Here is a 71,521-nt window from a genome sequence, read left to right on the forward strand (position 1 = left end):
CTTTTGGCATTCCTTCCCTACATCGCAGAGACTGTCTTCAGCCCCACCTCATCCCACCAAACCCCAAATTCAAAAGCTGACCAAGGGAGACCCCGAGCCACCGATCCCTCGGTCTCGGTTACCTACCCGTCAAGCGGCGGGCATTGTCTGGACTCCGCGAGGCTTGTCAAGGGCGCAGGGGCGCCGGGGGCTTTGCGGGCCGGGGCTTCGGAAGCGTGGGGCTCCCCAGGCCCGCAGCTGCCGCAGACGCACAGCAGGCGGCGGAAGGCGCTGCGAAAGTCCGGGCTTCGGCAGTAGATAAGCGGGTTGAAGGCGGAGTTGGCATAACCCAGCCAGTTCAAGGCGAGGAAAGCCGAGCTGGGGACCAGAGAGGGGCCTCCGAGGGCGCGCACCACATTGGCCACAAAGAAGGGCAACCAGCAGAGAGTGAAGGTCCCCATGATGAGACCCAAAGTGAGCAGGGCCCTGTGTTCCCGCAAGGGCAGAAGGCGCGCGGGCCGCCGGCCGCAGGAGGGCACCCCTGCGGGCGAGGCGCATGGCCCCGTCGGGGCACCGGGCACGGAGCGGGACGGAGTCTTCGGAGACTCCTCTGGTGGGAAGCGGCCCAGCTCCCGGCGCAGCAAGAGCAGCTGGCGCCTGGCTACCACGAAAACTCGCGCGTAGACGAAGAGCATGACAAGAAGCGGAAGGTAGAAGGAGACGCAGGAGGAGAGCAGCGCGTAGGGCATGTTGGAGGCGAAGGCGCAGCAGCGCGGATTGGAGTGGCACCGCTGATCCTCAGCGTCGGCCCCCACGCGCCACCACTGGCTCATGATGGGCGCAAACGACACCGCGGCGGACACGACCCACACCAGGGCCACGGCCGCCCGGGCGCGACGCTTGGTGACCAGTGCGCCGTAGCGCAGCGGGTTGGTTACTGCCAGGTAGCGGTCCACGGCCAGGGCGCACAGGGTTTCGATGCTGGCGGTCACGCACAGCACGTCCACCGAGGTCCACAGCTCGCAACCGGTGGCGCCCAGGGGCCAGTGGCCGGTCAGCGCTAGAGTGGCCCCCGGGGGCACCACCAAAAGCCCTACCACCAGGTCGGCTGTGGCCAGCGAAGTCACGAACACGTTGGTCATGGTCTGGAGCCGCGGCGTCCGCGCGATGGCCACGATTACCAGCAGATTGCCTCCCACTGTCGCCAGCACCGCCAGTGCCAGCAGCGCCCCCACCAAGGCTGCGGCCCACGGCGCCCCAGGCAGCCCACTCGTGTTGGCGGTATTGGGTGCCAGGGTTGGAGCGCCTGGCCATGAGCTGTTCCCGTGAGGCCACGGAGCCATCCCCGCGTCGCGCGTGGGGCGGGAGGGGGAGGGTCGTCCGGTTCACCAGGCGTCGGGGAGGGGGCGGCGGGGCGTGGGAGCGACTCCCCCGGCCTGGGCCATCTTCCCCGGTTGACCGAGGCGAGGACGCTCAGCCTTCCCGCCCCCCCACCCCCCACTCCTTTGGTGCCACTAGCTCCGGGGGAGGAGTGGCGGCGCTTAAAGGGGCAGCGGCGCTTCCGCGCGGCCTCCGGAGGGGAATTGGGGGAAGGGGAGGGAGGCGGGATGGGTGCTCCACTTTTCCTTTAGCCGAATCTGGATTACGGACTCTCAGACTTCTCTGCCAGGATCTGTCTACCCTCGCCAAGCCCAGCCCCCACACTCAGCACAGTGCTCCCTCCCCACCGCTTTCCTGGAGGTCTGCACCTCCTTTCCCAGACGGTGAGCACTGTCCTGCAGGAACGCTCAGGGTAGGGTACTGGAGGACCCTAGCTTTATCTCCCAAGGCCAGGAAAACCATCTACAGGTAGACCCTCCTCTACTTGTGCAACCTTCCCTGAGATGTATTCTATTAAGTCACAGAGGGCAGTGAGTGTCTTCCCTTTCCTAAAATCTTCTCATTCCAATAGACTTGTCCCCTTTCCCGTCTTCTGTTTCACTTGCGCTCCCCTCACCTCTGCTTTTCTGTTCTTTTACTTCTCAGCTACTGGGGAAATTTGCCATTTTTTCGGAAGCATTTTTCATTGCCTGTCCATTTTCATTTGGATTTGGCATTAGGTAGATGGAGATGCTGAGGAGTTTCCCCTGTTCTGCTGTAGGCATTCCACACAGCCCCCTCCTTGCCTAGAAATTTTCTAGATGGGCTCCTTCTTTAAAATTCTTCTACCATGAAGATATACTAAAAATAGATGAACAAATAGGGTTGGCCTCACCTCCCACCCCAATGGGACAGTGTTCACTCCAGGTCCTTGGGGATTTTACTCATCAACTTTAAAAAACTGGAATACATTAAGTTGAGCAGTTCTTCTGTCGCTTCTTCAAGTGTGTAAAATGACAGCCCTCTTGAAGCCTCTCCTATAGCCCCATTCAGGGGTGCCCCCCACTTGGCGAAGCCCAGAGCCTCCTCTCCAACCTTCCTCTGCCCCACCTTAATCCTGTCAGCCCAGCTCTCCCAGACTCTAAGCCAGTTCCTCTCAAACTGGGCGTGGGATCTGAGGCTGAAAAATGAGCCTCTGGGTTAAAGTTGAGTGGCAGGAAGGTATGATACCTTTCTCTGGGCCTATCAAGATGTTTTAGCTGTCTTGCTTCCTCCCCTGAAACAATGGGACAAAAAAAAAAATGATCCTGGAAAATGCCTCCAGGGCCATGCCCTAGCATGTCTCTTTGGAGCTGTTCTATATTTCAAAAGAACATTGTATAGCCACTGGTCTAAGCAATCCCTCTGGGAGGCTCTGCCAGGGGTTGGGAGTCAGAAAGGTTGGAGGGGAACGTGAGAACCTAAAATTATCCCTGAGGAAAAAGAACCAGTTTCATCTCCCAGGAACCCAGCAGCTCCCCTAAGGGCAGGGTCTGTCGGTGGCTCCCAAGCAAAGGCCTTCTGTGCCCGGTGAGTACCCCAAGCAAAACTTTGGAGCCACAGATGTGGATGGAGGTGGATGGTCCAGCCTCACCCCCAACCCCCCAGTCTTGCCAGAGTGGTGCAGGCCCCACTTGGCTCCAGTCTTTGTTGTGGCTTCTTGGGATCATCAACGGTTCGTTCCCAAGTTGGGTTTTGCAACACTCCAGAGTGTTGCCAGTTATCCCAAAGGGGTGTCATAAGATTCTCAAAAACTAATCTCAACACATACGTGCCATTCAGCAATTTGTTTCCAGGACTTCAGAGCTAGTGGGGGAAAGGAGAAGGGTGCCAGGAGGTCAAGCAACTTCAAAGGATGTCATTGCCTTAGGGGGTGACCTTGTTATTCTGAGAGTGTGTGTAAAAATGTTTACATTAAAAAAAAAAAAAAGATTTCCCAAACCACATGAGTGTGCCTGAGTTTGGGGAATGAGTAGACCAACAAGCAAACCCGACTATGAAAAGAGAAATTCCAGGTGAAGGCTTTTATGAGTGAGCAGAGCAGAGTTGAAGCACGTGGCATCTGTCCTTCTCTCCTCCAGCCCTGTCCTCCTCTCAGTCCTCAATCTGGCCTCTCCCTGCCCAAGCAGCTGATGGGGTGAAGGTCTCCCTCATTTGCCATTTTGGTCTGTGGGATTATTCTCATTTTTTATGTGCTTTTTTATTTAATTTTTTCTTTAAAAATGATTTTTTTTAAATATTATTTTAATTTTTTATTTAATTAATCAGGTAATATACATCCACATTGTTTGACCATCAAATTATACAAAATGCATGCAATAAAAAGTTGCCTTTGTCCCAGCTATCACTAACAGGTAACCACAATTAGTCTCTTGTTTATCCTTCTAGTAATATTTGATATATATACAAGTTGATACACATGCCTAGTCTTTTGTCCTTTCTTTTCTACACAAATAGTAGCAAAATATATCCACTGTTCTGCCTCTTGTTTATTTTAACTTACGGTGATCCTTCCATGCCAATACAGTAAAGCTTCCTGTTTTTAGTATTCCATTGTATGAATATCCTATCATCTAGGAAACCAATCCACTACTGAGGGATATTTAGCTTACCTCCAATCTTTACTAATAGATGGCATTGCAACGAGTAACTTATACACATATCATTTCATATGTGTGTTAGTGTATTTGCAGGATAAGTTCCTATGCATAGAATCGCTCCGGCCATAAGGTATATGCATTTGCAAATTCGAAAGATTTTGCCAGGTTGCCCTCCCCAGGCAATGTACCAATTTACATTCTTGCCGTCATTTTTGATGGTAAGCTGGGGCTTGGAGGCTACTGGCCTTCTGCTCTGGGAAGCTGGCCTAATGACTGGTACCAGAGGAACTGGTGTATAGAGGTCATCCAACTCTGGACAGAAGCATACGTTGCCCAGAGAGAGCATTACCCTGGCCACTGGACCCCAGATGACCTTTGTTCTGTGCCTTTGGAAGCAAGCAGTGAACATGGGCCTCTGATTCCACTGAGTTCAGGCACCTGTGTATGCGTTGGGGGCTCCAGGGATGCGTATTCTCCTCGCTGTGTCACGGAGCATGGCAATCTGTGAGTTAGACTATGCAGTCAGCACAGCTAGAGGAGGCAAAGGCCATCTGATGAGCAGGGACATGTTCTCCTTCCCTTCTGGGCTGTAGCTTGTAGTCATTTGAACACCACAGGTGGGTGCATGTGCATGTCTGTGTGTGTGTTTACATGACAGGGTAGGAAGGAGCCCAAGGGGAGTTGCAGTTGACTGCACCCTCATACCTTGTCCAAGATGGCAGGGGTTAGAGGTGGTTATATTCTACAATTTGTAGCCTACCCCTCTGGCCTTAAAGTTCTTGGAAGGGAGCAAATATTAGATAGAAGTGGGGCTCCCCCTCCCCTCTTTACCCTGCCTCTCTTCTCCATTGCCTACAGCAACCATCCATCCAGTTTCCATGAAACTATGATTTGTGTGTGGCCTCTGAACAGCTGACTTGGTCTCCTTTTGCCACAATTAGTTCAGGGGGTAGAATGGTAGGTGGCATAGGATAAGAGCTAAAAGAATGCCTTAAAGATTATATCCAACTCCAATATTTTACAGAATTTTAAGACTGAGGTCTTCCAGACAGGGTAGTTAGCTTACCCATGATCACACAGCGAAGATTCATTCCTAATAGGTACACAGGGTGTCCGAGGAGACAGCTCCCTTTCCAGAACACCTCTCCTCACTCCCAGCCAGGCCACCTTCCAATTTGTCCCCTAGGTGACCCCAGAATGGACCCCTCCCTCACCCCAGGAGGAAAGAACCAAAAAGAAGCCCCCAACTTCTGAGACTTTCTTTGTCTTCCGTAATGTGGGCATAGCCAACTTTCCCCACATCTGATTTGTTTTCCAAGGTCGAGCCCAGAGGGACTTGGGGGAGCAGAGAAGGGACCTTCACTCTTGAGAAATGAATGGGGCTGGCTGGCCCAGGCCAAGAGAGCCTGAACCTGGGAGAGAAAGGAGTGGAAATTAGACGGGACATCAGAGAGATTTTGTACTGCCTTCTCTTCTAGCTCCAGGTCATGAAAGGGAGAAGGGGCCAGGAAATGTTCCTTTCACTCCTGGAGCAAGAAGAGAAAATCTTGTTCACTCACTCTGAATAATCATTAAAATCCTTGATTCCTGGAGAAGTTGCTCCCTAGGGGCCGGAGAAGGTCAGACACACCACCTGCAGCATGGGCAAGAATTTCTCAGGCACCCTGTCCCAGGGAGGCAGGGGAAAGAGCAAACCCTTGGGGGAAGGAGAGAGCAGGAGAGCGTGCACCAGCCTGTAGGTGGGTGCTGCTTGGATGAATTTCTTTGCAGCCACTTTCTTTCCTAGGGAGAAGGACGCAACACGGAGGTGAGGAGCTCCAACATGCCTCTTGGGTCTGCGGTCTCTTCTCCCACTCTTCCCTGGGAGGGAAAACTTACACAACGCTGGAGCCTGCCTGTTCAAAAGAAGCTGGCGCCCTGGAGCCAACACATCCTCCAGCCCATCCTCTTATCTCAACCCACATTTTCCCCTGGGAAGTATGTGCATGGTCAAGGGCGGTTGGTGCTTAGAAGAAAAGAGGCTAAAACAATGAGGAAGGTTTCTTCTCTGCCAGGGGAACTACGCCTTGCATGATTAGACCCCGTCCAATTAAGGAGGGAGCAAGGAGCTTTCCAGGCTGGAAGGAGGGGGGAGGCTGGGGATGGTCACCAGCGCAGACGCCAGCAGGATGCACTGCGGCAGGAGGAAAGGGGGAGGTGATTTGAAGAAGTCACCGATGGGAAAACACCACCTTTTTTTCTCCCTCTCAAGAGGAGCAGGGCATCTTCCTCTGTGCTCAGGCTGGGACTGTCTTCCCCTTTCATGATAAATGGAAGCAGGAGGAGGAATAGGTATCCTTGAGCCTGCTATACAGTCCAAGTCATTGCAAGCGGATCTGGCTGGTGGGCGTGCAGCCCCCGGGGGCTTCCAGTCTCTCATTCACCACTCAGCAAACTCTTGCCAAGTACCCACCTGTCCCGTGCCAGTCCCCATGCTAGGCATGCTGGTAGAGTGGCAACTCGGACCCAGACTACCCTGGGTAGGGGGCTCCCAGCCTCATCGAGGGAGTTGGGTTTTGATTTCTGGGCACAGATGTTGGCTAGAGAGGTTTCATCCCATGATGGAGAAGGCAAAGAAAAAAATAAGAACACCAAGGGGACATCTTTGGGGAGAGCCTACTCTACCTTTCACCCAGATTGCACCACCTCCAGCACCACCATCCCCCATGAGCAGACTCTTTCCCACTCCTGGTAGGGCTGTTGCAATTTAACCCTCTGTCCTCCCAGTCCTGGTTGTTGGAGCCAAGAAGAGACAGTGGTAACCTGGGTCACCCATCCTGCCTCTCCTGCGCCCGAGCTTGTCCCCAGCAGTCCTGGGCTCCCTGTGAAAATGTGGATTCACAAATGCTCAAAAATGTGTCTTCACAAATGTTCCGCAAGATATTGGCAGCAAGCGCAGGAGGGGGTTCTCATTTTTTTTTTTTTTTTTGGCAAATAGATTAAGATTAAGTGAGGACCTGGGATGAGCCTGGACCCGACATCATGGGATTGAGAGTGACTTCTTGACCAAAAGGGGGAAAAGAGATGAAATATTCTTGAAGACAATGGTAAATGTGGCTTACACGGTGTGATGTGTGGTTGTGAAAACCTGGTGGCTCATACTCCCTTTAGCCAGTGTATGGACAGATGAGAGGAAAAATGGGGACAAAAATTAAACGAATAATGGGGGGATGGGATGTTTTGACTGTTCTTTTTTACTTGTAGATTTATTCATATTTTTATGTTTATTATTTTTTTGGAGTAATGAAAATGTTCAAAAATTGATTGTGTTGATGAATGCAAAACTATATGATGATACTGTGAACAATTGATTGTACACTGTGGATGATTGTATGGTATGTGAATATATCTCAGTAAAATTTAATGAAATATATCTCAATATAATTGAGTTTAAAAAAAAAAAAGACTTGGTGAGGAGACTTTGTTCAGGGTCACAGAGGAAATAGAGTGCTGGATGTTGGAAGAGAAGCCAGTTTTCCTTGGTCTCCAGTCAAAAGCTTTTCTCTTCTAGCCTTGACTGGCCTCTGGCTTTACCTTCTCTGCTGGAGACGGGTATGGGGGTGTAGAGTAGGATGTGGAAGTACAGGGGGGCTGGAGATGAGAAGCTCGTCCTTAACACTGCCCTCCTCTGCTTCTTGGAGTTTGAATTGCCTCCCGATCCCCTGCAGGAGATGAGAGGGTTAATGTAGTCTTGGGGGGGAGGATGGAGAAGAAAGAGGGAAGGAAGGGTGGAATTCTAAGCTGTGGCAAGTCAGGGTGGGGTTGGGCTCCCCCAGAGCAGGAAGGATGGCTTTGTTTATAGGGGCACAGTTTATCTGCAAGTCCAGAGTGAGAAGGTCCTGGAAGGGGTGGGGAAGGGGGAAGCAAGGAGGAAAAGAATGTAAACAGTTCTGGGAATGTTGGCTCTCTTCTGGGAGGTAGGGGCAGTAGAAGACAGCTTTGGTTTTCTGAAAAGGGTCTTCCCTTGGTTGCCATCTGAGCCCTATTAGAATATTCCAAATGATGCCATGGACACCCAAGGGCCAGGGCTTCTGTGGTGCCAGTGGCCCTACCAGAACCACAGAGCACCAAGAAGACCTGAAATGGGCTCCTGGCTGGGGGATGCTGTGGACCTCCTCCATTCCTTCATCCCCCTTTCAAAAAGGAGAAGGAGGAGACAATGAACCAATTGGAATCTGTTTCAGGTGGTGCCAAGTTACAGTCTGGTGACAAGAAGGATCCAGTGTTCTTGGGACCCATTAGAGAGGTGCTTGCATACAGGATGGATGGCCACACACATACTCACAGCAGAGGCACACTGAGGTCCACACCCAGGGGACAGAGAGAGCTGCCACACAGAGGCATGCACACAATGTAACACTCACACACAGCGTGCACACACATGCACTAAGTGCACACACCACCATCTGCCACACGGACTTTGAGAAATATACACAAACTCAACAGAAACTCAGGCACTCAGATGTTCATATGTTAGTTGTGCACACCCAGCTAAGTCCACATACCCATAGATGCAAGTGCACACCCCTGTGCAAAAGCCCAGAGTTTGTGCCAGCGTGGTCATGCTCCATCTGTTGAGCTGAGAATGCATCGCCAAAGGCCTGGCTGCACAGAGCTCCAGTCCCAGTGCAGAAGTGGAGCCAGGTCAGGGGCTGGCACAATTGGCTGCATCGCTCGCCACTCATCCCTCAGCAATGGTGCTAATGGCACAGAACTTCAGGTCCCGAGCCTGTCGTGGGAAAGTCCTTTGAAAGCATGAAAGGCAGAGCAGCCTAAATTAAACCCAGCACAACCCTTGCCTGCTCAGAGGGAACAAGTCACTGGCTAGCCGGCTCTCCACATTTCACTGTCGTTTGTCCCAGGGAATCTCCACAGGCAAGTCCTTTTTTTGGAAGAGGATGCCTGAGAAAGAATGCCTGGTCTGTTGCGTCAATGACTCACTCACCAGTCAGCACCTATAGGCCATGACGATGTACTAGGCATGAGGGAGGCACTGAGGAGACACCAAGAGGCATCAGGCATGACAGCTACCCTTGGGCAGATTCCACTCTCTACAAGGTGAGACAGGCCTTAAAATAACTGCCAAATGCCAAGGGCAGAAGGAGGAGAGCCAAGCAGGCACGAAAGCAGGATTCCAAGGCAGGAGAAATCACTTCCAGGTGGGCAATCAGAAAAGCCTTCTCCAGGACGGGGAATTGGATTTGAGTGTTCACAAATGATTAGGACTTGGAAAAGCAGAGAGAAGGAAAAGTGGCATCCCAGAGAGAGGGGCTGGCACAAACAAAAGTGCAAAGGTTCCAGTTGTGTGTGGCTGCCAGCTGTCTCTCCTGCCTTAAGAAACATACCAGGCACCTGGGAAAAGGAGCCCACTGTTTTTTTTCTCACTATTCTCAGACTCGATCCTGGACACCTTATCTTCATCCGTTCACTCCTCGTTGCATTTGAACCTATAGATTTGGATGATCACTACAGTTTGGTCCTCATCTCTCATTTTGAATTTGACAAAGGGTAATACCTTCCTACAGGTTACATTATCTCCTTCTGAAAGGAATGCGGGCTGCTGGGGCTGGCCATCCCATCACAGGATGCCTTCAGCATCCCTCCTTTCCCCTGCGCCTGGGACCCTCATCTGCCAGCACCACCCCCAGGGGTCATGTTCCCACCTAGCTCAGCAGCCTAAGAGGATGTTCCCATGGGGGTCTTCTCCTGATGTGGCCTCTGAAAGGCTGCAGCACCCCAAGAACAGTAATGGGTCAAGAAATATCATTCAGATCACTGTGAAGCCTGTGGTTTTAAGGATGTGCAAGTTGAGGTAGATGGGAAGCTCTTCTCCTCCAAGGGAAAGAACCACATTTCTCTTTAAAATTCCATCATTATATGTGGTCCTCTCTCTCTAGCTAAGCCAACTTGGTGGGTGAAATCACTGCCCTCCCCACTACGTGGGACCTGACTCCCAGGGGTGTAAATCTCCCTGGCAACGTGGGATATGACTCCCGGGGAGGAATCTGGACCCTGCATCGTGGGATTAAGATCTTGACCAAAAGGGGGTTGTGAAATGAAACGAAATAAAGTTTCAGTGGCTGAGAGATTCCAAATGGAGTCAAGAGGTCACTCTGGTGGGCATTCTTATGCATTATATAAATAACCCTTTTTAGGTTTTAATGTATTGGAATAATAGAAGTGAATACCTGAAACTAACAAACTCCAACCCAGTAGCCTTGACTCTTGAAGACGACTGCATAACAATGTAGATTACAAGGGGTGACAATGTGATTGGGAAAGACTTATGGCTCACATTCCCTTTATCCAGTGTATGGACGGATGAGTAGAAAAATGGAAACAAAAAGCTAAAGGAAAAATGTGGGGGGAACGATATGGGTGTTCTTTTTTTACTCTTATTTTTTCCTATTCTCATCTTCACTTTTTCGGGTACAAGGAAAATGTTTAAAAAAATAGATGGGGGTGATCAAGGAACAACTATATGATGGTAATGTGAACAACTGATTGTACACTTTGAATGATTGCATGGTATGTGAATATATCTCAATAAAATTAAATATAAAAAAAATTCCATCATTATAAATTCTTGCCTTTTATGGAAGGTTTTCTCTCTCATGAAAATGAAGGGAACCTCAGTCAGTTACACCTTAGGATAGGTGACTTACAGGATCTTCCCAGGACCAAAGGTGGGATATATGAGGACACTAGATGCTGTGAGGGAAGATGAGGAGACATTTCTCTCCCTGTGGCCAGGGTACCAGTAGAGTTTGGGGAAATGTGCCCCTTGTTAAAGGGGAGGGAGCATTCCTTGGAGCAGCTGTCTAGGGGCTGCTCTCGTGTGATTGAAATGCAATGGATTGGACCAGGAGTCCTGAGTGAAACTTTGAAACTAGGAACATTCTTGGTAAAATGAAAGGGAAGAACTTGAGGCTGGGTGTCCTGTAAGCTAAGCTGACCAGTCACAACCGCGATTACATGATACATTAAAATAATAGACCCACAGAGGGTCAGAGCTGTGAGGAACTAACAGGCCATCTTGTTCTACTTTTACAGAGTAAAGCCCAAGGACTGAATGATTTATCCAAGATCTCACAGGTGGCCCTCAGGCTCTTGACTTTTGGATGGGATTCCTTTTTCCCATGCTGAGCTCCAGAACCAAAAAGCTGGGCATTGAAGAGATATCTGTCTTCATTCTGTTTTGGCAGGTTTGGGTTTGTTAGAGTGTCTTTAAAACCCCAGTATCCCCCTTATGTGGGACATGACTCCCAGAGTTGTAAATCTCCCTGGCAACAAGGGACATGACTCCTGGGGATAAGCCTTGACCCAGCATCATGGGATTGAGACAGACTTCTTAACCAAAAGGGGGAAGAGAAATTAAATAAAATAAAGTTTCAGTGGCTAAGAGATCTCAAATGGAGTCAAGATTTCATTCTGAAGGTTATTCTTATGCGTTATATAAATATCCCTTTTTAGTCTTTAGTGTATTGGAATAGCTAGAAGGAAATACCTGAAACTGTTGAACTACAACCCAGTAGCCTTGATTCTTGAAGATGATTGTGTAACTACATAGCTTATACGGTGTGACTGAGTGATTATGAAAAGCTTGTGGCTCCCACTCCATTTATCCAGTGTATGGATGGATGAGCAGAAAAACGGGGACTAAAAGTAAAGGAATAATAAATGGAGGGGATGGGGTGTATGGAATGTTTTGGGTGTTCTGTTTTGCTTTTATTTTTATTTCTATTCTTATTTTTATTTTTTTGAAGCAATGAATGGGTTCAAGGGCTGATTGTGGTGAAGAATGCATAACTATATGATGATACTGTGAACAACTGATAATACACTGTAGATGACTGTATGGTATGTGAATATATCTCAATAAAATTGCAGGGAAAGAAAATGGAAAAAAATCAACTGACCTTAAAAAAAAAAACAAAAAAAACACTCCAGCATCCCTCTAATGAAATAATGGATGTAGACAATGATTACCCATTATCTGCTAAATGTATTAGGTGAAAGCTGAAGGGGAACTTTATAATGAAGGGATGTGGCTAATGGCACCTGAACCCCAATGATCAATTTTGATATCATCAAAATAGAGACAACCAGACTTTACATGCCTCCCAATGTAACGCAGTAAAAGTGCATGGCACCATCAGCCAAATCATCCTACCTGTTTCTGACTAAGACTTTCGATCCATCAGTTTACAGGGAACAGAGGAACATGAGGTTGTAGCCAGCAAAATCCAGACTGTGGGAAAATGGACAAGACAAAGGATCTGATCTCTTCAACCTATTTGCTTCAAGGGGAAAAAAGAAAGAAAGAGGGTACCTATAGATTAAAAGAGACATTTCAATCAAATGTAATGTGTTGCCCTTGTTTGAATTATTATGCAAAACAAAAAACAAAAAAAAATTGAGACAGCCCAAGAAATTTGAACACCGACTGCATGTCTGATGATATTAAGAATTATTATTGAATTTTTAGATGTGATGATGTTATTGTGGTTTTGTTTTTTAAAACAGTCCTTATCTTTTAACGATGCGGATGGTATAATTATATATGAAATGATCTGATGGCTCGGATTCACCTCAAAACGATCCAGGGAGGAGCAAGTGGGGGGATAGAGGAAACAAAACTGGCCACATATCGATGATCGTGGAAGCTGGGTGATGGGCACATACGAAGGGAAACGCCATGCTCTCCACTTTTTGTGTGTTTGAAATTTTCCATAATAAAAAATAAAAACAAAATCAACCCCCTCAGTCTTTGTGCTACTGCAACTGAGCTAAAAGGAAAAGGGATTTTTATTTTTAGCCCATCAGCATTAAGCACGAATACTGAGATGTGGGTGGTGCAAGGAAAGCAGCTTGGCTCCTCCCGGCCGAGCAGAAAGAAAGCAGGATACCTGGAGAAGGAAAAAGGAGCAAGTCTCTCCAACACAGGTGTAAACACTGGCTTTAAGGCAGTTTTACGCTGACAGAAAGCACTTAGAGCCCTTCTCTCTTCTCCCCTCTGGGCAAACTGCATGGATCTGTTTGTTTTATTCCTTTCACTTCTAAAGCTGTCCTTGGTGTTTATTTTAACCTGCATTCACCTTCTGTATAAACATATGAGAGGGGCTTTTGCACCTTGGAAAGCTCAGGGTGATGTTCAGTTCAGGGTGTTGCCAATGCCTTTTATATGTGAGGCGCTTTGTTCCATGCTTAGGATAATAAAAAGATAAAGCTGTGGTGTCTGCCCCTCAACGAGCTTACAGTCCACAATGTCAAAAACGTTTTTTGATGTTTATCCACATGTCAAAAAATGTGCGTGAATCCCCAACATATATATGTCCATGTCTAAAATAAGTTTAATACATGCAGTTTGAAATAGCTATATTTATTGACTGTTGACTATTACTTCTGTGTGCCAGGCACCGTTCTAAGTGCTTTACATATATTTACCTCATTACAAGACAGGAACAAAACTTGCGATTTTAGAAAGATGAGGTAAACAAATAATGTTTTTAAACAATTGTATTTATCAATAATTAGAAAAATATTTTCACACTTGCTAGCAATATATTGAAACTAACATTCTCAAAGCCTGGGTTTTAAACATCTTACCAAAAATAATGGCCTCAAGCTACTTTTAGCTACTCTCTTGAAGGCCAACTGTACACCTATAGACAGGTTTGTCATTAAGGCTAAAGGATGTAAAACCACATTTCAAATTCTGTTCTTGATCATTTTTGCCTTTTTGTCCAATTTTGAGTCATGTCTAATTAGATTGTGGTAGGCTTTTACTTTATAATGTGGCTGATGGCTTGGGCTAGGTGCTAGGGAAGTGCAAACTCAGCTACGTAGAAGGCATAGCGAGGAAGGATATTTAGTCCTGCAGAGAGGTGGAAAGAGCAGGCTAAGGTTTCCTTGCGAAACGACGCTTTAGCCATTTGAAAGGAAGTAGGATTTTCTCCAAAGAGGGATCAGCATGGAACAGCATGAACCAAGATCCAGAGTCATGAAACACTTGAAGGATTCAGAGAACTATTTGTTCAGGTTGCAAGTGCAAATAGGGGTGAAGATGTTCTTAGGACCTGGAGGGGGTCGGGGGACGGTGGAGGGCCTGGGTTAAAGTTTTTCTGGGATTGCCTAGAAAAACCTAAAGGAAACAAAGAGAACGGAGATCCAGGGTTCTTCCCCATGATGATACCTGTTCCTCAGTGCAGAAGAGAACCTGTGGGAGGCTGCAGGGAGTTCAGGCCCCCATTCCCTGTGGGCCCAACCACCCCTGCTCCAAGCTAGGACCCTATACATGGGTACACAGCCATGCTCAGAGCCGGGGGAAATGCTGGAGATTCAAGCAGCCAAGTGGCGACCAGCTGACCAATTTCAAAGAGAGCCCTAATAATATCCTCAACCCAGGAATGCAAATCTGCCCGAGTCCCTGACCAGCTGAGCTGATGTGGTCTGTTTTGAGGATTCCAGCCCTCAGAATCCAGGGTGGGGCAGCAGGGGACATCAGATCATGGTGGAGAAGATAAACTGAGATTTCCATGTCAAGTTTACTTCTTTGACAGCAACAGATGGTCTGATCTCCCTGAGGGGGGACAAAAGATGCAGAATCAAGGAGATCAGGCCAGGATAGCTATGCACCAACAAAGGTCATGCTGGGTCCCAAGGCACATGGTGCCACGATGGAAGCCACCAGGGCCATGGGGTAAATGGGATGGGAGTCCTTCCAACTTACAAACTTCCTAAAGACTTGGCAGATGGTACTGTGAAGACAAGAGGCAGGACCCCTTCTCTTGCCTCATTGGGCACCATGACAGACTAAGGAACTGCATTTTGCAAAGCACGAGGACCCTAGCTTTATCCTTGAGCTGTTTCAAATGGGTTCCCAGGGTCTGCCCCTCTGCCTGTAATAAAATGGCTGCCATGCTTACATCGTTTTCTTACACAAAACAAAGGTGAAACTTGGGTGGCTACTTCTCTGTGTAATCAAAAGAACTGGAGTTTGTTGACGCAGCTAGAGGGAGAGAGAAAGAGAAATAACAAATGGTTGGGGATTCTTCTCTAGGGATTCACAGGGTCACCAAGCACAGATTTTGTGGTCCTTGCTCCTTGTTTACTAATGCTGAAATAGAATCTTCAAAGCTGACTGCCCTTGCCTGAATGTATAGACCAGAAGCTGGCAAATGACAGCTCATGGGCCAATTCAAGCCCACCATCCTTTTCTGTACAGCCTGTGAGCTAACAATAGTTTTTACATTTTTAAAGGATTAAAAAGCAATCAAGAGAAGAACAGTATTTCATACGACAAAATTCTATGAAATCAAAATCTAACTGTCAGTAAATAAAGTTTTTTTGGAACACAGCCTCCCTCACATTATGGCTGCTTTCATATTATGATGGTGGAGGTGAAAGTGAGGCTTGTGGCCAAACAGGCTTATGAAGCTTGGAGGTCCGTGAGACCGAGCTGAACCCACTAGATTGACCTACTAATTTAATTGAGTTTGTTGACAGAATGTTAAACTTTTTACAGCTGCCCTGGTGATTATATGCCAAACTCACTGCAGGCCAGTTAGGGTAGCTCTTTGGTGTTGACCAGCCCTGACAGGGAAATCCAAGTCAATTGGGGGCCTCCTGGTTGGAGGGCGGGGAGTGTCTCTGGGTTCTCACGTAATGAGTCAAGTTCACCCAAGTCCTTTAGGGTGACTGCAACCAGGACCTCCCACAGGTCCACAAGGTCTGAATAGTCTATCAGAGTCCTTGTGGCAGCCAGTGTAGACCCACATCTGTCACTTGCCTTTCGGGGCAAATTAGAATGAGTCCAACTGTAGGAATGCAGTAAGTCCAGTGGAGAATGGCTGTTCCTTGGCTTGCTTCCAAACTCCGCTTCCTGTTTGCGCCCTCCCCCACCGTTTTCCCTAGTGTCCTAAGTACAGGAAAACAAGAGGGCAAGAAACAGAAACTTCCCTCCCAAAAGCCCCACCGCCTGCCCCCACTGCTTTCAAAATTTCATGCCAGCAGACAGCTGTGTCCAACCCCTCCCTTGCCATGGAAGGTCTTCTCCAGGGAGCAGTTCCTCCTCTTTCAATGACAGCAGCTCCTCTGCATTTATTGGGGAGCCTTCTTAGGCTTCTCTGGCTAAGCTGCCCAACTGGTGGGTGTTGGCATAGACTGATCTATAACAGGGGGCATAGACCAGGGACGTCGTAGGATACAGGGAGCTGTGTAAACACAGGCAGTGGAGAGAGCCGTGAAGAGTGGCCAGCTCTGCTCCCATGCCGTGCTGGGTTATGGGAGCAACTGTATCTGCCCCAGGCCTTGCTTGACCAATTATGGATCATTTAAGGCTCATTTCTTACTTGGATTTCTTTGCTTGGTTTGGCTTACCTTCCTTTCCACTCACGTACCTGGGCTCACATCTCCTCCCTGACTAGATTAGAAAGTGATTCCAGACTTCCCCTCAAACTCGGCGTTTGGCTGTGGGTTCGCACGCGGGTTCAGTATGCGTATGGAGAAGTGTTATTTCTTTTCAGCATCAATCTATCCTGGCCACAACATGATGTTTGTCCACAACGATTGTAAGAAGTTCAGATTCTATAAATCCAAATGTCATAAAAACTTTAAAAAGAAGCATAATACTCACAAGGTCAGGTGTACTAAAGCATTCCAGAAGGCAGCTGGTAAAGAGCTTACAATGGATAATTCATGTGAGTTTGAAAAACGTAGAAATGAACCTGTCAAGTACCAGCAAGAGGTAAGGAATAAAACTATTGGTGCGATGAAGAGAGTTGAAGAAATTAAACAGAAATCCCAAGCTAAATTTATAATGAACAGGTTAAAGAAAAATAAAGAACTATGGAAAGTTCAGGACATCAAAGAAGTCAAGGAAAACATCCATCTTATCTGGGCTCCTCTTGCAGGCAAAGGAAAGCAGCTAGAAGAAAAAATGGTATTGCAATTACAACAGGATGTGGACATGGAAGATATTTCTTAAAAATCTCCTGTCTGTAACCATTTCTATATGTGCATTTGAAAAACTCTTCTCGAGACTTGGAACTTCTAAACTATTGATTTATTTTTTTCATGAGGTCACTCAAATGAAAGGTAATTAAAAATACATTTCTCCTACATTGCTATCTATAAAACATCAGATGTTAGGGATGTTAGATTGTAGCTCAACTTCAAACCCTCACTGTTAAGGTGTACTATGTAAATCATGAAAAATCTGTTTGTAAGTATAGAAGTAAATTGTGGGCATAAAATGGTCATGTCATTTGGATAATGGCCCTAGGCAGCTTTTATGTAAAAAGTAATGACAAAATTCATGGCTAATGATACATAAAATAAAACTTTCTTTGCAGTATAAAAAAAAAAAACAGAAAGAAAGTGATCCCAAAGTTGTGAAGCCATTTGCCAAGGTAGACATGTCTGTGTAAAGGCAGAAGCCCCAGTGGTCAGCAAGGAATTCCAGAGAGTGTGATGGGAGTGGGGAATTCCTGGGTTGGCAAGGAGCAGGGAAAATACTCTGACACCATCTATGATATCACCAAGGAAATATAATGGGACCCATAGAATGAGTGGTTGCCCTTTTAGCCACTTTCTAGTGTCTGGGCTCCTCTCTTAGGCTACAGGATTGAAGCTGCCACGAGCTCCTCCCCATCCCCAATGTAAAAATCTCCCCTCTCCACTAATGCCTTCAACCTGGAGTCTGAAAGGTCACTGGTGCCTGCCCTTCATTCCAGTAACTGTTCCCATTTCTCCTGGCCCCCACCCAGGCCCTCCACCCCTTAATGAGCCATTGAGTACCCAAAGAGGAAATGCCAGCAACATGGCCAGCAGGGCTTGGCTGGGGGAAGGAGGCCCATCCTGATATCATCACTATTCAAGAGCCCTTCGGCTCTTCCTGCCCAGCTCTGGGTAAAGGGCTCAGCAGCTGGCGCTGGAAAGAGCCCAAGCCTCCTGAGATTTCACGCTGGGATCTTGGGTTGCCAACGCCCTCAGGAGACGAGATGCCTGGTGGGAACAGGAGGGCCTGAGAAGATGGGAACAAGCACATTCATCTCAGTCTGTTGTTCTCATCTGGAATACCCGTTGGGTACAAAACACCTTCCTGGTCCTGGTGAGATATGCAAGAAAGTGGAAAACATAACAATGCCATCACCAAACCATATGTTAGTTGTAGATAGTTGAGCACACATCTACCAGGAACATTTACCAGCTATCACGTTAATGAATACAAAATAATTTGACACAATTCAAGTATGGTTTATGTGGGGGTGAGTTATAGGAGCTAATCCAGGAAGACTTTTTGGAGAGGAGAGTTTGGATTTTGAACAGTTCTCTGACGGATGAGGGACTAAAGATGTGTATATAGGAAGTTTATGAATAGAGGTATAAGTTATAACCATGCAGGGATATAGGATTATAACTGGAGAAGGAAGTATACAAGTGAAAGTCTGCAAACCAAGGTCAGCCCTACCCCTTTGCAACAAGAAATGCCAACTTTGAGGTGATGAGTGACCATAATAAAACCAGCATGTTGGTGTAACAGAATGTTCTGGTTAATCAATATCCCCTTTTGTTACATGTTTAAAAACTCTTTCCTACTCCAATAAGTACAAGATCATGGTTATTCTGGGATAATTTCATATTTATCCCAAGATACACTGTAGACATTGTGGAAATTATTTTGTTAAATAAATTCCTCAGAAGAGGGGAAGTTCCTACAACACAGAGGACTAGGCTAATGGAAACAGGTCCCATGACCCTACAAACTTATGAGTATAACAAACACATACACAAACTTCAATATATATAACCAAGTTCAAAAGAAAGAAAGCGAGCTTCTTGACTTTCCATTCAGAGGAGACCAAAGTGCAATTTTCTTCAGTCACCCTGTGCCAGGTTCATCCAACATCAACTGCCTCCACCGTGCCACCCAAGTTCAACCCCAACCAGATCGAGGTAATATACCTGAGGTGCAGTGGTGGGAAAGTCAGTGACATGACTGCCCTGGCCCCCAAGATCATACCCCTGGGTCTGTCTCTAAAAAGGTTGGTGATTACATCACCAAGGTAACTTGGAAGGGTCTAAGGATTATGGTGAAACTGGACATTCAGAACAGACTAGCCCAGACTGAGGTGGTACATTCTGCCTGCACCCTGATCATCAAAGCCCTTGGAGAACCACCCAGAGAAGGAAAGAAGCAGAAAAACATCAAGCACAATGGAAATAGCACTTTTGATGAGCTTCTCAACATGATCAGATGGATGCGGAATTGTCTTCAGTTGGAGAACTCTCGGCCCAGTCCGTGGTCTGCAATGTTGACCGCCATCACTGTCATGACATCATAGATGACATCAACAAGGGTGGAGTGGAATTCCTAGTGAGTTAAGGACTACAAAAGAAATATATCAATTGAGAATCATTTGACAACCAGAGAAGAAGAAAGAAGGAAGGGAGGGAGGGAGGGAGGGAAAGAATGTGAAATCACCAGGTTCCAGAACCAAAGAAGGAACTCACAGCCAGAGAAAACTGTCCCATAAGCCAGAAGCAGTGGCAGCCAAGGAGGGTGCTGGGGCCTGGGGCCTGGCTGCAGGCTGGAACCGAGAGCTTTGCATAAAACTGCTCAGATAAACAAAGGCTCAAAAAACTCCCTCCATGTGGAAATGTTGGACTTTCCCACCTGGTTGTTACTGGTGTTCTTGCAAACATGGAGGAGTGACAGTTTGGTAGGATGAACCCTCAATCTGGGGCTTGCCCCTGTGAAGCTTGTTACTGCAAAGGAGAGGCTGAGCCTACTTATAATTGTGCCTAAGAGTCACCCTCAGAGGACCTCATTGTTGCTCAGATATGGCCTCTCCCTCCAAGTCCACTCAGCCGGTATACTCACCGCCCTCCCCTCTACGTGGGACATGACTCCCAGGCAATATGGGACATGACTCCTGGGGATGAGTCTGAACATGGCATTGTGGGATTGAGAAAATCTTCTTGACCAAAAGGGGGAAGTGAAATGAAACAAAGTTTTAGTGGCTGAGAGATTTCAAATGGAGTTGAGAGGTCACTCTGGAGGGCATCCTTATGTACTATATAGATATTCCTTTTTAGTCTGTCGAACTGCAGTGCAGTAGCCTTGACTGTTGAAGACAATTGCACAACTATGTAGCTTACAGGGTGTGACTGTGTGGTTGTGAAAACCTGGTAGCTCACACTCCCTTTGTCCAGTGTATGGACAGATGAGTAGAAAAATGGCGACAAAAACTAAATGGAAAATAGGGTGGGATTAGGGGAATGGAATGTTTTGGGTGCTCTTTTTTACTTTTATTTTAATTTTATTATTATTGTTTTCTGTTTTTTAGAGTAAGAAAAATGTTCAAAAGTTCATTTTGGTGATGAATGTACAACTATATGATGGTACTATGAATATTTGAATGTACACTGTGGATGATTGTGGGGTATGTGAATGTATCTCAATAAATCTGTATTAAAAAAAAACAAAAAACGGGCTTGGGCAAGATGGCAGCATAGAGAGGAGTGGAAGCTAAGTAGTCCCCTGAAACAAATAAAAAAACCAGAAACAACTAGTAAATAATCCAGAATAACTGCGGGGGGGGGGGGGGGACAAACGAGACCATCCACTCATCGTACACCAACCTGAATTGGGAGGAATGCCCAAGATCACAGCATAAAATCTGTAAGTAAAACCTGCGGATCCGAATCATGAGACCCCCTCCCCCATAGCCCGAGCTGCAAAGCCTCGTGGTGCCAGAGAGAAGCTCTCTCCCAGCAAGCAAATATAGCTCACCTGAGCTCCAACTGGGGTTTTAAGTAGCGAGTGTGAACTGCTCACTACAGGTATGAATCCCCAAAACACAGACAGGGGCTTTGGGTGACGACTGACCTTGGAGAGCCAGAGGGTCACCTTGGACGTGGTCTGAAGGGGACTATCTGTTTCTTTTTCAGCTCAGTGGAGAAAGCCCCAGTCATTTTCAGTTTCCAGGGCTGTGACTCCGGGAAGGGTGTAAACAGCACAAGCAGAGAGAGAGAGACCATTGAAATGCTAATGACCTCCCCCTAGGGGGTCTATCTTCTCTAAGAGGAAAGGGGTGGGGCCCTTTCCATTCAGAACCAGACCCCAGAGCCTGGGGGAACACAGGCCATACCTCCTCACACCAGTTAAGAATTATAGGCTAACAGGTATCACCTGCTGGGCAGAAAAGCACAGTGACCCGAGGCATCAAAGGATGGAGCAATTTTCTAAGACACACCCTCAGGGAAACCAGATACTGAATATTTCTTCCCTCTGGGACCTGAGCCTGTTCTGGTCTGGGAAAACCTGATTTGGATAACCAAGGAAACCGTGCCTAGACAACAGAAAATTACAACCTACACTAAGAAAAACAAAGTTATGGCCCAGTCAAAGGAACAAACGTACACTTCAACTGAGATACAGGAATTTAAACAACTAATGCTAAATCAAATCAAAAAGTTTAGAGAAGATATTGCAAAAGAGATAGAGGCTGTAAAGAAAACACTGGGCACACATAAGGCAGAAATCGAAAGTTCAAAAAAACAACTTGTAGAATCTATGGAAATGAAAGGCATAAGACAAGAGATGAAAGACACAATGGAAACATACAACAGCAGTTCTCAAGAGGCAGAAGAAAACACTCAGGAACTGGAGAATAAGGCACCTGAAAGCCTACATGCAAAGGAGCAGATGGAGAAAAGAATGAAAAAATATGAGCAACATCTCCGGGAAATTAAGGATGAAACAAAGTACAATAATGTACTTATCATTGGTGTCCCAGAAGGAGAAGAGAAGGGAAAAGGGGCAGAAGCAATAATAGAGGAAATAATTCATCAAAATTTCCCATCTCTTATGAAAGACATAAAATTACAGATCCAAGAAGCGCAGCATACTCCAAACAGAATAGATCTGAATAGGCCTACGCCAAGGCACTTAATAATCAGATTATCAAATGTCGAAGACAAAGAGAGAATCCTGAAAGCAGCAAGAGAAAAGCGATCCATCACATACAAAGGAAGCTAAATAAGACTATGTGCGGATCTCTCAGCAGAAACCATGGAGGCAAGAAGGAAGTAGTGTGATATATTTAAGATACTGAAAGAGAAAAACCGCCAACCAAGAATCCCATATCCAGCAAAGCTGTCCTTCAAATATGAGGGAGAGCTCAAAATATTTTCTGACAAACAGACAATGAGAGACTTGGTGAACAAGACACCTGCCCTACAGGAAATACTAAAGGGAGCACTACAGAGTGATAGAAGACAGGAGTGCGTGGTTTGGAACACAATTTTCAGAGATGGTAGCACAACAATGTAAGTGCACTGAACAAAGATAACTATGAATACAGTTGAGAGAGGAAGGTTGGGAGCATGTGAGACACCAGAAGAAAGGAGGAAAGATAAAGACTGGGACTATGTAACTTGGTGAAATCTAGAGTGTTCAACAATTGTGATAAAATGTACAAATATGTTCTTTTATGAGGGAGAACAAGCAAATGTTAAGCTTGCAAGGTGTTAAAAATGGGGAGGCATTGGGGGAGGGATGCAATCAACATAAACTGGAGACTGTAACTAATAGAAAAAAAAAAACCACAACTCTCTCCATCAGTCCAAAGAAGCAGAAAGCAAGATTGTTGTATTTCAGAGCTTAAGATGGGAGAACACTCTCCTGTAAGAAATTACCACCCCAAGTCCATGCTTGTGTGCATATAAATTTACACTATCTGCCCCACATTGTGAGAATACTAGACAAAGAAATTAACATAAAAATTCATCCGGGTTCTGTTAAACCCCAGGGCACCAGCAGAAGGAAATGCAAAACAGTTCTACAAGGTCACTTCTAGAAACTAGGGTACCTTCTCACTGAAAATAAAGCAATCCTAGCTGAAGATGAGTGCACAATAAAAAGTTACAAACCACAAGAAATGAACCACCTGAAGGAGTCTAAGCAGATACAAGTAATAGAAAAATTGGCATCCTAGGAAGCGGAAATAATAGAGTAATCTGAAAGAGACTATAAAATGAGCATGTTTAAAATTATTAAAGAGATAAAAAAAATAGAGTCTGTAATTAAAAACCGGACATTTTTAGGAAAGGGCAGATGATTTGAAAAAGAACTAACCAAAACACCTAGAAATTAACAATCATCATTGAAATTCCTATTTTCAACTTTGTGTGTGATTTATGTTGGGTAATTCCAATTCCAATACTGCCTCTTACCCTAAATTTGAAGTGGAGTCTATCCCTCTCATTTCTCCTATTAAAATGAGAGTCCATGGGAGGCAAGAGTGAAAATGGTATATTTGGGAACTGGTCTAGCACACAACCACTAATCAGAAACAAGGAGGTAACAGCCTGCCTTCAAATTATGGGTGGCCCTGGGGAAAGAGGTGGAACACTTGAGCTCCCCATTAGACACCCCCAAAAAACCAGCAGTACATCACATTTTCCTTCCTAACACCATACATTCCTCTCCCTAACTCCCTGCCACTCATGAAGGAGTTCAAAGAGGATGGGAACTGCTCTGGAAATAGGACTTACCTGTGTTCTTTATGGCCTTAGAGTACCCCTGCCCTCTATGCTTCAGCAATCAGGTGAGGGGAAGCCTCCTGAGGTTCCACCGCTGCTCCCAGGGAAGGGCTGGTCAGGATTTGATCCCCCTTTTCTAATACCCAGGTGTCCTACAGTATCTGTTTTATCTCAATATCAGGTAGAGTAATTCGTCCCACTTTATTCATTTTTTTCAAGATTTCTTTAGTTATTCTGGGGCTTGCACCTTTCCACACTATTTTTAGAAAAAGCTTGCCTGAGTCTATGGAAAACCTTGCTGGGATTTTGATAGGAATTACATTAAATCTATCCATCAATTTGGGGAGAATTGACATCTCTGCTACATTGAGTCTTCCAATCCATGAACATGGCATGTCTCTCCATTTACTGAGATCTTCTTTGAGTTCTTTCATAAGCATTTTGTAGTTTTCATCATACAGACCCTGTATGTGTTTTGCTAAGTTTATACTTAAGAATTTCATTTTCTTTGGTGCAATTATAAATGGTATAGTGTTTTAAATGTCAGTTCCTGTCTGTTAATTGTTAGCATATATAAATGTGTTGATCTTGTATCCTGTGATCTTGCCACACTCACTTATTAGTCCTAGGATTTTGTTGGCAGATTCTGAGATTTTCTACATAGACAATCATGTTGTCTGTAAATAGAGACAGTTTTATTTCTTTCTTTCCAATCTGTATGCCTGTCATTTCTTTTTCATTTCTTGTCTTATTGCTGTGCCTAGAACTTCCAGTACTATGTTGAATAAGAGTGGGGAGAGCAGACATCCATGCCTTGTTCACAGTCTTAGTAGGAAAGCGTTCAATCTTCCATCATTGAGCATCACGTTAGCTATAGGTTTTTTTATAATTGTTCTTAATCCAGTTGAGATAGCTCCCCTCTATTCTAAACTTGATGAGCATTTTTATCATGAATGGATATTAGATTTCATCAAATGACTTTTCTGCATCAAATGATGTGATCATGTGATTTTCTTCTTTAGCATGTTGATATAGTATATTACATTGATCGGTTTTCAAATGTTGAACCAGTATTGCATACTGGACTAAATCCCACTTGGTCATGATGTATAATTATTTTGTATTTATATCAAATTTAAAATTCTTTTATGATGCTCATTCAATTTGCTAATATTTTTTTTTAATTCAGTTTTATTGAAATATATTCACAAACCATACAGTCATCCATGGTATACAATCAACTGTTCACAGTATGATCATATAGTTATGCGTTCATCACCACAATCTATTTCTGAACATTTTCTTTACATCAGAAAGAATCAGAATAAGAATAAAAAATAAAAGTGAAAAGAGACTACCCAAACCATCCCCCCATCCCACCCTATTTGTCATTTAGTTTTTACTCCCATTTTTCTACTGATTTTTTTTCAATTTTTTAACTTTGTTTATCAAAAAATTAAAAACAAACAGGCAAACAACAACCAAAAAAACCCCACAACATTTCAAACAAAGCAATGGATTAAGGAAAACAAATAGCCTAAAATAACTACTTTGCTTCCAATATGTTCCTACCATACCCCAAGAACATTAATAAACCATGTCCAAACAGAGGAGTAAGAAAAACAAATAATCTAAAATAACTACATTGCTTCCAACATGTTCCTACCATACCCCAAGAAAATTAACAACCCCTAAGAAAACAAAGGAATAAGAGAAAAAAAAAACCTAAAATAACTCTATTGCTTCCAACATGATCTTACTATATCCAAGAAGGTTTACAAACCATAATCATTCCTGAGCATTCCCATAACATTGAGATTACCCTCCATAGTTTATCTGTTCTTATTAGATTATCATTCCCCCTCCACTAATTGGTATCTCTAGGTCCCCTACATTCTACAGTATAAAACATTGTACATTTTTCACAGAATTCACATTAGTGGTAACATCCAATATCTCTCTTTTTGTGCCTGGCTTATTTTGCTCAGCATTATGTCTTTTTTTTTTTTTTTTTTTTTTTTAATCTTCATTTTATTGAGATATATTCATATACCATGCAGTCATACAAAACAAATTGTACTTTCGATTGTTCACAGTACCATTACATAGTTGTACATTCATCACCCAAATCAATCCCTGACACCTTCATTAGCACACACACAAGAATAACAAGAATAATAATTAGAGTGAAAAAGAGCATCAATTTGCTAATATTTTATTGGGGATTTTTGTGTCTGTGTTTATAAGAAATATTAATCTATAGTTTTCCTTTTATGTACTGCCTTTCACTGGTTTTGCTATCAGATAATACTGGCCTCATAAAATGAGCTGGAAAGTGTTTCCTCCCTCTGTAAAATTGATTTCATTCTTCTTTAAATGTAAGATAGAATTTTCCAGTAAAACTGTCTGGGCCAGGAGATTTCTTTTTTTGGAGAATATTTTATCTCAATCTCCACCTTTTGTCCACTCGGATCACAAAATTTTGGCCAAATTATAGAATCTAGAATTGAAAAAAAAAAAAAAAACCTTGGAAATACGCAAGTCCCACATCCCTTACCACATAGATGAAGAAACTGAGGTGGGAGGGGGTGGGAGGGTGAATTTCCCAAGGGAGCCTGTGGCTCAGGACAACCAGTCCATCTCTCTTTGCTCCCGAACTAGATGTTAGTGTTCAAGAGGTGGGGACTTCCAGCTTTTCAGACACCCTCAGGACGCTCATTCATTGCCCACTTGCTATCTCACAGGAGGAGATCAAATGCTTTCCCTGTGTGTTAGCCCTAATAAGAAGATTCCCCCAGATCTCTTCTAGCCAAAAGTTAGAACCAGAAGCGACAGAGAGCAAGAGCAGAGCTGACATGGCCTGGGGACAGAAGAGGAAACCCAAGGCAAAGGGGGTGGGGGTGGGGGGCGAAAGTTTGGCCACCAAAAATCTTCATCCCTGGCTCCTCTCCCAAGAAAGAAGCTACCACAGGGCTGATCAGCCTGGAAATCTGCTCCCTCTGTTGGTCTGACGAGCTCAAGGATGAGAGACTGGGCCAAAGAGGAACAGAGAAGGTGTAGCTCCTCCTCACCAACAGGGTCAGCAGAGGGGTCAGGCTCACACACCCTGTGTGTGCCTTATGGTGCCACCCAGGGGCCACTTTGCAAACTGCAGGGGAGAAGGCAGAAGAAAGACCTCCACACTAACACAGCAAGCCATCCCCAGAGTGGAGTCCAGTTACTGCTTACAGCGTTGTCCAGTAGAACTTTTTGCCATGGAAATCTTACATACTTGCACAGTCCAGTGAAGTGGCCACTGGTCACATGTGCGTACTGAGCACTGGAAATGTGGCTAGTGCAACTAAGGGTCTTAATTTTTTATTTTATTTAATTTTAAATAGCTTAAATGTAAATAGCCATATATGGCTAGTGGCTACCACATTGAACTGTACCCTCAGAAACAAACCTAAAAAGCACATGAAAATAAGAATCAGAATCTGTAATAAAGGAAAGAAGCACTAAGATACAATGGCACATCACTTAAAATTGAGTTAATTGTGAGTATAATTAATAGTGCTGAATTGTAGGTGAATGTGGTGGAAAGGAGAAGTTTAGAGTCGTGTATGTCACCAGAAGGAAAGTTGGAGGTTAAAACATGGGAATGTATAACCCAGAGAATCTTGTGGAGGACGATGACTGTGATTAACAGTACAAATACAAAAAAAGTTCCACACCAATACTGTGGGTCAACAATGGGGTGGGGGGGATAGGAGTATGAAATGTTTTGGGTTTTCTTTTTTCTTTTTCTTTTTCCTTATTATTATTTTTTTTTATTGTAATAATGAAAAATGTTCTACAATTGATTGTGGTGGTGAACACACAGCCATTGAATGGATGTTAGAGTGTGTGAATACATCTCAATAAAACTGCATTAAAAAAAACCCAAATGAAAAGTGAAAAATGTTTAAATTGAGCTAAAATCCCCATTCCTCAAATTTGCGCTGGCGTTATTTTATTTGGAGTCTGTGCATACTTGCTAAAAATGCACTTTGGGCTACACAAAAGAGGCAAATCATAGGCTTTGGGGATCCAGAGTTGATTTAGAGAGAGACCACTCCAGGGACTTGGTCTGCTTTGTTCCCTGCTATATCCCCAGTGCATAAACCGTCCCCTTGCAAAGTATTTCCTGAGCAAATAGCCCGCAAACAGAAGGCACTAACTGCCGATTATAAAGCACGAACTGCAGAGCCAAGCACGCGGATTCAAAGGGAAGGCCACCAGGGGGCGCCCAAGCGCAGCAGCTCGCGGGCCGGCGCGGCCGCGGCGAGAGTCTCTCCCCACTGCGGAAGCTTCGGGTGTCCGAGCATTTCCCACGCTCTCGGGTGGCTTCTGAGGAGTGAATTCCAGCCAGCCCCTTCCCATCTTACCTCCATCTTCGCCCCTCCTTTTTATCTCTCCGCGTGTTTTCTCGTGTGTACACGCCAGCCTTCTGACCCCGAGGCTAGGGGCGGGGATTATGTATGGACATAAGCGTTGGGACACTTCATAAATGTCACATTTGTGCCTCAAATAAAGGAAAGGAAGGGTCACAGGCAGGAGGCGGGCTTCTAAACAGCTCTTTACAGTCATTGGACATCCTGCAGGTTCTCAACCCCTCTGTAACTCAGTTTCTCTTTGGATAATAAGAGGAAATGATATGGAGCACTTACTGCCTGCCAAGCATTTGCCCGAATATTTTGCATGCACTATTTTGATGCATTGTTTTAATCCTCACAGTATCCGTTTTATTATCCCCATTTTTCAGAAGCTCAACGATTTTAAGCAAGTTGCCCTAGGTTACGTAATACGTGCAGACTTTGGCTCGCAAAACAGACTATGTTTACATGCTCTGTGTACCCAACACGGTCCCAAATATGGTGCTGTAGGCTTTCCACATGTAGATGGTGTCAGCTCCATCTTACAGACGAGAAAACTGAATTTCAGAGGATTATTTCCAGAGGTCACATAGATACTAAGAAGATTTTGAACCCAGGAGTTTCTGTCTACAAAACCCACAGAATTAATACTTCACCAGCAGCGTTGAGATCTTTTCAAACGTGTTACTTCCAACAGGGCTGTTTTCTGTGAGATCCCATGAGGCTAGAAGACTGAATGTCCGGGTTCACTGAGAGTCAGGGGAAGGGAAAAGGAGGGCAGTTCTTCCTGAGTCCTTCCTGGGGGCTGGGGAAGGGTCACAGTCACTGACCAGAGGAACCTGGTGTACCCACTCAGGCAAGTGTCTTCAAGGTAAATGTAAAGTCATTGATTCATACACTTAAAAATTGTTAAAATAAAAAATCCAAAGGAATTCACAAGAAAACTAGTAGAGTCGATAACTGAATTTAGCAAAGTAGTGACTAAACAACAATCAATTATATTTTTATACACTACCAATGAACAATTCAAAAAGAATTTAAAAAACTGTTCCATTTACAATAGCATCTAAAAAATAAAGAAATTTATTTATCTAGGGAGAAATTTAACTAAGGACATGAAAGTCTTGTACACTGAAGACTTCAAAACACTGTGGAAATAACCATAATATTTGAAAATTGCTCTCTATTTGTTAAATTGCACTTGGAAAGCTATCACTTTTACATATATATGCTATATTCTACAATGAAAATATGATTTAAAAACACTGCTGAAAGAAATTAAAGCCAAAAACCTAATTTAATGGTAATGCACCCTATTTTTGTAGATTGGAAAACAATATTAATATGATAACATAATTCAAAGTGATCTACAGATTCAACACAATCTCTATCAAAAATTCCAGGAGTCTTTTGTTACAGAAATAGAAAAGATCATCCTCAAATTCATATAGAATTGCAAGGGGCACCAAATAACCAAAACAATTTTGAAAAAGAACAAATGGAGGACTACACTTCCTGATTTCAAACCTGACTACAAAGCTACAGTAATAAAAACAGTGTGATACTGGCACAAGGATAGACAAATAGACAAGGAATATAATCAAAAGTTCAGAAATAGACTTACACATCTTTGGCCAATTGATTTTCAACAAAGGTACCAAGTACATGTAATGAGGCAAAAACAGTTTCTTCAACAAACGGTGTTGGAAAAACTGGATATCCACATGCGAAATAAAGAAGTTGTATCCCCATCTCATGCCATGTACAAAAATAAACTCAAAATGAATTAAGTATCTACATATAGGTTAAAATCATAAAACTCTTAGAAGATAACATAGGGACAAATCTTCATGACCTGGGATTCAGCAATGAATTCTCAGTTATGACACCAAATCACAGGCAACAAAAGAAACAGAACATAAATTGGACTCCAGCAAAATTTAAAACTTAAGTGCATCAATGGGCATTATCAAGAAAGTGAAAAGACAACCTACAAAATGGGAGAATATGATTGCAAATCATATATCAGATAAGAACTTAACACCCAGAATATATAAGGAGCTTTTACAATGAACAATAAAAGGACCAACAGTCCAATTTAAAAATGGGCAAAGTCCCTTGAGGAGCTTGTGGAGAATGCAGGGGTATTGGCCTACCCCACCTCCATGGTTGCTAACATGACCACAGACATAGGGAACTGGTGGTTTGATGGGTTGAGCCCTCTACCGTAGGTTTTACCCTTGGGAAGATGGTTGCTGCAAAGGAGAGGCTAGGCCTCCCTATAATTGTGCCTAAGAGCCTCCTCCTGAATGCCTCTTTTTTGCTCAGATGTGGCCGCCCTCTCTCTCTAGCTAAGCCAACTTGAAAGGTGAAATCACTGCCCTCCCCCCTACATGGGATCAGACACCCAGGGGAGTGAATCTCCCTGGCAACGTGGAATATGACTCCCGGGGAGGAATGTAGACCTGGCATCGTGGGACAGAGAACATCTTCTTGACCAAAAGGGGGATGTGAAAGGAAGTGAAATAAGCTTCAGTAGCAGAGAGATTCCAAAAGGAGCCAAGAGGTCACTCTGGTGGGCACTCTTACACACAATTTAGACAACCCTTTTTAGATTCTAAAGAATTGGGGTAGCTGGTGGTGGATACCTGAAACTATCAAACTACAACCCAGAACCCATGAATCTCGAAGACAATTGTATAAAAATGTAGCTTATGAGGGGTGACAATGGGATTGGGAAGACCATAAGGACCACACTCCACTTTGTCTAGTTTATGGATGGATGAGTAGAAAAATAGGGGAAGGAAACAAACAAACAGACAAAGGTACCCAGTGTTCTTTTTTACTTCAATTGCTCTTTTTCACTTTAATTATTATTCTTATTATTTTTGTGTGTGTGCTAATGAAGATGTCAGGGATTGATTTAGGTGATGAATGTACAACTATGTAATGGTACTGTGAACAATCAAATGTACGATTTGTTTTGTGTGACTGCGTGGTATGTAAATATATCTAAATAAAATGAAGATTAAAAAAAAAAATGGGCAAAGTACTTGAACGGATATTTTTCCAAAGAGATATACAAAAGGCTAATAAGTATACCAAAAGACACTCAGCATCATTAACCACCGGGGAAATGAAATGAAAACCACAGTGAGAAACCACTTCACACCCATGAGGATGGCTATTATTTAAAAGATGGAAAATAACAAGTTTTGGAGAGGATATGGAGAAATTGGAACTCTAGTGCGTTGTTAGTGGGAACATTACATGGTGCATATAGAATATAGCTCTGGGGGCAATGGCAATTGAATTTACCATCAGGAATCCTTCACTTTAGCACATACATCCAATGGCCATGACCCCAGTGGTCTTTCTTGAACAATGAGGGGTTTTGGGCTCCTCTTCCATACTTCCTGCCCCAGATATAGATGCAGCCAGTTAAGAACAACATGCAGATTCTCAGTTGACTAGATGTTAGAAAAGTGTTCCAACCCAGCTTATACAGCCCTAAGACCAAAGAACATGCAAGACACAGAGTGAGCCACGGGTTTATTAGGACTTACGAAAGGAGGGTCCCCGGTGGAGGCTGTCCAAGGAAAGTGGAATTAGCACTCCGCAAGGGTGGGGAGCGCAAAGGGCAGCTTATAAGCTTAAAGACAGTCCATAAGGTATGAGAACAGAGTTTCAGTAGAGTCTCGTGACACAGGGGCCTGGAGGTTTATTACCAACAGTGATCAGGGGAGGGGGGTTTCAATGCTTTGTTTAAGATACCATCTGTACATACTTTCCTGTTTGAGGAGGTCTGATGACCTTCAACTTCTATCCTGGTCATACAGGCTGCTACGTCCTATGGGGCCTCAGTCCCCATTAGGTTGGGGGAACCTGAGCCCTGGGTCCCCACAAAGAGAATCGTTGAAAAGAGACCATTCTTACTGAGAGAAATAGCCTTGTCATTGAGTTTTCAGCAGTAAAGCAAGACTGAGAGTCATGGTGTCACTGCCAGTGAGTACAAAGGAGCTGGAAGTTTGGGAAGCCTCTGGAGGCATTCATCGGCCAACGGTGTGGGCCCACTAGCAGGACTAACCAAAAAGACAAAAAAGAAGAGAGAGTAAAAGGAGACCAACATGCTAACCCAGGTCAGGGTGGGCAAGGACCCTGGAGCCACTGGCCAGGCCCACAAGGCTCCTCCAGGCCTAGTCAAGGCTATTTAAGAATATTTATTCACCTTACAAAGCCATTTCTTACCGGAAGAACTGGGACTGCAAGCAGTGATGTTACAGACCTGTCTGCAATGGAAGCCAGAACTTCCTGGAAAACACAACTTGCTGAATCCACATCTGGGGCAAACAGGATAGAAGCACTTCCCCAAACCCTTGATTGTACAAGGAAGCACAGGAGCCACCAAAGATAACTGGGATCATGGCAACAGGGCACATGAGTGAACATGAAGGATTCCCAATGGTGAAGGGGGCACGTTTTCAGGATCAAATAATATCTGCAATCATGCAAATATTGCAGTATGCACGTGCGTGCACACACATACACATAGACACACACACTGCCTCTGCCTGCTTAGCCTAAGGAAGAAGCCAGCCTCTTCTAGAGTCGTGATTCAGTAAATCTGGAAGCCTTTCTCCCTCTTGGGGCTCCTGCCACTTCTGTCCCCAGGCAGCTTTCCCTGGAGACCCTCTCGGTTCTTTTTCCCACTGATCTAGCTAAACAGAGTTATGTTGAGAGGCAGCTCAGCAACCTCCTTTCTTCCCATTGATATTATTGATTAGCTGCATGAAGCATTTCATTCCACAAGCCTGGAATGTGTGCCTGTTTGGCTACCCAGAGAAATTCCATTTACTGAAATGATGAAATCAATCTATCACCCCTCCCTGCCCCCGGGTGTCAAGTAGAGCAGAATGGATGGGACTCTTCTCCAATCCTGCATCCTCCCCTCCTTATCTTTCTTTACCAAACCTAGAAAACATGCCTTGGCTCATTTTGCTTACTTTCTTTTGACCTCTAGCTAAAAGTGCTAAAACAGCCCTGTGCTAACAGATATTTAAAAGGGGCTCAAAGAGACAGAAATAACTGCGTTTGGCTTTCAGGGGCAGCAGCACCCAAAAGGATTGATTATCAGCGACCTCTCTGAGGTAAATACTGAGGAGAGCCAGGAGAAACATGGTCCCTGCCCTAAAGGAGCTGATACCAAATTAGAAGATTTGATATGAATGAGTCCCTGATAATATAAAGAGGGAGAAATCACTGAAGGCAAAATGATGGGACAAGAAACAGAACTGGGCAAGGAGATTGTCCAAGACCTAAAATATCAATGCAGAGGATTCTCAAAGAGCTTCAATCCACCCCCTCATCTGATGGATAATGAAACTGTTACTCAGAGAGGGAAAAGGACCTGTCCAAGACTGAACAGCTATTTAGTGGTAGAACAAGGGCTTGAACACATGGCTCCTGACCCCCAGCCTAGTACATCAACTATAATAGTGCCTTCTAGCTTCCAGTCCTTCTGCAGTGCCTTGATCCTTGGGAGTGGCTACCTTAGTGTGAGGAGCCTGTTTTGACTTAGGTGGGGAGCCAAGGACCCCAGGTCTAGTCAGCCACCAGCCCTCTGGCCCCTCTGTAGCTCTTAGCTTCCCCTCTCTTCCCTCCACTGCCCTGCATGCTGAGCTGCTTGCAAGAATTGAGCTTTCTAAGTGGACTCCTTCTGTAGAATCTTAGCCTCAGGTCTGACCAAACTTGCATGTCCAAAAAGCCAACAGCAAAACTCCTTTCAAAACATTTTCTCCCCAAGGCAGGATGGACCACTTTGCTCTCTAGTGCAATGAGAAAAGTGCTTTCTGGGAAGGGAGGCAGGAGACTGGGCATTTGAGAGCTGTGTGATCTTGGGCAAACTCTGCTCCTCTTTGGGTCTCACTTTCCTGCTGTTTTTTTGTTTTTGTTTTTATAAGATGGGAGTGAATATTGACCAAGATGATATATCGTGTACCTGCCAGAGCTAAAATCTGATGATTCCATGGTTTTCAGGGACACTGAATGTGCCAACCCAGCCAACAGGTAGAAAGGTTCTGGAAAGAACTTTAGGATGTCTTTCATACTGCCTCACTCTAGAGCAATGCTATCTGATAGAAATACTATATAAGCCATATATATAATTTAAAAATTTCTCATAGTCACATTTTAAAAAGCAGAAAGATGTGAAATTAATGTTAATAGAGTTTACTACCCAAAATATTCAAAATGTTATCATCGCAACACATAATCAATATAAAAATAAATTAACGAGATTTTTCTCTTTTTTTCACACTAAGTCTTCATAATCTGTTGTGTGTTTTATACTTGTGGCGTGCCTCCATTTGGACTAGTTGTATTTCAAGTACTCAGCAGGATCACATGGTGTGGCTAGCAGCTATCATACTGGACCGTGTAGGCCTAGAGTTTAGTTCAGGAGTGACTAAACCCAACTAGTCTTCTACCCCAGTCCTCGCCCTCCTCCAGCCCATCCCCAAACTCCCCAGCTGAAAAGATCTTCATCTCTTACTCTTGTAGGACAAATCTGAACACCCCAGAACCACGTGAAGGGCCCTTCACCAATCTGCCCCAATTTCCCTTTTAAACTGTTCTCTCTCCTTTCCCCTCCAAAATGTGGTCTCAATGATACAAACATTTTTTTAACCCAACAGACTTTCCAGCGTCCTTGCATTCTTCCCTCTCCAGTTGGGGAACGTCTGCATCTCCTTGAAGATTCACTCCCTCCTTAGTTCGTTTCTTTCATTCATTTAAGACTTGCCTGCTGAAGGTCAGGCAGCTGCTGGGGGCTGACCCAACTCAAATTGGGAACTACTTTGACCAACTACCGGGAACCTTCTTTGACCACTTCTTCCTCCTTCCCCCAAAGCCTAAATAATTCCTGGAGAAGCTGCCTCAGCTCTAGCTGAGTCCTTATCACCCAGCTATTTTGGTCACGTGCCCTTCTCCCACACCCTCCCCAAAGGCGGGTAAAGTGTTTTATTTGCCATTTCTTGAATGTGGGTCACATCCTGAACGCTCAATAAACGAATGAGAAGGGAATAACAATCAATCCCCTCTAGGAACGAGGACCGGGAGGGTTGGGACGAACATGCGGCCTAGGGTCTACTGTAGAAACCAGGCGTCCCCAGAGTGGCCGGAGGCTTTAACCTAAGGCAGTGTCCCGCCCCCAACCTCGTCCCTGTCTGCATAAAAGGGGCACGCAAAGAGTGACCGCGCCAGGACCCGCGCGGAGGAGCCCGACGGTCGGGGACCCCAGAGTGATGGGGCGGATCCCAGTCCAGCGGGAGCCCCCACGTGCAGGTAGCTGCGCAGGACTGGGTGGGACTGAGGCTCCACGGGGACTACAATTCCCAGGGGGCTTCGAGCGGAAGGGGCGGTCCTGGGCGGGGCGAGGTGTGAGGGGCGGGGCTGCAGTGCTTAGGTCTGAGGTCTCCCGGGCTCGGCGCGCTGGAGAGCATGTCGGGGAGCAACGGCTGCAGCCAGACCCCGAGCCGGGCCATCCCCGCCACCCGCCGGGTGGTCCTCGGCGACGGCGTGCAGCTGCCACCCGGGGACTACAGCACCACCCCCGGCGGCACACTCTTCAGCACCACCCCAGGAGGTAGGCGCGAGTCGGGAGGGCGCCGCGTGCCGGCTCCGTGGACTGGTCGTGGGGAGGACGGACGGCACTTCGCGGAAGAGGACGGGTGCCCGGGACGCGGGGACTGGGAAGAAGGGATAAGGGGCTTTAAGACGGGATCTAGAAGTCACGGTGGTGGCCACAGGGAACGAACGGGCTCCCGGGGCCTGCCCTCCGGAGCCGAGAGTTAGCCCTGCAAACTGCCCCGTTTGTTTCCTCTTGGGAGAGACAGCGGAGTATCCTGTCTAAACAGACGCACGCTTCCCGGATTGCTCCCGGCCCCTTGTGGGTGTCGCAGCAGTTCCAAGGTGGGATGGGGTCGGATCAGGGTGTCCCAGGAATCAAGGAGAGGCCTGGCCTGCGGGCTTCTAGGGGATGGGATGGCGTTTTTTAGGGTAAAATGAGGAGGAGGAGGACACCCCTCACGATACTTGTATTGGTCCCGAGGCACCCCCAGTTTTGCGTTGGACACGCGCCCTCCGACGGAGATTTGGGGGGAGGTTGCTGAGCGCCCAGTAGCGCCTGTGGGCACGTGTGGCACAGCCCACATCCCACGCGTGGGATCTCCGCGGAGGGGCCGGGGGCCGCATGCAAGGACGTGCGGAAAACACGTTCTTCTGCCCGGGGAGGGCGGGGGGGGAGAGGCCGTGTGAGCTCCCCGAGAGTGGATGAGGAAGAGGAAGCTGAGTTGGCACGGGTGGGGGCCAGAGCCTTGGCTGCCCCCTGGGAACCGGGCATTCCCTCCCAGGCCCGGAGCCCCAGCGCAGACGCGCTGATGAAACCTACCCGCCTGTTTGCATGATGAAATCCTCGTGGCTCACCACTTCCCTTCCTTCCTCGCTCTGTCCGCACCCGCCTTTGCTCCTCTCCCTCCGCTACACCCTCCACGCTCCTTCCCAAACTCTCTGAAAACGCGCCGGGTCCCCGCGTTCCTCTGAGCGGCGCGAGGTGGCGGGCGCAGACCCGCGCGGGCCGGGCTGCGGCCTCACCTCCTGCCACATTCTTATTTTCTTAGAGAGCTTTCCCACCGCGGACGAGAACATCCAGATCCAACATCCCTGTTATGTTTGATCCAAAACACAACACACACGTTAGAGTCGTTAGGGATCTTGGATGCTCTTGTCCCACCCACAGCTCATAACCTCTTCCTTATGTTGCAGAACCTGGCACCCAGGCCCCAAAGCTTGAAAACATGTGCCATTCCCCAGTGTCACACAATTTTTCCAGATTGAATAAGAAACAGCAGCCAGGCAGAGGAGGGCTAAATGCTCTCTTTTCTGTTAATAACAATCCAAGAGAAAGGAGTCTTGACTCAAATTCTCTTTCCCAGCCATGCTCTTTGCTTTCTGTTATGATGTGTCTACCAGGACCTTTTCCTACAGTTTTGGGGTTCCTTCAGGACAAATCCCTGTTTAATCTGTTCAGACTGGACCCTGAGGCAGGCCGTTTCCTCTGCACCGTTTGTTGTGGGAGGAGTCTGGGTGGGATGGAGCAATGTCCGGGGGTACTGTTTATAGGAAACTCTGATTCGGTTCTCCCTTTAGAAAGACCACAGTGAAACTCAGCCTCCCTTTGAAGGTTTTTCTTGGCAAAGAGAGGAAGGGGGCTTCTGTATCAGAGCGTAAAGTGTTTCTGCGGCCAACTGGAAGAAAACCTAGTGCCAGGAGCCTAAGGCCGGCTTTCTCTCCAGTGCCCAGTGGGGCAGACACAGCTCACAGCTCATAATCCAAAATCGGTGTGCCTGGTCTGCCTCAGTTAGCCATGGCATGGAATCATCCTCCAAAGTCCAGTTCATCCCACACCCCTTTGCCAGCACAGAGGAGCTTGACACGGATAAGAAGTCATATCCTGTCCCCTTTGCTGTAGTGCAGAGTGGTTTCAAGTGCTGTTTCTCAACCTTGAATGTAGCTGTGAGTAACCTGGGGACTCCAGTTAGATGCAGATTCTGACTTAGTGGGCCCGGGACTCTGCATTTCTGATAAGCACCCCACTGATTGGTCTGTGGGCCACATTATGAGTCCTCAGGAATCAGTGGAATGTGACTCCCCTTATCTTTTCAGACCTCTGGAGTCTGACTAAAAAGCAATGATTCTATGTAGGTAAGCTTCTTCTGAGGTTGGGTTTGGCGTCCATCTCTAGACCAGGGTCTGAAGAGCCCTACTTGGCAGTGTCACATGGGAAACCATGCCGGCTGATTTGTAGGGGTGCCCATTCCTCTGGAAGAGCTGCAGGGATAAGGGTCCACCACTGTTGGTGCCTAGAGGAAAAAAAGCAGCAGTGGATTTAGTGACCTCATTCCGGTGTTTGCTTTCCATGGCCATTAACCCTCCACAGACTGTGCCACTGATCTGAACTTCCGTGTCTGGAGAACTTGAGAGAAATTTGCCTAAGGGAGTTGGTGGGTATGAATATTTGAGACTATAGAGTTTCAGAAATCTCCAGTGACACCATAAAGATCCCTGGAACCTGGGTAAGATGTCCCCAGCCCCTTCTCCACTCTATCTTTGCATTCCTCCTTCTGTCTTGGATTGTCGTCTCACCAACAGGGGCTGCTTGAGTGGTAGGCGTACTCAAGCCCTGTACTTGGGTAAGGTAAGGTTAATCAGAGGTAAGCAGATCTGGCTGCAGGTGTTAGTGGCACCCTGTTTGGTTAGACAAACAAGGTCTGTGCCCAGGAAGCTTACCTTGGAGCAACTCCCAAGTCTTGGGGCTGTGGAACAGACAGTGCCAGGAAGGTATGGGAAGGTGGACGGGGCCCTGAAGCCCATGGCTCAGCCCTTGTCTCCACGCCTTGGCCACGTGGAAGGAAGAAAAGAGCCTGGATGTTAAGGCCTTAAGGGAGAAGCCACAACTCTCTTCCTCATATTGACCTGCAGGTACTTTTAAAGTGTGTAGAACATTCCACAGTATGGACCTCCTTAAAGAGTTTTTCACTGGGGCCTGGTGTAGAGTGCCCCATACATCCTTGAACGCCTGTGGGCCTACCTATTTATAAGACAGCCTGACCTCGAGGGTTTCAGAAAGATGAAGACACACCTGGAAAGGAATGACAAGGTATAGCCTTAGAATGAAGCATCTTGTGCACATGCTTCCTGCAAAAAACACCTTCATTACCAAATTTGGTGAAAGAGGCCAGGCAGGCTTCTACCATATTTATCTATTGGTATAAAGCAGTGAGGCATTTTCTTGTATGGGTCATTATTTTAAGTCATTCTGAAAGAGGAGTTTGGAAGGGGCAGCAGTAGTGGAAAAAGAGGATTCCTTCCCAAGGTGATGGTTTTTAAGGGAAAATGTTCATTTCGCATATATAATGAAAACTGTTCATTTGTGCATTTGGATTATTGTGCGTTCAAAAACAGGCACGAAAAGCCTATCATTTTGTTCTTAGACACATGCCACTGTCCTCCTCCATGGTGACACATAGCAAATGGAATCGCTTGCAAATGTTTACCTGTTTTTTTTCTCCATAGACAGGAAGTTCTTTCAGGGCAGTTTTACTCAACTTTGTATCCCCAGGATCTTGTGCCTGGTGCTCAGAAGGTAAAGGGTTGAAAGGAATCCTGGAATGAAAGCATTGCCCTTGGAGTAACCTGGTTTCTTTATCATCAGGCTTGGGTCTGAGCTGACTTAATGATGATGTTTAGATTTTATTTTCTGTCTTTTCAGTTGCAGGGTATAATCGCTTATCTCAGAATGGCCCAAGGACAGTAGGAAAAGGCCGGAATTAACTTTCTCTGGACTTTTCCACTTCTCCCAGTGTAACTGGCAGACAGATTACTTTCTGCACCATCATTTAGCAGAGAGTAGAAGGAAGTGACTTTTTCATACACTGGCAAATCGGTGCTGGGGCCAGGGTCTCAAACACCAAGGACTGATTTCCTTACTGTACCCACTCATCAGTACTGTTGGGCAGGTGTGGGTGACTCTGCCCACTGGCATGGGGAACAACAAAGGGTAATCCAGATGGCTGTGCCCATGAAAGCTCATTGGAAGAGCTTGTAGAGATGGGAATAGCTGGGCCACTGGCCTGGTGGTTCAGGGACAACTGTTTTAGCCTTTGGGAAGGTGGTGGTAGGAGACAGAGCCAAGATAGCCATACACTAGGCTGTACAATTGTCAATTATTCTTTGGTCTCCCTTTATATGACCTCTGTTGGTAAGGCCCTGGGTTGAGGGTCTGAAGTTCTGGATTTAAATCCTGGATCTGACATTAGCTATGTCTTATACAAATTTTTCAACATCCCAGAACTTTGATTTCCCTGCTAGTAACCTGTAAGTGTCTTGATAGTATCTCTGGATGATAGGAGAATTAGAATGCCAAGCTCTGGGGTCAGGCAGACTTGGGTTTGGATGCTAGCAGAGCCGTTTACTAGCTAAGGCTCCATGGGCACAATCCCAGAACCCACCCTCAGACCTGCTAAATCAGAATCTCTGGAAGCAGGACCCCCAAACCTGCATTGTTAATCATCTTTCCAGGTTTCTTATTGTCCCAGGGTCCTCCCTTTCTCCACCTCTTTCCGTTCAAGCTCTCATTTTCTTGTGGTAAATTCTTCACCTGAGGTTTTAGAGCAAGGGTTTTTAACCTGAGGAGCTAGGCCCTTTGGAGAGAAGAATTCAAAAGGTTCTTTCATTTGAATAAGAAAACAAATTACATCTTTTCACTAACCTCAAACTGAAATCAAATATTCCTTTCCTTTATGAGCGTAGGCAGCAAACCCAAGTATTATCACTGTGACCGTCATCGCAGGACACACAGATCTTTTTATATCACATTCCAGTTGTTGCAGATATCTTGCAAGGTTATAAACCCTCATCATTATTTTGAAATGATGGTAGTTATTTGACTTATACTACATCTTGTTATTAAGTGAATTAATAAGGAAGCACTTGTATTGTATCATAATTTTAAAAAATATTTTGTTAACTGTATTTCAATGAGATTGGTTTCCTTTACAAAAAAAAGAAAAAGAGCTCGGCTACCAGGCCCAGAGTATCAGGGCTTGCCTGTTGCCTTGGTGTGAAGGGCTGTATGAATTAGCTGCATATCAAGTCATCCCCACCCTTAGGAACTTCAGCACCTGTTTATTTCTCTGCATTCTTTGGGCTGGCCGGGTGGTCTTTGCATACACTGGCGGCTGGGGTGGGCGGGGCTAGGAGGTCCCAGGTGGCCTTACCCAAATGTCCAGAGACCTGCCGGAGACAGCAGGGTGTCTAGGAGCTCTTTCTGCTCGTGGGCTCTCATTGTTCCCATTCTAGCCTATGTTTATTTTCCTGGCAGTGTCCAACAGGGTGGAACAGAGGCTGCAAGCCCTCTTCAGGTGACCCAGAGGTCCCCCAGCATCACTTACAGAGAATTCTCCCTGGTCACAGCAAGCCACAGGGGAGGGGAAGAGACCTGCTCTGTGAAGAGAAGCAGCATTTGCATGCAGGGATGGGGGAAAGTGGGGGTCGTGTTTTCAGAGAATCCTTCACAAGCCTTTGTGAGATTGTCCATCTGGATTCAGGGCCAGGTGCGGGCGTAGACCGGAACACAAGCCTGTGAATCAGCTGTTGGTTTAAGGTCGGAGGAGACCCTCCTGAAAACAGTTCCATGCCCCATTTTCAGGGCCTTATGCCTGGTTGCACCAAGCAAGCCATGCAGGGGGCCATTAGGCCAGGCACGTGCCACTCTGTGTCCTGCTCCTCTTGTTAACATCCCCCCAGCCTCTTTTCTCTACCAACTGTCCTGTAGTAATGCCCTTTAGCAAAGCCCACACTTGCCCTGGGTCCCAGCTCTCCCATTCAATGCTCCTTGGTTTTCCAGGGCCCTGGAAGAAATCCATTTCCCAGTGAAGCACACATGCGACGTGAAGAACTGTGTGAGCATGTGTGTCTGCCTGTCTGAGTGTAGACGGACTTCTCTCTCGTCTTGGGAATAAAATGGGAAAGCAGCTCCTCCGCTTTCCGACAGGGAGGGCAGTTGGTGCTGCTTGTAACAGGAGACATTGCAGAAGGCCCCTCCCTTGTGGTAATGAATTTCTGGTGTAGCCCCACCCTATTCTGTCCAGAGTGCATTTTGAAATGTTTAGGGGGCGGGGGATTGAGGAAAGGGGAAGAAGCTTGGCGGGGCTTTTAGTAATTATTTCAGCTGCTTTGTTCTAAAAGTCCTTTATGAAAGCCTTGTCCCTCCTGCTTGATTTTCAACAAACTCTGGGCTCTGCCCTCCTTTGTCAGGGCCTCCGAGGGAGGGACTATGCAGGGAAATCCAACCAGAAAGCCTCTGCCTCTCGCTGATTGCTTCCATTTGGTATCTGAGTAGCTTCATTAGATTTTTGTCCAGATCTTGATTCTTTGCGGAGCCAGTGGGGCCGGCAGGGAAGGAAAATCTTGGGCTGAGTGTGCCCTGCTTCTCTCACCAAGATGATCTCCCTGACAAGACTGCTTGTTGCACAGACTGCCTGGTGAGAAAAAGCCACCCAGAGCCACGTTGCACGTGTGCAGGGAGGGGAGGAAACCCCTTGGATCGACATCTGGCGTGGCTGTGTATTTGTCTCCAGGTTGACCAGAGCTTCTGGTCAGAGCTGCATTTAAAACTGTCCGGCATATGTTGTTTGCAGGCTGCTGGCTCATGTCAGAGCACAAGAATCTGCACCTGCCCCGACCGTTGTGGAATGCTCCCAGCCTGGGATGCGAGCTGCAGCTGCTAGGGCTCTGTCCCCTGTTCCGGGAGAGAATTCTCTGCCAGGGAGGCCCCGGGGGGAAGCCGGGACTGGCTCGTCCTAATTTTGAATCCCCAAAGTGTGGGTACTGGAGGGAGGTGAAGAGGAAATCAAGGCAGGATTCTTGCTCTGGGAATATCCCCATTTTAGCCAAATACTCAAAGGCCTCCTTCAATTTTTCCAGTTGCGAGCACTGACGGCAGGTAGCGTTTAGGATTGGGGACGCGACAGCCTGGGTCTGCCACTGGGCGGCTGTCAGGGGGTGGCCCTTCTGAGCCTCAGTTTACATCTGCAAATCGAGGATAATGATGGTATCTCCCCAGTGGGGTAGTGGTGGTGGGGATTAAGACACAGCCCTCCAGGCTGAGATGACTAGGTGGTTGTGGTGACTGCAGTAGCCCCCTTTCCTAAGCATCTCCTCCTGCAGTTCATGTGTTTTGAGCACCTGCCCCACACTGCCCTGGCTGCAAAAGGCACACACGCACAAAAGCTCCTCAGCCTCTGCGTGAGTTTTCTAGGGCTGCCGTGACAAAGTGCCACGATCGGAGTGGCTCACAGAAGAACAGATTTCTTTTCTCACGGTTCTGGCAGCCAGCGTTTCGACATCAAGATGTCGGCAGGGCCGTGCTGCCCTGAAGGCTCTGGAGAAGGCTCTTCCTTGCCTCTTTTAGCCGCTGGTTGCCCCAGGTGTCCTGGGTGTGCGGTAGCCTAGCTCTTGTTCCTGCCCCTGTCTTTACCTGTCCTTCTCTGCTGCGTCTCCTTGTGTCCCCAAATCTCCTCTCCTTATAGGGACACTTGTGACACTGGTTTAGGACTCACCCTCTCCAATCTGACCTCCTCTTAGCCTGATGACATCTGCAAAGACCCTATTTCCAAATAAGGTTGCACTTGCAGGTCCTAGAGGTTAGGACTTCAACAAGGTATCTTTTGGGGGACACACTTCAACCCCCCAGCAACCTCCAAGGAGCTTCCTGTTCCTGGTTTGTGTCTCTTTTCCTCCAGTTGTGCATGTGATCCAGTGGTTTTTTTAATAGCAGTTATATGGATGGCATATTTTATTCTTGTACAAGGAATCTTGATGTGTAACTTTATTTACTCTTTATGATAATCCTGTGAGGTGGGGATTTTATTTCCCTCCTCTTCTAGGTGAGGAATGAAGTTGCGAGTTGGAGTTAAGGGAGAGGTCTTGGGCAAGCCTAGGCTAAAACCCAGAACACCTGTCTCCAAACCCCGTGCCATTTGCACAACAGTGACAGCCTGCCAACAAGGAGATCCTGAAATAAATGGTAACGTATCAGAGCTGGAATGGACTGGAGAGATTACCTAAAAAGCCTGACGCCTGTGGAGTGCTTTAAAAATAGCTTGAATGAGCCTAGTACAACTCCCTGGTTTTACACACGTGGAAACTAAACCCTAGGGGAAAATCTGCGTAGCTTTGTACATTCAAGCAAGCTGTCACCACCACAAAGCATGGCTTGAGAAAAAATATTTGTCTTGTATTTGGTGCACATCTGGAGTATAAAGTCCCAAAGGAGACTGCTTTCAAACGTGCCCAAAGCTCTTGCCAGTTCTTGCCATTTTCCGTGGGATAGGGAAAGGACAGGGACCCCCAGTCTCTTCCCAGGGCCGCCTTCTTCTCCCTGACTTGCCCCAGCCTCCGCCATAGAAATGGTCCCTGCTCCATGGGGCTGGTGACCTGGCACGTGTCACCTGCACCCTGCTGGTCCTGATAACAGCTAGCACTCACACAGAGCAGACTTTGTGTCGGCCACTGTTCTAACTCAACGCAGTTAAGCCTGTGAGGTTGCACCATCATCATCATCATCATCACCATCATCCCCTTTCTACAGGAGAAAAAAATCGAAGCTCAGAGCTTGAGTACTGACTTGCCCAGAGTCCCAGAGCCAGCAAACAGGAAATCTGGGTTTCAGCCCTAGGCTGAGTTGTGCATAACCACGGGGTGTATGGGGAGCAGCAAGTGGTTCGTCCTGGGGTGTCCTCCACCCCCTCTCTCCCGACCCCTCTGTTCCTTTCACACGTGCCTCTGATTTTGGACCTCACACGATTATATTGTAATAGTTCGCTTCCAGGTCTTTCTCCTCTGATGAGATCATGAGTGCGTGAGATCAGGGACTCTTACCACCTCTGACTGATCCTTGTATCCCTTGTACCCAGCACAGTGCCGGTACCAAGTGGGGGTTCAGTGAATGGATCGGTTAAGACCAGGGAATGTGTCTGAATTTGCAGGCTGCGATCAATACTTCCACTTCTGGTTGCAGCCATCCCTATGCTTGAGTACAGGTCACGGGAGTCAAGGCCTAGTACAGACATCGCAGGTGCTGTACAGACAAGATCAGGGTATTTGGGGATGAGCTGGCCCTTCACGTCCCCAGCCCAGCACTTCACTTAGGCTTTTTTTCCCACCCCTGGGATGGGGTGGTGTCAACCTAGTTCCAGGCAGAGCAGTTATGTTTTTTGTTTTTTTTTCCCCCCACTTTTTTTTTTAAATTAAATTCAGTTTTATTGAAATATATTCACATACCATATAATTATGCATGGTGTACAATCAACTGTTCACAGTACCATCATATAGTTGTGCATTCATCACCCCAATCTATTTTTGAACATTTTCCTTACATCGGAAAGAATCAGAATAAGAATAAAAAATAAAAGTAAAAAAGAACACCCAAATCACCCCCCCATCCCACCCTATTTTTCATTCAGTTTTTGTCCCCATTTTTCTACTCATCCATCCATACACTGGATAAAGGGAGTGTGATCCACAAGGTTTTCACAATCACACTGTCACCCCTTGTAATCTACATTGTTATACAATCGTCTTCAAGAGTCAAGTCTACTGAGTTGGAGTTTGATAGGTTCAGGTATTTACTTCTAGCTATTGCAATACATTAAAACCTAAAAAGTGTTATCTATATAGTGCGTAAGAATGTCCACCAGAGTGACCTCTCGACTCCATTTGAAATCTCTCAGCCACTGAAGGTTTATTTTGTTTCATTTTGCATCCGCTTTTTGATCAAGAAGATGTTCTCAATCCCACAGTGCCAGGTCCACATTCATCCCCGTGAGTCATATCCTGCATTGCCAGGGAGATATACACCCCTGGGAGTCAGATCCCACGTAGGGAGGAGGGCAGTGAGTTCAGCTGCCTAGGTGGCTTAGGTAGAGAGAGAGAGAGAGAGAGGGCCACATCTGAGCAACAAAGAGGTACTCAGGGGAAGACTCTTAGGCACAATTATAAGCAGGTTTCTAGGCAAGGCATTTTTAACTTAACTTGCTAGAAAAGGAGACTCCTCTCCTATATCCTATTTGTTTGTTTGTATGTTTATTTCATGACCCTATGTTCTTATTAGAGTTTTGTATTAGAAACATAATATAAGCTCAGTGGAAAAGTTTTCTTTCCTTTACTTCCCCATTGCACCCTCCAGAGGTAGCCAAACACAAAACACCTACAGTTCTGGGACATTTTTTCATAGAATACATCATAGACATATGTATTTTCCTTATTTGGTATAGTAGCTACGTAGCATTCCATTTTATAGCTAGTCCATAATTTATTTGACCTGTTCCTTACTTTTAAAAAATCAAAGCATTATATGGATTATATTATTCTGTTTACCTTTGTATGAGTTTGGTTTTTTCCATAATGAAAGTATTTTAAATTACTGTATATAAATAGTTTAAAACTCAAAAGTACTAAAAGGCATCTGTATAAATTTCCTCTGGCAGCTGAAACAAAGTACTACAAATTAGGTGGCTTAAAAAATTTATTCTTTCCCTGTTCAGGAGGCCAGCCTTCTGAGAACTGGCCGCACTCCCTTGGGGGCTCTGGGGGAGACTCTGCTCTTTGCCTTTTCCAGTTTGTGGGGCTGCCCCAGAGTTCCTCACTCACTTCTCTGCTTCTGCCTTCCTATCATCCTCTCCTCTGTTTGTCTGTCTTCCCTTCTGTCTGTCTCGTGTCCCTCTGCCTTTCTCTTGTAATAAAGACATTTAGCATTGGATTCAGAGCCCACCCAGATAATCCCAGATTTTCTCATCTCAGGATCCTTAATGTAGTTATAGCTGCAAAAACCCTTTTTCCAAATAAGGTGACATTCACAAGTTCCAGAGATCAGGACGTGGGCATGTCTTTTGGGGACCACCATTCATCTAACTTGAGCTTTTACCACAAAAGGGCAACCTCTGGCCTCTCCTGTTCCAATTTCACCCTTCAGAGATCATTAATAACATTTTTGGCTCTTTTCTCTGGGGATTTACCTCCCTATTTCTAACTTTCTTGATCTTATCTATTGACTTGCTTTTTTTAATAGTTGGGGATTTGTTAGCTCCCTCAATCTATTCTTCTAATTCCCCCATTCTTCCAGTATAACTATATGACAAATTTTGGTTCATTCTGTATTTACTGTTGTTTTTTTTTTTAATTCAGTTTTATTGAGATATATTCACATACTATACAGTCATCCATGGTGTACAGTCAACTGTACACAATATCATCATATAGTTATGCATTTATCACCCCAATCTAGTTTTGAACATTTTCCTTATACCAGAAAGAATCTGAATAACAATAAAAAATAAAAATAAGAAAGAACTCCCAAATCATGCCCCCCATCCCACCCTATTTTTTCATTCAGTTTTGTCCCCATTTATTTACTCATCCATCCATACACTGGATAAAGGGAGTATGATCCACCAGGTTTTCACAGTCACACTGTCACCCCTTGTAATCTACATTGTTATACAATCATCCTCAAGAGTCAAGGCTACTGGGTTGGAGTTTGATAGTTTCAGGTATTTACTTCTAGCTGTTCCAATACATTAAAACCTAAGAAGTGTTATCTATGTAGTACATAAGAATGTCCACCAGAGTGACCTCTCAACTCCATTTGAAATCTCTCAGCCACTGAAGCTTTATTTTGTTTCTTTTTGCATCCCCCTTTTGGTCAAGGAGATGTTCTCAATCCCACGATGCCGGGTCCAGTTTCATCCCCAGGAGTCAAATCCTGCATTGCCAGGGAGATATACACCCCTGGGAGTCAGGTCCCACATGGTGGGGAGGGCAGTGAGATCACCTGTCGAGATGGCTCAGTTAGAGAGAGAGAGGGCCACATCTGAGCAACAAAGAGGCACTCGGGGGGAGACTCTTAGGCACAATTATAAGCAGGTTTAGCCTCTCCTTGGCAGTAACATAGGGGAAGCCCCAAGACAGAGGGCTCAGCATGTTAAGCTGTCAGTCCTCAGTGTTTGTGAGAACATCAGCAACAATCCAGGTGAGGAAGTCCAACATCTCCGCATCCTCCCCCAGCACCTCAGGGGGGCCCAACTATATATTTTTATTCTCTGCCCAAATTACTTTAGGATGTGTTGCTATTTCACTCTAACCTATACAGACCTGCTGTATCTCACTTCCTATTCAAAATTCCTGCAATTGTGGGCTGTTTTACAGCTTTTTTTTTTTTTTTTAACAGTTGCTGTATGCATTAATACTGACATTCATATCTGCTGAGCTCTAGCTCTGAGTTTCAGGTTTCACACAGATACCCAATGTTCCAGAAGCCAATCAGGTTATACACCAAGAGATCAACATCTCAGAGTTTGGAGACAGCCATTACAATTCAGGAATAGATTTGACTGCTGTAAGAGCTTACAATCTAGGGACCATTACAATAATCATTTCCCTGTTAGGCTGTGCTCTAAAATTCAATTCTGAGTTTACACATTGTAGTTAGTCCATATCAGTGAGGCATTATAGTGTTTGCCTTTGTTTCTGGTGTACTTCACTCACAACTTCACTCCGTGTAGTTGCTCAATATTCCATTGCACGCATACACATGTACTTACTGTTTTTATTATGATGACTCTTGTTCCAATTTGCTAATGCTGCGGTTATGTAAAATACCAGAAATGGATTGGCTTTTATAAAGGGGGTTTATTAGGTTACAAGTGTATAGTCCTAAGGCCATAAAAGTGTCCAAACTAAAGCATCAACAAGAGGATACCTTCACTGAAGAAAGGCTGTTGGCATCCAAAACACCTCTGTCAGCTGGGAAGACATGTGGCTGGTGTCTGCTGGTCCTTTGCTCCTTAGTTGTGTTGCTTTCGGCTTCCGATTCCAGGGGCTCTCTCTCTAAGTATCTGGGTCCTCTCTTAGCTTCTCTGGGGCAAACTCTGGGCTTCATCTCTTAGCTTAGCATCTCCAAACTTCCTTCTGTCAAACATCTCTCAGCATCAGCAAGCATCTCGGTCTGTGTCGGCTCTTAGCTTCTCTCTTAAATACTCTAGTGAACTAATCAAGATCACCCTGAATGGGTGGGGCCCACAACTACATAGAAATAATTCAATCAGAGGTTCCACCCTAATCAACAGACTAATCAGTCTGCCCCCACAAGATTGCATTAAAGAATATGGCTTTTCTGGGGGACATAATATGTCCAAACTGGCACAACTCTTGATGAACATTTTCATTTTCATTTTTGTACAATTTATTCTTAAAAAAAAAAAAGAGTTAATAATCACTTCATTTAAACATGTGTTTAGTTTTCATTAAAGGAAGTTTTCCCACTCCAACAGCATTCCAAAATGCCTCTCCATACAGTTTTACCCACAAAGTATTTCCTTTCTGAAAATGTCTCTGGTCCACTTTTATTCGTTTGACATTTGGCTGCATAGAGCGCCTAGTTTGAAATTCACTTTCCCTCAGGGTTGTGAAGGAAATGACCCACAGGTCTTCGGGCTGCCAGCGCTGCCACTGAAAAATTGTATGTTCTTATTTTCAATCCTTTTATGCATCTGGGGTTTCCCTCCCCATTTCTGGAATATTTTAAGGATTTTCTCTTTATATCTGGTATTGTGAAATATACTTAGTGTTTTTAATTCACTGCCCTGGATACTAAAGGGGGTGAAGGGGGTGTTTCAGTTGGAAAACTCATTTTCAATTCTGGGAAAGTTTCTTTTCTTTTTTTTTTTTTTTAAGTAAATTCCTTTTTACCAGTTTCTCTTTTCTCTCTTGACTTCCTATTATCAGATGTTGGACCTACTATATTCCCTAATTTGTTATCTTTTTATCTCTTTGTTCTTTAAAGTTTCCTTCTGCTCCCTTTTTTTAATGCATTTTTAAAATTGTGAACTTTAACATATATACACCACAGTGATAACTTTCAAAGTACGATTTAACAAGTAGTTAGAGAGCAAATTTCAAAGAATGTCATGGGTCACAGTTCCACAACTTCAGCTATTTCCATTATTGTAAAATATAACGTACATGCAGAAAGGTGTTAACTTTTGATGTACAGCTCAACAAGCAGTTATATAGGTCATTTCCAAAATTGTTATGGGTTTCAGTTCCACAGTTTCAGTTTTTTCCTTATTATGAAATATAGGGTATGTATGGAAAGGTGAAGGCTTTCAAAGCACAATTCAACAAGTGGCTATAGAGCAAATTTCAAAGAATGTCATAGTTTACAGTTCCACCATGTCATTTACCTTCTTCCAGCTAGTCCCACACCCCAGCGTCTAAATACATACACACATATATGTATATATGTGTGTGTGTGTGTGTGTATATATGTATATGTATATATGTGTATATATTTATATAAAGTTTCAGTATTCATAGACCCTTGTTAAATCCCCTTCCTATCACTTAATCTCTTTCTCCATCTTCAGGGGTGTCTAGGCAGTGAGCACCCTAATGTGTTCATATTGAAAGGGGGTGTCGACAGTATGGGGAAGGGGCTGCATCTGATTGCTGTTCTTAAAGAGGCTATTGCCTCTGGGTTTTAGGACTTGTCTGGCATAGGAACACTCGTGGATTTAAGCTTCTGAGAGATAAATCTTACAGAGTGAATCTTGTATAGAATCTCAGGTAGGGACCTAGGTATTTGGGGACTGCTTTTGGTAAGGGCATGGCATACTGTGGCCATTTGGGATGTCTAGCTCAAGCTTGAATAAGAAACCTCCAGGATAGCCTGTCGGCTCTATTTGGGATCTCTCAGCTTCTGTGACTTCAGCTTGTTACCATTCTTTTTCCCCTTTTGGTCAAGTAGGCATTTTCAATCTCTGCTCCCTTTTTAATGCTTTCTCCTGTTTGGTTGATTGGTCTCTCCTTAAATGTCACAGGTTTTTCTCAGAAATGTCTGGAGGCATTTGGCTGTCTGTGAGTTGTTAAAAGCCTATGGGAAGCCCCTTGTGCTTGTGCGAAATCCAGAAATGGGCTCAATGTACAGTTACTGGGGCCTCACTTGTTTTCTTCATGGGAACCCCCCTTCCTAAAATCAGTTTCTGCAGGTCTTTATCCAGGGGAATGGGACTGGAGGCTCACCATTCAGGAGGTCAACTTTGACTTAATTTCCCTGTTACCTCTCTTCTCCTGGATTGAGGAAAATATCTGGCCACGTCTCTGGTTTCTTTTCTCCAGAGAGTAAACCCTCAGAGCAGTTGCCAGATGGTGGTGGGAACCTGGGTCCACCTGCTCTCCCATCTTCTAAACATCCTCTTATTGTCAGCCTCCAGCCCCGATTCCCATGGTGCTTCTAATTCCCGAACCTCTCTGGGGCAAATATGCTCACTTCTTGTTATAATTTCCACCTCCACCTCCATGCATTTAGGTTTCACCCGTCTCCTCTCTGTTAGATCATTTACCATTGCTCCGTTCACTTTCTGTCTTCAAGTATTGTGTTTTGGGGTTAACAGTTTGAACCCTACTTACATCCGAGGTGGAGTGTGTGCTTCCATTTCTTGTTCTGGGTGCCTTGCATGCTTTTTTCTTTTTTTAAATTCAGTTTTGAGATAGATTCACATATCATACAATCATCCATGGTGTACAGTCAACTGTTCACAATGCCATCACATACTTATGCATTCAACACCACAATCTATTTTTGAACATTTTCCTTACATCAGAAAGAATCAGAATAAGAATAAAAAATACAAGTAAAAAAGAACATCCAAATCACCCCCCACCCTATTTTTCATTTAGTTTTTGTCCCCATTTTTCTACTCATCCATCCATACACTGGATAAAGGGAGTGTGATCCACAAGGCTTTCACAATCACACTGTCACCCCTTGTAAGCTACATTGCTATACAATCGTCTTCAAGAGTCAGGGCTGTTGGGTTGGAGTTTGATAGTTTCAGGTATTTACTTCTAGCTATTCCAATGCATTAAAACCTAAAAAATGTTATCTATATAGTGCGTAAGAATGTCTACCAGAGTGACCTCTTGACTCCATTTGAAATCTCTTAACCCCTGAAACTTAATTTTGTTTCATTTCAGTTCCCCCTTTTGGTCAAGAAGATGTTCTCAATCCCATAATGCCAGGTCCAGATTCATCCCTGGGAGTCATATCCCACGTTGCCAGGGAGATTTATGCCCCTGGGAGTCAGGTCCCACGTAGGGGGGAGGGCAGTGAGTTCACCTGCCACGTTGGCTTAGCTAGAGAGAGAGGGCCACATCTGAGCGACAAAGAGGTACTCAGGGGAGACTCTTAGGCACAATTACAAGCAGGTTTAGCCTCTCCTTTGCAATAACGAGCTTCCTAAGGGCAAGCCCCAAGGTAGAGGGCTTGGCCTACCAAACCGCCAGTCCTCAATGTTTGTGAGAACATCAGCAACAATCCAGGTGAGGGAGTCCAACGCTTCCTCATTTTCCCCCAGCCCCTCAGGGGGCATTGCATATATATTTCCTTGCATGCTTTTTGTGAGAAGCAGCAGGAAGCTCTTCCAGGAGGTTCTGCCAACTTGAAGTTGCCTAGATCCTCAGAAGCACTTCCTGGTCTCATCTGCAGACTCCTTGTGGAGTTGTGCCACTGTCCCTGATGTAAAGTGGGGAAACAGACCCTATGAGGATGTGAACCCTTACCCAGGTAAGGAAAAGGTTTTACATGGAGCTATATATATAGATGAAGAGAGAGCCACCACTCTGCCTCCCCCCAGGTGATCGTGACCCTCTCCAGAGACTAACACTCAGCACCCTACGTGTGTCTTGTTAGCTTTGTCTTATCTGTGGGAGACTTAGTTATTTTCCAGATCAGTGTTCACTGAAGCTGCCTAGTCATGAAGTCTATGAAGGGATGGAAAGAAGAAGGGCTAAAAGACAAAAGCATCTTCTCTGTGAAACTCATTTCTGCTGCCTTGATTGCTCGCTGGCTCCTGTTGTTTACTGGCCCCAGCTATTCAAAGGTGGCTTTTTGGTCCCAGCCCCTCCTTTCTGAACACTACCGTTTACTTCATGTGGCCTTCCTCCTCAAACCTGAAATACTCTGATAGTGGGTATCTTGGGTGCTACCTCTCCCTTTTTTTTTTTTTTTAACATTTTATTTTGAAATAATTTCAAACTTACAGGGCAGGTGCAAAAATAATACAAAACCCTGCAGTGAACTCCAACATACCCCCAACCAGATGCCCACAGCCACCAACTTTTAACATTTTGCCGTATTTGCAGTATCATTCTCTCTGTCCATCCATCCATCTATCCATTTGTCTAACATCTATTTTCCAATTCTTTGAGAGTAGGTTACATTCATATATGCTCCTTGAACACTTAATACTTCCATTGAACATGTCCTAAGAACAAGGATATTAATTTATGTAACCACCTTAAGTACGGTTATCAAGTTCAAGAAATTTAACGTTGACATAAAGCTTACAGTTTACATTCCAACATTTTCATTTTTCTTAATCGTATCCTTTTGGGCCTTTTCTCCTCCATTATTAGATCTAGTCCAGGATCATGTATTGCATTTAATTGCCATTGTCTCCCTGTAGTCACTTTTTTCTTAATTGTGGAAACATATAAACCACATAAACAACAACATACCATTTCAGCCATTGCCAAGCATACAGTTCAGCGTGATTAAGTACCTTTACAGTGTTGTACTACCCTCCCCACCATCCGTTACTGAAACTTTCCCGTCACTCCAAACAGACACCCTTCACTCATTAAGCATTTACTCCTCATCCTCCACCTCCCACCTTTGGTAACCTGTACTCTCCTTTTTGTCTCTAGGAATTTGCATATTCTAGCTATTTCATAAGTTGGAGTCACACAGTATCTGTCCTTTTGTGTCTGACTTATTTCACTTTACTTGATGTCTTCAAGGTTCATTCGTATTGTCGCATGTATAAGGACTTCATTCCATTTTACAGCTGAGTAATACTCCATTGTATGTATATACCAAACTGTATTTATCCATTCATCTGCTGACAGACACTTGGGTTGCTTCCACCTTTTGGCCATTGTGAATAATGCTGCTATGAGCATTAGTGTACAGATATCTGTCCAAGTCCCTGCTTTCAGTTCTTTTTGGTATATGCCTAAAAGTGGGATTCCCAGGTCATATGGTAGTTCTATGCTTGACTTTTTTTTTTTTAATTCAGTTTTATTGAGATATCTTCACATACCATACAGTCATCCATGGTGTACAATCATCTGTTCACAGTACCATCATATAGTTGTGCATTCATCACCCCAATCTGTTTTTGAACATTTTCCTTATACCAGAAAGAATCAGAATCAGAATAAAAATAAAAAATAAAAATAAGAAAGAACTCCCAAATCATCCCCCCATCCCACCCTATTTTTCATTTAGTTTTTGTCCCCATTTTTCTACTCATCCATCCATACACTGGATAAAGGGAGTGTGATCCACAAGGTTTTCACAATCACACTGTCACCCCTTGTAATCTACATTGTTATACAGTCGTCTTCAAGAGTCAAGGCTACTGGGGTGGAATTTGGTAGTTTCAGGTATTTACTTCTAGCTATTCCAATACATTAAAACCTAAAAAGGTGTTGTCATATAGTGCATAAGAATGTCCCCCAGAGTGACCTCTGGACTCCATTTGAAATCTCTTAGCCAGTGAAGCTTTACTTTGTTTCATTTCACATCCCCCATTTGGTCAAGAAGATATTCTCAATCCCACGATGCCAGGTCCAGGCTCATCCCTGGGAGTCATATCCTACATTGCCAGGGAGATTTACACCCCTGGGAGTCAGGCCCCACATAGTGGGGAGGGCAGTGAGTTCACCTGTCCAGGTGGCTTAGAGAGGGGGGAGGGGGCCACATCTGAGCAACAAAGATATGCTTGACTTTTTGAGGAATTGACACACCTTTCCAAAGTGCTGCACCATATTTACATTCCTACCAACAGTGTACTAAGGTTCGTATTTGTATCCTTATCAGGAGTTGTTATTTTCCATTTTTAAAAAATAATAGCCATTCTAGTGGATATGAAGTAGTATCTTACTGTGGCATTGATTTGCATTTCTGTAGTGGCTTTCGTGTGCTTATTGGCCAGTTCTTTGGAGAAATATCTATGCAACTCCATTTTTTAAATTGGGTTATTCATCTTTCTGTTGTTGAGTTTTGGGGATTCTTTATATGTTCTGGATGTTAAACCCTTATCAGATATGGTTTCCAAATATTTTTCTCCTGTTGGTTGTCTTTTCACTTTCTTGATAGAATAAAGGGAACAGGTTTTTCTTTTTTTTTTCTTTTTTTTTTTTTTTCCTTGTAAGTGTAATTAATGAATGAAAAATCTCTCGGGGCTAGTGACCTTCAAAGAGAATCTCCAGAAGGGTCCTGTTCTCCAGGTTCTTTTTTGATTCTACTGAATCTAACACTTAAGTTCTGCTCCACTGGGGTCAGCTCCCTACTCTGTGGTGAACAAACCACCAAAAATGTAGTGTTGGTGGGAGGCAAGAAGAGAGGGAGACCTGGAATATCTAGAAATAGCAAATTCGTAGAGACAGAAAATAGATTAGAGGTTACCACGAGATGGGACAGGAGAAAAGGGGGAGCTGTTGCTAGGTAGGTAGAGAGTGTTTGTCAGTGTTGGAAATCTTAAAAATGAAACTCATTGAAAGAAAGAAAGAAAAAAGGAAGAAGATGGAAGGATCTTGCTGAGTCTTGAGGATTAAGAAACAACAGAGAACAGTTGCCTCATCTCTGGAGCCAGGAGATCCCCCATCCAGGAGAGGGTGCCGTGTTCTGTTTGTCGTCCCCTGGGCTTGTCGTATGGCTTGTGTTTTACGGATGAGGAAACAGAGCCCCATGGGTGACCTGCACTAGGCAGAGCCCAAAGTGCAGCCCTGGTCTTCCACCTCCAGTTCTGTGGCCCTTCCTTCACACCCCCTAAGAAGCTGAGCTGTGAACTTCAGCCTGTAAGGCAATGGTGTTTAGGGCTTCAAACTTCAGTATTGTTGCCTGTCCCAGGGGAGAGCAAGTCGGGGTGACTGCCTCGATTGGGCCAGAGTCTGACCGGAGCAGCATGTGCAATTAGGGGGGGTTTATCTCCCGTTACCTCCCAGCATCCCAGGTCTTCCTCAGCATGGGGAGACCGAGACCCCTCCCATTAGCTCATCCTCAGACCTTAGAAATGGAAATGGGTTTCTCTCGAGGGTGGAGAGGGGCAAGGCCTAACTCAAGAGGTGAGTCTCAGCAGTTTGGGAGTGTCAGGGTTATTGATAAAGAAGGGCATTTCTGAGCTCCTTAAATCATGGTTTCCAAACTGAGGTCATTGATACTCTATTTGCCCAACTTTTACCATACTTTGCATTCTACTTATGCATATATTTAATATTTTTCTTTATATTACCTCATCTTTTAAATTGAATACATTTATTTGAAAAGGAAACACTATCACTACTATATATGGAAAGCTAGATTCACTTGCCCTAAATAGAAGGCAAGTATAAGAAGAAATATGATGACAAGACAGTTACTAGATTCTAGTGAGATTCCATTCCCTGCTGAAGGCTTTGAGCCTGAGGTCTGTTTTCTTTACTGAAAAGGGAGCAATCAGCAAACGTTAGCAAGGTACAGTGACGGATGCTTTGGAGATCATTGGGATTAAACAAGAACCAAACATGAATACCCTTCTCACTATTCACTGTTACTCAGTGAACCGGGTGGTTCTCTGCTCTGGTTTCCTGAAGCTGCCATTATGCAAAATACCAGAAATGGGTTGGCTTTTATAAAGGGGGGTTATTAGGTTACAAGTTTACAGTTCTAAGGCCATAAAAGTGTCCAAACTAAGGCATCAACAAGAGGATGCCTTCACTGAAGAAAGGTAAATGGCATCCGGAACACCTCTGTCAGCTGGGAAGGCACGTTGCTACCATCTGCTAGTCCTTTGCTCCTGGGTTGCATCTCAAAATAACTTTCTCCAAAACATTTCTGGGCTTCTGTCTCTCTTAGCTTCCCTAAGCTCTCTGCTTGGTTCTCCTGGGGCATTTCTCTAAGCATCTTGGAATCCTCTCTTAGCTTCTCTGGGGCAAACTCTGGGCTTCATCTCTTAGCTTAGCATCTTCAGACGTCCTTCTGTATGCATCTCCCAGCATCTCCAAGCTTCTGGGTCTGTTTCAGCTCCTTCAGTTTCTGTGGGTCCTGGCTTAGCAAATCCCGGGGCATTTTGTTCTCCTGCTCTCTGCGTGAGCTCTCTTTAAAGGACTCCAGTGATCTAATTAAGACCCACCCAGAATGGGTAGGGTAACACCTCCATGAAAATGATCTAATCAAAAGGTCTCACCTACAGTTGGGTAAGTCACATCTCCATGGAAACAACCTAATCAAAAGTTCTACCCTAATCAAAAGACTAATAAGTTTGCCCCCACAAGACTGCATTAAAGAACACGGCTTTTGTGGCGTACGTAATAGAGTCAAAGCAGCACAGTCTCTCACAAGGCATTTCGGGCCCCATACTTTGGGATACACTCCTTTACACCTTCTTACTCAGGTAACTGCCCCTCAAAGGATAGGTTCTGGGTGTGGTTTAAGAATAACGAATAATTCAATAAGACACACTCCCTAGGGAGTAAGACTAGCACTTGGGAAGGGAGAGGGAAAAGAGAATGAATGGAATGCGGACTTGTGTACAAATTCTGAAGTGCGGTGGCAAATCAGAGCAGATAGGGAAAGTGGTGAAAGGGGCAGACGGGGACCTTCACAGGGTGACAGGTTTAGCTGGACAGCCTTTTGTTGAGGCACATAGAGTTCAGTGCGCTCACTCCACACCACCAAGCCCAGGGTGGGAAAGTTCTCATGTTCACCGGTTTTGGTGAATCACTTAATTTTTCCTTTTGCTTATTTGTGAAGTGGGGTTAAAGACTTCCAGTCTTATAGAGTACTATAAGGACAAAATTGGCTAATGAATGAAAACACACTTCTCCCACTGTTGGTTATGATTGTCCCTGGTCTCTGATTGGGCGAGTGAGTCGATAGGCTTGAAGCAGGGTTTCTAAGAGGGAACAGGGTGCACAGAGCTCTCAGAAGAAAAAGGGTGCAGTGCGGGGTCCAGCAGGCCCCCTTCCATCGGGGCACCCCTGGGTGAGGGGGACTCGGGGCTAGTGAGAGGCATCAGAGTCCTGGGCTGCAGCTGTGCCCCTGGGTAAGTCTCTCTCCTCGTTGGTAGGTTTTTGCAGGAGAATCTGCTGCCGCTGCTGCAGCCTTGCCTCCAAGAACTGGAAAAATGGACAGACGGTGGTTTGAGGTCCCTTTACCAACCTCTCTTCCAGGTACCAGGATCATCTATGACCGGAAATTCCTGATGGAGTGTCGGAACTCACCCTTGGCCAAGACGCCTCCCCGGGACCTGCCCACCATTCCTGGGGTCACCAGCCCTGCCAGTGCTGAACCCCCCACAGAAGCCAGCCAGAGCCACCAGCACAGCAGCCCTGATGACAAGCCGGCAGGTGGTGAGTGGCCCGGCTCTCCTTTGGGAAGGGGGGTGGACCAGGAGCACGGAATGATGGGGACTTTGCCCCCCACCCTCTCTGGAGCAGCCCAAAGTCCAGAGGGTAAGAGTAGGGATGGAGTTGTCAGACTTGCACTGGGACCACTTTCCCTGTGAAAAAAGAGCCCAGGAAAGGTGAGTAGGCACCCACAGTAATCTAATTAGCAGAAAGCGTTTTTGGCAATGGCAGTGGCTTCACACAGCAACTTTCATAAGGCTGCCCCTTTGCAGCATTGTCACCGAAGCATTATCACTCCCCTGCAAAACTTGAACATAGCTGTGATGTTCATGGTGTAGGAGACAGCTTATCAAAGACACAGTGCACTAGCCCTGGAGGAAATTACATCTCTACTGGATAAGAAATACATCTGGCCTGCTGCCGACAGGGTTTTGGTCCACCAGTGCGTTCTTTTCAAAGACATGTAGCAACAGTGCAGCCAGGTGTGTCTGCGGGTTTGACATTCGGTTGCCAGGTGCTTCCTAGTGTTCCCGTCTCCTACGTAATCAGTGGTCACCCTGGCAGAGGTGCGTGAATGCTTGCTTTGTGGCATCAAGACTAGCTCACCAGAGGGTGCAGTTGGTGTAAGTACTTGCAGACAACCTGAATCAGGTTGGAACCCACTGACCCGTCACCTGGAAGGCAGCCCGATACCCAGACCCAGGAAGGAAGCAACTGGGACCTCGGGCGGGGCTTGCTCTGCTGACAGCAGCAGAAATTCATGTGACCCAGGGCCTGGAGGAAGTGATTCATGATCTACCTGGGGAACCCCACAGCCCAAGACAGACAATAACTGCCTTGCCTTTCACACTGGGAAAGCAGGGGGAGGGGAGGGAGGATTTGGACATACACGGAGCAATGTGGCAACTATCACAGGGCAGTGTGGTCACCTGCCATTTGTTAAAGGAAGGAACGAGGGAGGGATAGAGTCATAGGGTCAGTTGCACGGCGTCTCCTACCCCCACTTTTTGCCTCAAATCAAACACTGGAAGTTGAGGATGGGGGGACAGCTAGTCAATGCCTGACACCATTGAGTCACCACAACCTGAAGGCTGCCCCCAGCCCCAGTTGCATTCCCTCTTCCCTCAGTTTCCAAAGCTGCTTTGGCCCATAAAAAATGTAGGTTGACCAGTGGTGCCCCGGATGGACAGCTTTAACTCAAAATAATGGCCCGGAAGATACCTGGAAACCAAGCTCTGCACAGTTGTCATGATAGAGTAGGAGGACATACCTCTTCATTTTGCTTAGCTGGATATGAGAAGCCGAGGCTTCTGCACATCAGGCTGACATGTTTGTGCAAATGTAAGCAGAAGCAAAGGCCAGTTGTTTCCATGTTCTTGCAATAGAATTTTGGAGCAGCCTTGCCTGGGAGATTGTGAATGAGGTAGTTTCATGAAAAAAGAAATTTTAGTGGAAAAAGGAAGGCAAGAGCAGTGAGTGTGAGTGGCTGAATTCTCCAAATAACTGCTTCACTGCAGGGTCAGACTGTTCCCTGGGCAATGGGGCGTTTGCCTGTAGCTTATAGTACCATTTTCTAAACCAAGAATTGGGACATGTATTCAGAAAGCTTTTTTGTTTAAGGAGTATTTTTTGGATGAAGTTTTGGATGAAGTGATAGCAAAATAAAATCACAGGTAACCATTCACTTTTATTAGAAATTATACAAAATTCAGGACAGTCACCTCTCTATGGGGTCCTCCTCAATCCTTTGGGATTGAGCAAGAGAGCATAGCTGGAAACAAAACTTGTGTTTCCAGGAATTCCTAGCCTAGCCCCACCCTCCCTCCATTCTCCTTGGCAACATAAAGTTAGCCCCTGCTCTTCTTTATAGCAACAATAGAATGAAAAGATGAGTGAACTCTAAAATGTCCATCGTACCGTTCGCCTTTTGCTCATCTGGCCCTCTGTCCCTTCTTTCCCCAGGTGAAGAGTCACAGTTTGAAATGGACATTTAGAGGACCAACCATCTGGATTGAGCAATGCCACTGGGTCCCTCCGTCCCTTGTCAGGAGAAGGGTGCCCCCAGTCGGGCTTTGTGAAAATTGCCATCCTCAGCAGGCAATGGGGTGGGGCCACCCTGGCTCTCTCCTTCCCCTCTCAGGGCACCTGCTCCCCCTTCCTCTTAGTGAGCACCAGCAGATACCTCCATGTGCCTCCGTCGACTCAGGAGCTGCCACCAACGGGTGACTCCCGTGAGCCCACCCCTGCAGCCCGAGGGCAGGAAGCAGACATGGAAGTGGACACCGAGGAGCCCTTCTGAACTTGTGCTCCCGGCCCCATCATCTAGGGGCACATTCACCCCCAACTGAGTTTGGTGTGCAGTGGGAAAGCTCCCCTACTCCTCCTTCCCCAAGAGTGGAAATAAAAGCCACCTCTGCCCTAGGGCCAAGAGTTGGGCCCTGTCTGAGCTCTTTCGACTCCATGTGATAACACACCAGCTACTGTCTGTACATTGCTTATAAAGCACTTTCCTATGCATTAGCTCATTTGATTCTTATAGTAACCCTGTAAGGTGAGTAGAGCAAACGTTATTATCCTTGTGCAGGCAAGAAGACTGACTGGAAGAACTTAAAAACTACACAAGGAATGAGAGACAAGACCGGGGTCAAGTTGGGCTATTTTTGAGCACTTGTTTTCCAGTGGCAGGTGCTCCCTGTCTTCTGGGTTCTGTTGGTCTCATCACCTGTTGTGACCTCATCACCTTCCCCAGTGGGGCCCTGTGGGGGGAGCCTGAGCCTTAGGGCACTGTAGACTCTGATCCTTTTGCACCAGATATTTGTTGAGTTGTGTGTGCTGTCATGGAAGACACAATGTGAGACAAGCTCTCTGCCTTGGGGATTTCATTGAAACATACAATTTGCCTGTGCAGAAGCATAGCATAAGAGTTAACAGGATCATGTTTGATTGGTTACCAGCGAGTAGCGGATGCAAGTGGTCTGCGAGTGCTGGAGTCTTCCTGGAGGAGCCTGAGTGGGCTGGAGGGGAGGCAGAAGCCCAGTGCTACCGAGGTCAGTTGGTCTCAGGGAGCTAGAGTGTGCAAGGAGAGGACATCAAGAGGTCTGCTTGGGCCAAAGCAGGCATTTTGTGTGGGGAGGGATGGTTTTTGTAAAACGGCCAGGTTCCTAAGAGCTTGAACACCAGGCAAAGATACTCGCCAAGAAGCAATAGGTGTTTCTCATTAAGGGATATACTGGGGGATGGATGGCCTTTGTACCGAGAGGCAGTGGCTGATGTGGACTTTACAAGCTCAGGGCTTCTAACCCTTGTAAATCAACTGTCTGGGGAGCAACAGGCATTCAGCAGCCATGTCCCTTGATGAGTCATTCATTTCTATGGTTGAGTTGGAGCCCCCACTCCACCCCCTACCCCTCACGAGGACCGTGAAGCCAGCTGGAATCCATGTACCTGGCAAGGATATGTGGGAGAACCTGGTCGTGGGTGGGTGCACAGGCACACAGCACAACCTTTTCACTTGGTGGGAAAACTGAGGTGGGGGAGGGGCCAAGAGAACAACCAGAGCTCCAACAAGGATCAAACGAGGGATTGGCTCAGCCTTTCCGATCCTTTAGCTTTCGTGTAAAAGCATCTTACCATCTCCCCTGCTGGCATCTTCTTGGTAGCATAGGATAGGTCTTGCTCAAGACTCTTGATTCCCTTTCTTGGCCCCACATTTTAGTCCAGGAAACATGGTAAAAAGAAAATTGGCTTTTCTGGCTGGTTCAAGAGCCACAAGAATAAAATTGTTCAGAAGTTGTGTCCTTTCCCACTGAGCAAAAGTATCCTGTGGAGAAGGCAAAGATCTTGTCCTCAATGAAGTTAAAATTTCACTGGGGAAATGAGTATGTAATTATCCTTAAAGCTTTGTTAGAGATGCTCACTCTAGGAGACCATCATGGCTTGGCCTGCCTGCCCTTTGGCATCACCAAAACCACTGTTTTTACTGTTGGGGCACCCACTGACAATGGTTGAACAAATGCCATGTACCATGAACCAAAAAATATAAAGAAGTGTTTAAAGCTAGAGTGTGTGTTCCCAAGGAGCCTACAAACTGTTGTGGAGATGAGATGTGCTATGAATAGTGAGAGGACACCCAGATATGTCACAAAGCAATACTTAGATGGTTGACCAGTGAGTGGAGGCAGAGTCATTGCCACAAGCAAAGGGAATTGGGGTCTGAGAGGCTGTCACAGAGGATTTGGTTTAAGAATTGCTCAAAATGAACATTGGAAGGTCAAAAACTGAACCTCAGAATGCCCCCAGTGAGCAGTAGTGGAGTGGGGGAAACTGAACTACTGGTGATTTTCCAGCCACAGGTGGCTGTTGGCACAGCTGTGGGCATCCCTCCAACTCTCAGGCAACCAGACTGAGCTTCCCACCAAGATCATCTTTCTCCCAACCTCCACATTCATCAAGAAGATGCAGAAAGGCCTGAAGACAACATGGAAAACCAAGAGGTGAAAACCAGTACCTCAGGAAGTGTGGGGTTCATCTCTAGATCCAGAAAGTGATCTTTTCAACTAAGCCCAACTCACTCTGCTTCAGCAAGGATTTACCAAGACTCATCCACACCCAGCATGATGCTAGACCTTGAGGCAATACAAGAGAATTTCAAGACAAATACCTAAGGAAAAGTTAATCCAAGGAGGTGTGATGAGATACAAATAAGTGGAGTGATAAATGTGACAAACTGCAGGGCAGGAGCAGTCAGACAGTATGGTGGATACATAGGCTGTGTGGGAAACTGCATGAGCCTCTGGAAGGAATACAGCATGTGGAAGGCTATTGTTACAAGGTAAATTTGGATAAGATGGAATTAGATTGTTGCAATGAAACAAGCACGGATTGAATGCCTTCTGTATATTTAGAGCTTCACTACAATCTTATTTACAATCCCCGTAATTTATGAAGTAGGTATTTTTATTTCATGGCTAGTGACTGTCAGAAATAGGATTCCAACTCTTTTTTTCTAGCCAGTGACTACATCCTTTATGATGTACTGTGGATGGAACAGAAGGCTGGGCTTTCAGATTCCGAGCTATAGGCAGGCAACTAGGAAGTTGGGGTTATTAGAACGAGGTAGTGACAGATTGATGTGGAGGTAGATCAGGAGGGAACTAGAGCCAAGAAGTCATCCAGATGTTTGGTGGCTTTTAGAATAGGTGGGTTGTGGGGGGGGGGGCAGTGAAAACAAAGGAGTAAAAGAAGATTGATAGCATTTTCTCATTTATTGAGGAGCCATTTGTTGAGATCTCATAAGAGGCACTGGGGATGGAGTCTTGCCCATGGGACACAGCAAAGTGGAAGCGAATCCCTACTTCCCCCAATTGCTGTTCAGAGGCCACAGCATAGCAAACCATTTTTAAAGGAATTTTTGACAGGTCCTTACCAGTTTTGAGGTTTAGTTAGGATACTAAATGTCGTGCTGCCCCCTGCTGGAAGAGCAGGTTAAAACAAGCAAGGAAGCTGGCATCTCAGAAATGGTATGCGATCCCTTAGCTTAGGTGAAGAAAGGGGAAGGACGCCACGTGTTTTCTAGACCTACTCACTCTTCTCCATGTTATCTCTTAAAATTATGAAAATGGACCTAATTCTTTGAGGAGCACTGAGGGAGAAGTATTCCAGGCAGGGTGCCAGAGGTGTATTGTTGGGGCAGAACCAGGGGTAAATGAGGATATTCCCATGCTGCCCAGAACTTGTTTAGCTGGTTGTGGCCCAGCTTCCTTCAACCGTCAGACTTGCATGTGGCCATAGTGCCCTCTGGCCCTCAACCCACCTCTCAGGCCAGCAGAAGTCATCTGACTCTATCCCCAGGGAACACCAATTAGGAACAAAATTTGCACTTACACAGCTCTTAGCACCCAAGCTGCCATTTTTCTTTCTTATCACACCACCAGAACTTTGAGCTGGTAAAAACTTAAAATTTTTAGGGTAGGTGCAGATTTGTACTGGAATCAGGAATATAAATGTGTCACGCGGGTAATCCCCCAGCTCCTGGGGCAGTTCCAGCTTCTGAACCCTTCAGAAACCAACCAAGCAGCCTGTCCACAGCTGTTTCCTAAGTCCTGAGTTGAGCCTCTTGACTCAAATAAAGGACAGCTACAGCACGTTGGAATGCTCTGATGTCCTACATAGCTGCATCGATACCCAAATACTCGAAAACTATTGAACTTTGTCACTCAATTCACAGATTTTGCTAGTAGTGCTGATCTGGTTTGGGGAAAATGAGCATGACTTTCTCTCCCCTTTCTTCATAGGTGGCATCTAAACCAGATCAGCAGTGCAAGGGGCCATCCCACTGCCCAGGGGCAAAAGAGATTGGGGGGTAAGGTAGATATGAACTTTGTGGTGTGTGCCATGTGGTCCACCACCTTCACTTCCTAATCAGCCTTGGGTAGGGGGGATCTCAAATTATGGAGCTACAAGAAGGCACCACCATTTTTTGTTGTAGTCGAGATAAAATTGGAAAAACTGGGTGAGACTGGGCAGAGCCCTGCACACTGATAAATGTTTACGATCATGAGTGGCTAGTCCCTGTGTTGAGGGGGTGTCCCATTCAACAAGTCCAACCAGAACCTTCAGCCACTACCTTCTCCCTCTCTCCTGGACACTACAGTTCCTTCTTATCTTGGGCTTGGCAGCTTCTTTCATGTTCCTCTTGCATTGGGGCTTGGCCATCCCAAACAGGATGATATGAGCCCAAGGGAGAGCTGTTGATCCTGACTTGTCAGAAAGCTGGCCGGCCCTGGCTGGCACCCACATGGGCTGACACATGGACAAACACTCCCATAGCTGCTCCAGTGACAAGATGGCCAATTGGGGCCAGTGTGGTGGGTGGCGGAGGGCCCTGGCTCCTAGGCTTGCATCAGCAGAACATGAACCCCTGAGTGAGTAGCTGCATGAAAGTTATGGTTCAGTCAGAACCTTTTTGTCCAGGAAAGGAAGGAAAGGCAGTGGGGACATTGTCTCTTCTCGGGAGCCTGTCTACCCCTCCAAGAGGCAGGTCCATACTCAGATTCCCCTTATTTCAGGTGTCCTCTTGACCTTTCCCAACTATTTGAGTTTCATGCACCAGACAACTTTGTTTCCATGCTGAGCTCCATCACTACTACTCATCTCTTGCTATTCCAATGAAAGAACCGTCTACCCTATCCTGGTGAGAATTTGATTTGACTGCAACAAAGCTAAAATATAACCTCACTCTTTCCCTGCCTGTCTTTTTGGTCTCCAGTACTTCTCAGGGGCTCTTACAAGAGAAACTGATTGTGGTCTAACCCGTGCATTCTAAACAATCCACCAGCTCCCTGAGGAACTGCAGAAGGGCAGGATTCAACTCCTTGCTTGGATGCATATCCCAAGAAGAATGAGCAAGGTGCGGGAGAAGAGCTGGGAAATGCAGGCCCATTTTGAGGACGTGGACAAACACTCCCATAGCTACTCCAGTGTTTGTCCACATATCCTCAAAATGGCCCTGCATTTCCCAGCTCTTCTGCCTCATTTTGCTCATTCTTCTGCCCATCATTCTGCTTAATCTCAAGCTTCAGTGTGCAGTTGAATGACCTGGAGGGCTTGTTAAAACCGATGGCTGGACCCCCACTTCCAGAGCTTCTGACGTAGGTCTGGGGTGGGGCCTGAGAATGTGCATTTCTAATCGTTCCCAGATGATGCTGATGCTGCTAGCCCAGGGACCACACTTTGAGGACCACTGAGCTACTTAGTTTCCAGACATCAGCTCTACTCATCCAGAGATCACACCAAGCCTACGTGCACCCCAGGGCCAGAGCAGAGAGCTGATAGGTAAAGAAAACCTGTTTCCAAAATTTTCGGACTTCAGAGGAGCCTCTTGCCTTTAGGCATCATGCTGTCCCCTTCCTGGCTGCTTGTCCCGGCGGGATTGGTAATATCTTTGACCTTAAAGTGGGACAAGCCTCATGTACAGGAAAGAAATACAATTTCAATTTCATGTGTTCAATGAATATTGAGTACCTACTGTGTACCAGGCACTGTTCCAGGTGCCTGGGTTACATCAGTGAACAAAACAGAAGAAACTCCATCCAATGTGGAACCTACCCTTTTCTAATAAAAAGAAGACTAAAACTCTTTTTACTAGGACTCAGATGTTTAGTAGGACTCAGATGTCCGGTTACTGGAAGTAATCAGGAGTGTTTAGTCAACTCAGTATTTAAGAGCTAGAGATTAAGGAACAAGAGCTCAGGCAGAGACCGAATACTCCATGAGATGAATAATATTTGTTTAACAATTATAATGAACATAGAAAGTGCTTTGTTTTGCTTTATAGGCAATAAAAACATGGGGGAGGGTGAGAGGTAGGGAGAGTTCTGGGCTCTTTTTTAGGGAAGGGCCCAGAAACTTTTTTTTTAAATTCAGTTTTATGGAGAAATATTCACATACCATACAATCATCCATGGTGCACAATCAACTGTTCACAGCACCATCCCACAGCTGTGCATTCATCACCCCAATCAATTTTTGAACATATTCCTTACACCAGAAAGAATCAGAATCAGAATAAAAAATAAAAAAAGAACACCCAGATCATCCCCCCCATCCCACCCTATTTTTCATTTAGGTTTTGTCCCCATTTTTTTACTCATCCATCCACACACTGGATAAAGGGAGTGTGATCCACAGGGTTTTCACAATCACACTGTCACCCCTTGTAAGCTACATTGTTATACAATTGTCTTCAAGAGTCAAGGCTACTGGGGTGGAGTTTGGTAGTTTCAGTATTTACTTCTAGCTACTCCAATATATTAAAACCTAAAAAGTGTTATCCATATAGTGCATAAGAATGTCCACCATAGTGACCTCTCAACTCCCATTTGGAATCTCTCAGCCACCGAAGCTTTATTTCGTTTCATTTCACATCCCTCTTTTGGTCAAGAAGATGTTCTCAGTCCCACGATGCTGGGTCCAGATTCATCCCCAGGAGTCATATCCTGTGTTGCCAGGGAGATTTACACCCTTGGGAGTCAGGTCCCATGTAGGTGGGAGGGCAGTGAGATCACCCACCGAGAGAGAGAGAGGGCCACATCTGAGCAACAAAGAGGCACGCAGGGGGACACTCTTGGGCACAATTATAAGCAGGGTTAGCCTCTTCTTTCAGCAACAAGCTTCACAGGGGCCAGTCCCAAGACAAAGGGCTCAGCACATCAAGCCATCAGTCCCCAATGTTCATGAGAACATCAGCAACAATCCAGGTGAGGAAGTCCAACACCTCTGCATCCTCCCCAGCTCTTCGGGGGGGTCCAAATATGTATTTTTATTCTCTACCCAAGTTACTTTAGGACACGTTGCTATTTCATTCTAATCTATACAGACCTACCATAGCTCACTTCCTATTCAAAGTTCCATGTAATTGTAGTGTTTGAACAAACTGACTGTAGAAGTTATATTTAGAAAATATAGATCCTACACAAATAAACATCCCTTACCTTGGTCTCACATGAAAGTTAAAGTTTGAACACAGTGAGTTTCAACGTTTACCCTTTGGGCCCAGAAACCTTTTACAAGAAGGGGTACAGGGACGGGACATACTTGCTTCCATCCAAGTTCCCTCCCTTCAGTATTGAAGCCCTTTTAATCTTCAAGAATCCTGTATTTAAAACATAAACACTTCTGAAGGACCTGACACTTTAATGTTTGCTGGTGTAATGGATGTGAATCTTGGTCCATGACTCAAGTCAGCAAGGAATATAACTATCTTTTTATAATCCAACCATGACTCTTTTCATGTTCTTTTGTGGAGGAGTAGTTAGTCCAATTTTAATTTAAGGTCCCTCTTTCCCTCTAAGAGTTTGTATTTAAGTCTCTGCGGACAGGGATTCAGGTGTGAGGGTGGGAGCAGCTGGCCTTAATGCTGCCCATCCACTCGGGCATCCACTTAGCTGTCACTCACTACATCTGGTATTCAGGTATGGCCCCATGTGGGTTGAAGCCCTGGGCCTTCAGGTCCAACAGCTTCCACTTGTGGCCCAGGTTGGAGTACATGGGAGTCCCCTGCCACTTCTGTGTCACACCAGGGCAGGGAAATCTCTGCCAGGATAGGTGCCAGTCTATCCAGACTTAGCATCACAGTCACATCCCATCACCTTCTCACCTCCTGGGTAGCCTTTACTTTATATGTGGGTAAAAGCATTTATCCCAAGCATTCTAGTTATGCTCAGAGTCCTTTCTGTTCCTCTAAGAAACATTTATAGACTATTTCTTTTCCACCCTGCTACATCCCTCTTGGAGGCAATGAGCAGTTCTCAAACCTGGCTGAATATTAGAACCCCATGGAAAATTTTTTTTTTTTTTTAAAGCTGTCAATACCCAGATTCCAACTTAGGGAGTCTGGTTGTGTAGGCCAAAAGGCATTGTCTTTTTTTTTTTTTTTAAACGTGCTCCCCAGATGATTATAATGTATAATCGCCCCATAGAGCACTATGGGGAGGGGGAGAGAGATGGTGGCAAGGTTAAAGAGGCAAAAGAAAGAGGGGAATCCATTACTGTTTCAAAATTATTCTGCTACATTAGTTAATAACTATGCAAGGTTAGTTACTGCCAGCTATACACAAAGCCCTGTTTGAAAGAGATTGCACTATCACAGCTAGTGGGGATGTGAAATAAAGTTAGAAATACTCTCCTCCCTTGCTACTCTAAGTGTGATCCTCAGACCAGCATCATAACAATCATCTGGGAGCTGGTTGTAAATGCAAAAAATCTCTGACTCCACTCCAGACCTACTGACTTAGTCTGTGAAATATTCTAATTCATTGTTTTACTAAGGGTGGGCTCCTGGGAAGAGGTAGAAGGTCTAAAGCTGGGGTTTTAAGTTATAGGGCTTTCTAGAAAGCTTCATTCATCTCTGAAGGAAGAACGAGCAAACATTCATGCAAGAAGGTGAACAGACAAGTTTCTGGAGAGAGCATTCGGTAAGTTTCTGAAGAGAGACATAATAGAGCTACAATTAAAATCCAGCTCACAAATATTTTTGTTTTCTTTTAAATGAGAAGAAAACCCTCAGTTCCCTGAGAGTCTGCAATGGCATTTTTTTTTTTTCTTTTCTGTTCAAAAGATGATAGAAGTAGGTTCGTTCACTTCAACAACTGTCCTGGGGAAGTTACTTTATGTGGCTTAGTCCATTTATGTGCAAAGCTTTAAAAATGTGTTTGTTTTTTCTGATTATAAATCAGAAGTTATTATATAAAAAGTAACATGCCTATAATCGCTTCCATCCCCTCAGGGATAACGAAGGGTAAAAGTTTAACGAGCCTAACTCCAGCTTTCTTCATGTTTACTAACAAAAGTAGGATCATAACACAATACTGTTTTGCCACTTTTTTTTTTTTTTTCCACATAACATTTGCTGTTTGAGCCAGAGAGAGTAGCCCAAGCAAAGAAATGAACTGATTGTGGCATGGGAGAACTGAGTGCTTTGTTCCAAATGAAATGGTTAGCTGCTGTGCCGGTTTATATGTATTGTGCCCCCAGAAAAAGCCATGTTCTTTGGTGCAGTCTTGTGGGGACAGACATATTGGTGTTTATTAGGCTGGAAGGTTTGGATTGGGTTGTTTCCATGGGGATGCACCCCACCCATCTGTGGGTGATAACTGGTTGGATGGTTTCCATGGAGGTGTGGCCTCCATGGGCCTTGATTGGTTTACTAGAGCACTATATAAGCTCAGACAGAAGGAGCGAGCTTGCCACAGCCAAGAGGGACACTTTGAAGAATGCCACTGTAGCTGAGACAGACATTTTAAAGACGGCCATTGGAAGCTGATGCAGACATTTTGGAGAATGCCATTTTGAAATGCAAACTGGGAGCAAGCAGACACCAGCCACATTCCTTCTCAGCTAACAGAGGTTTTCCTGTCACCATTGGCCATCCTCCAGTGTAGGTACCCGATTATCAATGCGTTACCTTGGACACTTTATGGCCTTAAGACTGTAACTGTGTAACCAAATAAACCCCGTTTTACAAAAGCCAATCTGTTTCTGGCGTTTTGCATTCTGGCAGCATTAGCAAACCGAACACCTGCATTAGACCTAATAGAGGTTAGTGTAATGGGATGATGGACTTTGCAGATGCACAATAAAATGCTCTGATTTGCAACTGTGGACTGTTGATTCATACAGACTCACAAAAGAGCTGTGTGACCAAGGTTTCTGGAAAAGTTATACCTTGACTTGGGTCTTGATGTACCCTGGACGTGGAGGAGTGGGAGGGGCAGTGTAGGTTGGGGGAAAGCAGATCAAAAGCAGGAAGAAAGCGGGAAACCAAGAGATCTGGGGATGAGATACTGGGTTGGGGCAGGTGGGATATGTGGGAAGTGATGGTGTTCCCACAGGTCCGGGAGGCCATTTGCTGGATGCTCTTGAACACTAAGTCAAGTTTTATCTAAAAAGTTGTAAGTTGCTTCCTAAGGAAGGAGGAAGGGATGCAGAGGTGTTAGAGAAGGATTGGCCAGGATGGACTGGAGAAGGAAAAAGCCTGAAACAGGAAGATCCAATTGTAATCCTAGGGAGTGGTGATGAAGCTATATATATAGAAGACTGATGGGGGGCAGCAGAACTGAGAAGGGATAAATCAGAGACATGTAGAGAAAGGTGACGAAGGAGACAAATACCTTTTTTTTTTAACCTTGGAAACTATAGAGAAAATAATGAGAAACAGTCTTTATAATCCTACCACTCAGAAATAACAATTGTGAGCATTTTGAATATGTATTTGAGTATGAGAAGAGAATGAGTTCCACATTTTCATCAAGGCAAATAATTTGCCTTCCAGCTGGTGACAGTTGCATCAGGTCCACTTCCTGGCAAGATCTGAGATGCTGGGGATGGAGAGCCTCTGTTTGTGCATCATGAACTTCCGATCTGATGCTCTGTTATGTTAACTTTAGTGATTTTAATTTACCTTATCTTGAGAAGGGGCAGACTTTGGTGGGTGCTTTGCTGTCCAATCCCAGGAATTAGTTCTGGTTCCACTTTAGTCTCACCAGCTTTTACCCACCGGTGAGCTGGCTCTGGGGAAGAGGCAGGGAATTCTCGAAGGGTCTAAAATCTTGAAACTCAAATGTTCTCTCCTCTTCCCATTCCAGTTCTTGACCCCTTCTCCAGACTTTCAGACTTGGAGTCCATTCAGGTTCTCCTGTCCCTCTGTTTTCTTGGGTGCCAAGGTGAATTATCGGAACTACTCTCTATCTTTTAAAAAATTTTTTTGATTGTGAAATATATATGCAGAAAAGTGACACATTCTGAAGTACAGTTTAACAAGTAGCTATAGAGGAAATTTCAAAGAATGGTATGTGTGCCAGTTTGAATGTATTGTGTCCCCCAACTGCCACTATCTTTGTGGTCTTGTGGGACAGACGTTTTGGTGCTGGTTAGATTTGCTTGCAATGTGCCCCACCCAGCTGTGGGTGGTGACTCTGGTGGGATACTCCCATGGAG

The 71,521-nt window shown here is 45.4% G+C and overlaps 3 protein-coding genes across 3 annotated transcripts in view; 2 read left to right on the forward strand and 1 right to left on the reverse strand.

Annotated features, from left to right (window-relative positions):
• Window positions 1-1,423, reverse strand: part of ADRB3 (adrenoceptor beta 3) — a 2,083-nt gene extending 660 nt beyond the window's left edge. Inside the window, exon 1 of the mRNA XM_037829138.1 lies at window positions 127-1,423. Within this exon, the coding sequence (XP_037685066.1) occupies window positions 127-1,322 (1,196 nt within the window). The 5' untranslated portion in view covers window positions 1,323-1,423. The remainder of the gene's footprint in view (window positions 1-126) is intronic.
• Window positions 1,424-16,512: 15,089 nt separating this feature from the next.
• LOC119529002 (probable ribosome biogenesis protein RLP24) lies at window positions 16,513-17,004 on the forward strand. Its single transcript, XM_037829139.1, has one exon. The coding sequence runs from the start codon at window positions 16,513-16,515 to the stop codon at window positions 17,002-17,004; it is 492 nt and encodes a 163-aa protein (XP_037685067.1).
• An 18,405-nt stretch (window positions 17,005-35,409) lies between these two features.
• On the forward strand, window positions 35,410-60,457 carry EIF4EBP1 (eukaryotic translation initiation factor 4E binding protein 1). Its single transcript, XM_037831371.1, has 3 exons — window positions 35,410-35,603; window positions 57,851-58,030; window positions 59,990-60,457. The coding sequence occupies exons 1-3, from the start codon at window positions 35,459-35,461 to the stop codon at window positions 60,019-60,021; spliced, it is 357 nt and encodes a 118-aa protein (XP_037687299.1). The 5' UTR covers window positions 35,410-35,458; the 3' UTR covers window positions 60,022-60,457.
• Window positions 60,458-71,521: the final 11,064 nt, after the last annotated feature.

Source organism: Choloepus didactylus, chromosome 3 (assembly GCF_015220235.1).
Source record: "Choloepus didactylus isolate mChoDid1 chromosome 3, mChoDid1.pri, whole genome shotgun sequence".
In the NCBI taxonomy this organism is placed as follows: Eukaryota; Metazoa; Chordata; class Mammalia; order Pilosa; family Megalonychidae; genus Choloepus; species Choloepus didactylus.

What these genes read in the sequence shown, in the direction of transcription:
- LOC119529002 (XM_037829139.1), top strand. Translation starts at nt 16,513, where the DNA reads ATGCGTATGGAGAAGTGTTATTTCTTTTCAGCATCAATCTATCCTGGC.
- EIF4EBP1 (XM_037831371.1), top strand. Translation starts at nt 35,459, where the DNA reads ATGTCGGGGAGCAACGGCTGCAGCCAGACCCCGAGCCGGGCCATCCCC. An exon ending in CTTCAGCACCACCCCAGGAG is followed by an intron (nt 35,604 to 57,850) that starts GTAGGCGCGAGT and finishes CCTCTCTTCCAG; the next exon opens with GTACCAGGATCATCTATGAC. An exon ending in TGATGACAAGCCGGCAGGTG is followed by an intron (nt 58,031 to 59,989) that starts GTGAGTGGCCCG and finishes TTCTTTCCCCAG; the next exon opens with GTGAAGAGTCACAGTTTGAA.